The sequence below is a fragment of the Meriones unguiculatus genome, chromosome 10 (genome assembly GCF_030254825.1).
Source record: "Meriones unguiculatus strain TT.TT164.6M chromosome 10, Bangor_MerUng_6.1, whole genome shotgun sequence".
In the NCBI taxonomy this organism is placed as follows: Eukaryota; Metazoa; Chordata; class Mammalia; order Rodentia; family Muridae; genus Meriones; species Meriones unguiculatus.
The window spans coordinates 54,470,632-54,542,720 of NC_083358.1; the positions used below are offsets into that span (position 1 = coordinate 54,470,632).

Genomic DNA, 72,089 nt, shown 5'->3' on the forward strand with positions numbered 1-72,089 from the left:
GGTGAGTGTGCAAAGGCTAAGGGAGCAAGATACAGAAGGACTGTCCATAGGATATGCATAGCTGTTGGGAGTAAAAGCCTTGAGGCCCAGTTTACTGTCCAAAAAACCCCGTATGTACAGTAATGGTTTATAAACACACACATATCTAATGGAATTAAATATGAAATTGAAATTCCTACAGGGAAAGAGTGGCAAGAGAGGGACTCAAGAGGGCCGAAACTTCTAACCTCTCTGAACTTGCTGATTCCCCAAGTATTTCCCCGGTACACCGGGAAATAGTGGGACTTAGCACTTTGTTGCATTTTAGATGCAGTTCAGGATTTTTGAAACTTCATAATTTAGCATCAAGCAAGATATGTAGCCAAAGTCATTAAATTCTTTCTTGACAAAAAAGTGTGTTTAACAGCATAATAGACAAAGCTTGAGTATACCACGAGGCAGAGGGATGGCGTGGAGACTGACGTATTGGTGCTAGCCTCCTTGCAGTCATGAGTAAGGGCGGCTTTTGCATTACAAAGTGATGGTTTCTGAAATTTGTGCTTTGTGCAGACTCACTCAGTATCTACCTCAGGACACAGAGAGTGTGCTCTGTAGCATATAATCCCATGTGTTCTCAAGAAAAAAGTTTAACAGATTATCACTTCCTGGTTGATACGTTAGTAGGTGAGCCTAGAATTAGCTACAAGGAAAAAGCTTGATTTGGGTGCCAAGCTGGCTCCAGATGCTCCAGAGATGAGCACGTAACCTATCTCTAACGCATCCTAACCCTCCCTGCAGGTGGCCATGGAGGTGAGGGCGCAGGACAACCCATCCTAAACTTGTAGCATCGTCTTGATCTGAGGCTGAAGCCAGCACTACCGAGCTGTGCTGATCGGCAATCTCACAGTGGTCCATAATTCCCTGCCTGCTGTCTGTAGATTTTATAACAGAAAGAAAGACATTCCCCTGTCTTTAGAGTTAGATGAGGCTAACACTTGAAGCATACCTCTCTCTATTCAAATGTTACTGACATACAGGGTGAGCGCTTCCCACTAAGAAAGCTAGTGCAGATAGGAGCTGGGGAATTCTAACCCGAGGCGGATTTATCAATAATCTAAACTCAAACGGAACATCTATGCCTTCTCCAGATTCAAGAAAAAGATCAAATATATCAATTTCCTCTTTTAGGTTTCTCTCTTTGTATCCCAGGCTCTCCTTGAAATCACTATTCTCCCCAGACTCACCAGTGCTAGGATTTCAAGAGCGTGCCACCATTCCCAACAGCGGATATCCATTTCTCAAAGGTATTGGTTCATTAAAATGATTTTTTCCATTTGAAAATGTATTTTTCTGAGTAAGAGCATCTGAGTTATTAGCATAACTGAAGACAAATTTACTTGTTCTCTCTTGTCCAGGAACTCGACATATCTTTTGGTATATGGACAATTTAGTCTAAGCCAGGGGCCAGAAATAACAAAAATATTTAGGGATTCTGGTTGGTTCGTGCTCTTATTTCTGGTTTTATTTCTTCTCCCTTTGCATAGGAACTATAATAATCAGACTGCATGAAAAATATGCATGACCGTGTGACGAAGACCCCAGCCCAGACATGGGTATGGGGGACACACAGCTCACGGTGGGACAACTGGACCACCATCTCCCATCCCATGCCTCAACTGAGGACAGCCCGATTGACCTCTAGAAGAGGCTCTTGAAAGCAGCCTATCACAGGAGCTGGCCTGGCCTTTCTTCCTTTCTCTTAAGTTCTTACCTATAAACCTGCCATAAACCATTTTTAAGCCTCATTTCCCTGTGGCATGTCACTCATTTTTTAAGTTTAGGAGAAAAAGGACCTGGAAGCCGATGGTCTAGAGTTTCTTTGATGGCCATTTTTAATTTTCGAGATTATAAAATAATCACATCAATTCTTCCTTTTTCTCCCTCCAAACCCTGCCATATACCCGCTCCTTGCTCTTTTTTCAAGTGCATGGCCTTCCTTTGCTGTTGTAGGCATGCAGAGACAGACATACCCAGACATACAGACACACACACACACACACACACACACACACACACACACTACTAGATATAACCCACTCACTCTATAAAATGTTTCTCATTGTCCAGGACTCCAGCCTCCTGGGTTATTGTTCATCTGAAACAGGAAAACCTCTGACAAACTCAAAGATCTCCTGTTTTCCCTTTATAGCACTATTAATTTAATGAAAGGAGAAATCTTACTTCAGTTTGACTGACATGTTTTTTGAAATATAAGATTTCTAGACATATTATTGAACAAACAAATGTCTGCCATACAGAGGTTAATTTCTGTGGGTCAACATGAGTTTTGAGGAAGTACTTAAAAATGAAGATAGTATATTAGTCAGTGTCCTTATTGCTGTGACCTGATAGTACATTTAAGAGAAGAAAGCTTCTTGGCTTACAGTTTCAGAGTATCGTCCATCCTGGTGGAGAAAGTCTAGCAGAGCTCACATCTGTAGGAGGCTCTGGTTGAGACCCCTTACATTTTGGCAGATCAGAAAGCAGAAAGCTCACGTAAGCAACATCTGGACCATAAATGATCACCTCTGAACATTCAGACCCAGAGACTCACTTTCTTTAGTGAGGCTCCACCTCCTAAAGGTTTAACATCACTTCTCCTGAAGAGATGTTAAACCTGGGGCCACATGTTCGGATGCTCTAGTGTAGGCAGATATGTGACACTCAACTTGCAACACAATCATCTGTGCCTTCTGATGTCAAGGAGCATCAGACCCTGACCATAGGTGCTCAGACAGTATGGACATTGCATCTGATGGCTTCTCATTAACAAAAGTCCTGTATGTATAACATAATGTTCTCTGCTTGCCATTGCTCAGTCTCGGCCACAGCTTTTTGGGGATCTTCCCATGTTTCTCTTTAAAGCCCTCCTTGTTGCTCACATCCTTTGAGGGGTGCTGAGGAAACTGAGAACCTGTACTTTTAGAGGGGGTAAGCAACTTGACACAAGACTCTCTCTACTGGGTATGAGAACAGAACGTTCTGAATTGCTGTGTCTGAAGAATCAATTATGGCTGCTGTAGGGAGCCACCTTTGAATTGCTTGTTGGCAGAAGAGCTCATGCTTCCTGCTTCAGATCACCCTTACAAGACAGCACGTCTTCAGTTTTAGTCCTCTGCTGCAGCAGAGCAACAGTTTCAACATCTGGCCCTGTCCAGCTCAACCCCTGCACGAAGACTAGACTACAAAGCCACAGTACCCTCAGTACCCTCTTCTCTCAGTTACACAGACCATTCTGCTCGATTCACAGCTGCCCAGGAGGAGCGTCCTTCTCTTGTTCTACGTGGAGGAGGCTCTGAAGGAAAGAACGGACAGGTGAACACCTTCCTCTCCTGGCTGCTAGGACAATTCACTCTTCTGGCTTTCCACTAGTTATCTTAGTCCCAGTTCTTTTGGGTAAATCCGTCAGCTATTTATGGTTTCTAAATGTGGGAAGGAGGCACAGGTTTGTTCTATAGACCTGCACTTATTTACTGAAATTTGCTCTTTACTTTATGTACCTCTATGTGTATGCTGACAGTTCTCAGGTTACCTTCACTCCCTAGTGTCTGACCTCACACACCAGCCACTTACCTCTTCCCTTAGAGATTCTAATGGAAGACAGAGTACAGTCTTCCCCTAAGAACTCTTCCAATATTTTCCTGTCAATAACAGTCTCACCATTCATCCCATGTTCAAGTAAACAATGCTTTTCTCCACTCCTCACTCCTGCACCGGCTAGCTCTCACCCAGCCCCCCAGCAAATTTCCTCAGTGTTCTGTTATGCTTAAAAGACAGATTGAATCTAACCACTGTCCACTCTTTTGTTACTACAATCCTCAAACTGTTCCATTCATCACCTTCTCCTCCTACCTGTGTAAGAAGTAAATCCTTACAGCTCATTGTCAGTATAAGGTTCCTTTAAAACTCCCCAAGAAATTATAGATAAGCAGAAGGTGTTAGATTCTTGCCTTCCCCAGCTAGTCTCTGGAGTCTGCTTGCCAGAGTACTTTTCAGTTCCTTTTCAGGGTGAAATATGTAATTGAGCCAACATATCAGGACATGTGGGAGGATCTTGAGCCCTCAGGGGAACACAGGTTTAGCGTGGGGAACTATGATGGGGGGGGGGCTTCTTCCCCGAGAAACTCAGCCAGTGAGAAATTCAGGAGTCAGAGAATTGTAATTGGGAGCATAAAAGATAGTGTTCTGCATGAAGTTTCTTTTTTTTTATTTTCCTCAAGTTGACACCTGACTTTGAAAGGTCAGAAAATAATTAATTGCTTTGCTTTTGCTGCTCTGGGTCTCCCGCACTCTTATTTCGCAGTGAAGACCACTGATTCCCAAACCTGCTGGTAGGATACTTCCAGTTCCTGCTGCACTCTTCTTACGCTGTAACTTCTACAGCGTCTGCAGCGCTAACCCTGTTTCTCCTCAAGACTGATGGACTAACCTGACCTTCTTCTTGTAACCAGCTCATCATGTTGTGGAAGGGTGCTTCTGCTTGCTCATCCAGGCTCTAGGAGGGAGGCACACAAGTTTGGAATAAAACGATAGCAGAGACTAAGAGAAGCCGGGGACTTTAAGACGCATTTTGGAAGTACAATCGATTGTAATTTTGCTTTGCATGCCCACATACAGAGACTTGTTGAATTTACCTTTAAAAGACCAAACCTCAGTCCAGTGAAAGCCTGTGCTTCCCAAAAATTCCCAATACAATTTTGGGTTGATTTTGCTCTTTAAAAGTAGAACCATCGCCACTGAAGTTGGCCCAGTGCCAGTTTGGGCAGGCACACTGAATTTCAGTTTCGTTTCCCAGGTGGGAAGCTGTAGGAAGGTCTCGCTCTCCTTTTACTGAAAGCTTCCCTACCGAGACAGAAGGTGCCCTCAGAGGCTGGTTGTGCAGACTGTTCGTATAGGTATGTACCATAGCTTTCCACTTACCTTATTTGCTTAAAAACAGGAGTATTTAAAATTTTGAAAGCAAGTATTTAAATACACAGATTGGTAATGATTTCCCTGTTACCTGTTTACTTCTTGTTCGTTGGTTTCCTGTGTTCCTTGAGAAGGGAGAGGAATTGAGAACTTGCCATCCATCTGCGCGGGTGTTGGTGTTTAATGAGGACCGTGTTGGCTCTCCCACTAGACTACGAAGTATGGCCATGAGAACTCGTTTGACGTGGTTTCAAGAAAAGTGCCTGCGAAAATACTTCGGAGAAAAGCGGTTTTGTCTTCTTTATAAGGCGAGTGTGCAGGAGTTCTCTGAGCAGGATTTGCTGGAGAAATGCCAGGACCAAGGTCCTACCATGATAGTGCTTTACAATAAAAACTGTGTTGTTGGCGTGTACCTGCAAGAAGGCTTCCAGGAAAAACATGTTTCTACCACTCTTTTTGCACTTCAAAAGAGTGGATTTTCAGAATGTGCTCTACAACCATCTTTGCCAGCTTCATTGTTCTATGCTAAAAATCTTCTTGGTGATATGAATGGTTTCTTTATACTGTTAGGTCAAAAAAAGGTGACCATTAGTTCCAAGATCTGTAAAATCCTCGGACTGCCTCCTGAGCATTCTACCATGTCTGTTTTCGACTGTGAAGCCTTCCGATGCGAAGGTATGTTTGCTCAGATGAGCCAAAGAAAGTTCCCCTCTGAATGCTTGGTGGGTTCTAGATGACATACCCCTGTGGAAAAGACACCTTTGAACCCAGGCTCTTAACTCTGTACAGATGACCCACACTGACACCTGACCAAAAATTGCTAAAAATCTAGACATGAAATGAGACTGCTTAACATAAGATCAACTTTCATCAGATTTTTAATTACACTGCAAAGTGTTGTAGCTATAAGGATTATGTCACTCATGAACTCTCTGGGACTTAATTGTCTTGGGTAATGAAATCTGCAGCCCTCACTCCCCTTGCCTGTAGTCATTTGTTTTTGTGAGTTTCTCATGTTAGAGTCCTAATAATATGCTGACTTGGATTTCCTTGATTAAGCCATGAGGTTATTAGTTCATTTCAGTTTAAAAGAATCCAGCAGCTACATTAATTTGTCCTTGTTTAATGTTTTACAATTTGTATTCATAGTTTTATTGATTACCCCTTTTGTCTTTTGGGTTTTTTGTTTGTTTGGTTGATTTTGGTTTTTGGTTTCTTTCAAGACATTGTTTCTCTATGTACCAGCCCTGGTTGTCCTGGGACTAAATCTGTAGACCAGGCTAACCTCAAACTCACAGAGATCCACCTGCCTCTGCCTCTTTAGTGCTGAGATTAGAGGTGTGCTCCACCACTGCCCTACTTCTTTTATGTTCTTAAGAGTTCCTACATTATTTTTTGTTTGTTTGTTTCTGCTTTCAGACATTCCTTATTTCCTGTCATGAATGACCAATATTATCTTAAAGTTGCTGGAAGGTGTGCACATAGTTAATTTACACCTAACTACAGCTTTAAGTTTTCTCTCAGACACTGACACTATTTCAGAGAATGCTTTATACAAATCTCAAAAGTTTGCTTTTATTTTGTATATGGTCTTTATTCTTTCAAGCTTAATTATATTTTGGTCATTGAATGAAACCTTTACAACTTCAGGTTTTGGTAATTTAATGGCATTTGCTTGGAGGTTCTTTTTATGTCCCATAGTGAGAGTTATTGGAGATTAGCAAATTGATTGATTGGTTTTAGCGTTGCAAAACCAATGGTTTCAGCTTTAAATCCATCCAAAATAAGTCATTTTTAACAACTCTGAACTTAAGACTGACTGGTCTGCTCCCTCTGCACACTGCAGCACCATGGCTATCTTTGGAGTGGCTAGGCATTACCTTTGTCTTCTCTTTAGAGCCAGGAATGCATCAGTTGGATGGACAAAAATGTGTGCTTTTAAAAAGATTTATTTATATACATCTCTGCACATTGTATCTTTCAGACCTATTAACATACTTAGGGGAAATATCAATTAATATTAACATACTTAGGGGAAATATCAATGAACATTAACATACTTAGGGGAAATATCAATGAACATTAGTCTTTTTTTTGGTTTGTCTACACTTCCATGTTCTGCTCCTCTAATTCAGCAGGTTCTCCCAGTTCCAATTCCCATTAGAGCAAAGTCCACACTACCACCGAGCAGGAGGGAGAACTTGCCTGCAGACGTCCTCCTGAGCTCTTGTGCCTCCGAATGAGGCTCAGCCAGCATTTCCCACCCTTGCTTCTTTCCTATGAAAAGACTACTTACATATTTGTCTCCAGTGAGTTTGCTCATATTCATTTGACCAGCCAATCTTTGAAGAATTTATAATCTATATTGTTTGTTGTTTTCCTTAGAGTTGTTGGGTGAGAGGAAGATAAAAGGCATTACTCTGTAAGTCAATGTTTTTTAAAACATTTTATTACTCTATTACCTTTTATTATGATAATTTATGTCAACAAAATTGATTACAAATTATTAGCCACCATGTGGTTTCTGGGAGTTGAACTCAGGACCTTTGGATGTACAGCCAGTGCTCTTAACCTCTGAGCCATCTCTCCAGCCAGATTACAAATTATTAAGGCTAATCTATAGACCATCAGTGAATAACCAAAACCTGTGTCTATACTTGTTAAACAAATTGATTCTAATAATGTTAAAAGCACAGTGAGTGGAAGGGGGTTTTTTCTAATTCTATATACTTGAGGAAAATAATTTTGCCCATGTGTCTGTGATTTTTAGAATTCTTATACTAAAAGTTTTACTTTAGAATGTGCTGGGAATTATTATCAAACTGAGAATATCTATTAATGAGTTTTGAGAACATGTTAGAAATGATCTACTTCTATAAACTTCAAATATGTATTATATAACCACTTTTAAAGTTCATCATGATTAATCTTCACATTTGAAAAGGCTGATATTTATTACTAAATTTGTAAGTAAGTGAACAAAAGTGAGTGGTTTTATGACTGATCAGTGTTAGTTGCAAGCAGTGTTTTTGTTTTAATTTCTTTTACCATATGACTTAAAGTAGGGACGTGTATTAGTAATGTTTCAGTTGTTATGACAAAATATCACAATGAAATCACAACCAAAACAACATAAGGCTGAAAGGGTTTATTTCAGTTTACGATTCCAGAGGGCCAGAGATCATCATGGTAGGAAAGGTGTGGTAACAGTGATGGAAGTCCCTCCCTCTTTCCCCTGTGCCCCTCCCCTAGTTCACTGATAGGGGAGGTCCTCCTCCCCTCTGTTTGACGTTCGCCTGTGAAGTCTCATCAGGGCTGGCTACATCATCATCCTCTGTGGCCTGGAAAGCCTGTACCCCTGAGGGAGAGGTGACCAAAGAGCTGGTCACTGAGTTCATGTCAGAGACAGCCCTGGCCCAGTTACTAGGGAACCCACTTGGAAACTGAACATGCTGGAGAGGTTGTGGAGAAAGGGGAAGCCTCCTCCACTGCTGGTGGGAATGTAACCTTGTACAACCACTGTGGAAATCATCCTGCACTTTATCAGAAAATTAGGAATAGTGCTACCTCAACATCCAGCCATACCACTCCTGGGCATATATTGAAAGCTGCTAAACCATACAATGAAGGGTGTTTGCTCAACTGTGTTCATAGCAGCTTTATGTGTAATGGCTGGATCTGGAAACAGCCCAGATGTCCCTCAACTGAAGAATGGATGAGAAAGTGTGGTACATTTACACAATGGAATACTACTCAGCAATTAAAAACAAGGAAATCATGAAATTTTCAGGCAAATGGTGGGAACTAGAAAAGATCATCATGAGTGAGGTAACCCAGAAGCAGAGAGAGATTTATGGTATATATTCATTTTAAGTGGAAATTAGCGATTTAAGTTCTTAAAATTTGCTATGTTTTAATAGGTTACAGAGTAATTTATTGGATGCCCTTAGAACCTATAAGCCATATAGAGACCTGGTTCATCAAACACGAATTCTGCTGCTGGGTCCTATTGGAGCTGGAAAGTCCAACTTTATCAACTCAGTCAAGTCTGTTTTCAGGGGCAGGACCACACACCAGGCCTTGGTGGGCTGTGATATAAATGGAATATCTGACAAGGTATGTCTATTTTAGGCTAGCCAGGGTTCTTTGGTTCAAATTAAGTGTATTGGAAAAGAATGTTGCCAATCAAATTCATGTAGACTTTATTTAAATTTATAGCAAAAAGAAATGTTCTTTTCAAGTTGTTGTTTTTTTCAGTATAGGACATATTCCATCATGTCCAGGAATGATAGTGGCCCCCTGCCATTCCTGCTGTGTGACTCGCTGGGGCTGAGTGAGAATGCTGGCTTGCACATGGATGATTTACGCTGCATCTTAAATGGCCACATTCCTGACAGATACCCGGTAAGATATGGCTGATTGATTTTAAAAAATGTGTTTTTTTTTTTACTACAATTTATCCACTTTGTATCCCAGCTGTAACCCCTCCCTAGTCCTCTCCTAATCCTATCCTCTCTCTTCTACTCCCATGCCCCTCCCCCGTCCACTGATAGGGGAGGTCTTCCTCCCTTTCCGTTGATTTTTTAAATGTTGCTTTTGCCCACCATCCACCTCATACTCTGGGCTAACATTGCTGCTTCAGTACTTTAAACTGTACTTGTTCAGTTTCCTTTGTTCTTTTTGTTGGAGGCCAGCTTTGACAATCAGGGTAAACCAAGGCAGGGTGTAGAGTAGGCCACTTATCACTCAGCAGACTTTTCTCTGAGGGAACAAAGCTTCATTCACTGGGGCTGACAAAGTACTCCTTGTGGCTGGTGAGAAACTCTTTGGGGGTCAGAAAAAAAGAAAAAAGGAAAAATAATCACACACACACACACACACACACACACACACACACACACTTGGTGAATGAAGCAAGCTTCATCAAGCCCTAGCAACTTTAATATTTCTCCTATAGCTTATATATCCCAGCAAAATCCTTCAAGCAGTATAAAAATTATGATGTGATTACATTTATTTTTATCTTAGTGAATAGTTATGAAAAAAAAAACCCAGTATATTTCCCCAACACCTTTACATGAAAAAACATTTTATGTATTACAGGTGAAGAAAACTAATTATTCCCAAGAGCCTACATACATTTGTAACCAAGTAACTTATTACAGACTAACAAAGTGTAGGCAAGCAAGGCAATTTTCTCAGCTAGTTTCTCTTCGCTGTCAGGCTGCAGTTTGTAGTTAAAGAGGAAGAATCAATTATTTTATCATTTATCGTCGAAAGTGATCTTATAAACAATCTTAAAACACTCATAAACCAAACGTTTATGTAAAAAACAATCAACCATTTCTTCCTTAAGTCATCTACTCACAAACAACTTTTTATTGATCATATCAGGAAGCTGAGGGTAAGAATGGGTATAAGGAATTAATCATCAGTTTAGCAAGGGAGTCACATCAGCCAGTGTTAGTTGGACTGCTATTAGTTTTAAAAATCCCTAGCTCAAATATTAAGAGTGTGCCTTTCTAAACTTCAAATTGTTTCCTAAGAGCTACTAAAAATAAAATCTTAGCTTAACTTTACTAACAATCTACTTCTCCAAATTCTTCCTAAGGGTGGTTGCTATTGCTAACAATCTACATCTCTAAATTATTTCCAAGGGTAGTGATTGAGTCAGTTATCTGCTCCAGCATCAATGCTTGAAAAAGATCAAGCACTATTAGTGTAACACCAATGATACTGTCAAGTTTGCAGTTGGAAGCCTCCATAGAGTTTTCATACAACTCATGGATTGGGGAGGATGTGAAAACTGCAAGAGCAACAGGCAGAGCAATGCTCCGTAACAGCATCAAGTCTCAGAAGCCATTGTGGTTGTGCTGACTGGTGGGCTGCAGTCCAGGACTTCTAAAGCCATTTGTTGTTCTTCTGTCATGGGCCTTAACACCTTTTTGATAGAAATTTCACAAAGAATTTTAAAAATCTAGACGATTCTTGTGCTGCACCTATCATAACAGCCATCAATTATCTGTACTATTTTCTGTGAAAGAGACTTCCATCTGCATGAATTATATACAGGACTTCACTTTTGCTCACAGAAAATCTGAAGGTGTAAGCTTGAGGGTGTGAGAGCTTCGTGGGGTTATTAATCTCCAAACTTTCTCTCTTCTGAGCACCAAGGCATCGACATATGTATATGTATCGACATATGTATAATGTTAACCCTACATCGACATATGTATAATAGTAACCCTAATCAGGGTTACTATTGCTATAACAAAATACCATGACCAAAGAGCAAGTTGGGAAGGAAAGAGTTTATTTAGCTTTTGCTTCCACATCATCATCAAAAGAATTCAGGATAAAACTTAAACAGGGCAGGAACCTGGAGGCAAGAGCTGATGTAGAGGCCATGAAGGGTGCTGCTTACTGGCTTGTGCCTCATGGCTGACTCAGCCTGCTTTCTTATAGAACCTAGGACCACCATACCAAGAATGGTACCACCCACAGTGGGCTGGGCCCTTCCCCATTAATCAAATGGTGAGAACTAGAAAAGATCATCTTGAGTGAGTAACCCAGAAGCAGAAAAACACACATGGTATATATTCACTTAAAGTGGTTATTAGACATATAACATAGGAAAAACATGCTAAAATATATACTCCTAAAGAAGCTAAACACGAAGGAAGACCCTAGGGAAGATGCTCAATCTTTATTCAGAAGGGCAAATGGGATAGACATCAGAAACGGGAGAAGACAGGGAACAGGACAGGGGCCTACCACAGACAGCTTCTGAAAGATTCCACTGATGGAGGTATCGAAGCAGCTGTTGAGACTTATAGCCAAACTTTGGGCAGAATGCATGGAACTTTTTGAAAAAGGTGGAGATAGAAAGACCTGGAGGGGACAGGAGGTCCAAAAGGAAACCAACAGAGCCAAAAACCTGGGCCCTGGGAATCCTGCAGAGACTGATACCCCAACCAAGCACCTAAAACCCCTGCTCAGATAGAGCCCATAGACAGTCTCCCAGCGGGTTCCGTAGTAAGGGGAGCTGGGGCTTTCTCTGACATGAACTCAGTGGCAAGCTCTCTGATCACCTCCTCCTGAGCAGGGAGGGTGGAGCGGGCAGCCTTGCCAGGCCACAGAGGAGGACAATGCTGACAGTCCTGATGAGACCTGATAAGCTAGGGTCAGATAGAAGGGGAAGAGGACTTTCCATATCAGTGGACTAGGGGAGGGGTATAGGGGGAGAAGAGGGAGGAAGGGTGGAATTGGGAGGAGATGAGGGAGGGGGCCATAGCCAGGATAAAAAGTGAATAAATTATAATTAATAATAATAATTAATAAAAATTGAAAAATTCCATACAAGCTTCCCTAAATTTTGATCTTAGGGAGACATTTTCTCAACTGACTCTAGCTTGTGTTAAGGTAAAACCAGCCAGTATAGGCAATAAAGATTGAATGTTTGTTTCCCCCAAGATTTCACATGTGGAAGCTGCAGACATCAGTTTAATGACATTAATAGGTGGGGACTCTCAGAAGTATGTTAAGTTTTGAGGATGGCACCCTTGGGATAGAATTAGTGCTTTTCTTGGAAACCACAGTCAAACCTTTTTTTTTTTTGCCATGTGAGGGTACAGACTGAAGATGGATAGACATAAACTTTCTGGAACCTTGATTTTAGATTCTATGTTCACCTAAAAATGTGAGAAATTGTTTGTTTTTATGCCCCCCAAAACATTAGAAAATTTATAGCAACCTCAACTAAGTAGATGTGTGTCCATCCTTATGCTTTTCAGCCCATGCTGATGACAGGAAAATAAGATGAAGAGGAAGTCAAAGATCTGTTTTTTTCTCTAGTTTGCTTCACATTCCTAGTCATCTCTTTATTTACATGTCAAATTAATCATTAATCTTGAAGCATGAGTAGTCAATCATGATTGTATCTTTCACTGATATCTTTATATCCTTTTGTGCAGGGTGATTAAAATATACAGGAGTCTCATTTTTCATTCTTTAAGGTTTTCTTCTATTGGCATTTTTATTTATTTATTCTTTATGATATTTTTATGATTCTTATTTATTTATTCTTTATGATATAATCATTAGATATTGTTTAACATTTTGTTATGGCAGAAATAAATTATTTCTTACTCTATATCAAACTCTCTTGTTTTTCTTGACATTTATTTACACTTGTGGAAGCAAGCTTTCTTGTGATTTATTTATTTTATCAATACTTCATGTCATAATTTAATTTGTATGTTCACATATCCTTGCATTATTCAGAAATACTGTTTCAACTTTTTGATCATGGAACTTTCTTTTATTGCATAACATAGAGACAACATGCAGACATACATGCCTGAAGACAGTTTTTTTTAAATTATAGAATACTTACAATTTATAAAGTAGAAAAATAAATTAATGGATTCTCAGGTACTCAGCTTCAAAATTTTGAATCAAGTATACTGTTATTTAATCTAAGTATTTCCCATCTTCTCTTCTCCTGTACCATTTGTCCTCTTCCCCTTCTATCTGACCCTAGCTTATCAGGTCTCATCAGGACTGTCAGCATTGTCCTCCTCTGTGGCCTGGCAAAGCAGAGAAACCATAACAGTTTAAGTATAATTGGATATTATTTGTAAACAAACAAATAAATAATATTATACATATGTATAATATACATATATAATATATATGTATAATATGTATGTACATATGCATATGTCGATGCCTTGAACATATACATAATAACCATATCACAGCTCTTTTACCTTATTAAATATTATTTAATATTCAAATTTTTATCTCCTTTACTACATCATAATTTCTAGCACTTAATTTTTGAAAAAATAAATCTATTTAAACTCTTTTAGCTTATACACTCTGCTTTTCCTTGCAATTTGCTCTTTGAAAATTAATCAAACAAACAAATACATAAAGCCTGTGTGTGTGTGTGTCTGTAAACATGCCATGGTGTGAGTGGACAGGTCACAGACAAATTGGGGGAATTGGTTGTTTCCTCCTTCCATGTGGGTTCTTGGGCGCAAACTCAGGTCATCAGACTTGACAGTAAACATTTCTTCCTGCTGAGCCATCGCACTGGCTCTGCAGCTTGTCTTTTAAGAAGTTGGCATGGTTGTTTTGTAGATTCTTTATAACACAGACTCTATTTGCATTCTTAAGTATCACTTTATATGGTTCTCCACTTTCCACAGAATAAAAAAATAGTTAATGGAGTTCAGAGGAATATTCTGAAGTGGGTTCTATTTTGTGGGTGATGTGTTCATCCACCTGGAGCTGTATAATATCAGATTTTATTGATTTTTCCAATATTGTATCAACAGTGTTTAATGTGCGCATCATTTATTTATTAGAGTGAATGTGGTGATGCTCTCTTTCCATCATTATTCATCATGTCACATATGGAAAGAAAGTCCCCCATACCCACACAATTACAAAAGAAAACCAGGATATAAAAACAGGCTTAATTTTTTTTTCTGCTTTGTGAACTTTTGAAAATAATAAATTGTTTTCTGAATATTTACACTAGTGACCAGTTTCTAATTGTGAACCCAACATAAACTGACTGTATTTGATACATATTGATATATTGTAATTTTTTCATTTTCTAATGCTGGGACCAATAGGTACCTCTACAAGCTGAATCCCAGGTCCTTTGACAGAGACACAAGTCTTTTCTATGTTTCTTGCTTTGTGGTGTAACTGGAGACCCCAGCCACATCTTGTGAATTTCCAGTCCTGTATTGTGAATTAGTTGTTTCTTTACAAAGCCATGGTTTGCAGCACTGGAAAAGTTGTTGCTACTTTGTTGGTTATTTTTCCTTGTCTTTTTCAGGAAAACACAGACTTTTCTGATAAAATATCTTCTAAATTCAAAGACACATATTCAAATTCAGGACTGGAAACATTTTATTTAGTCTTTTCTAATTATATTTTATTGACTTTATTGTAATTTGAGAATTCTTGTTTTCAAACAGGAGAGTTGATAAAATATTGCATCGGCTAACTTCTCCAGCTCACACAGTAGTCTCAGAACAGATTCTGTGTAACTTAACTAATCATAGTTAATATTTTTTAGTAAAATAACAATCAAAACTGGAGACAATGTAACAATTCTAGAAGAGCTTTGTACCATGTTGAGAATGCACCATGTATCTTTATAGGGTGTACTAATTACACTGTGGTTACAGTCAGAAACAATTTAAATATCAAGTTATTCCAACTAAATAGTATGTTTAATTTGATTTATGAATTTGTTTTAGCAGTTGTTTTTTCTTTGTTTTTATATTTCTTTATTTTAAATATATAACTTATATATTTAAAGTTATATATTTAAAGTTAAGTATATATACTTATTAGTTATATATTTAAAGTTAAATTTGTAGAATAAAGAATATTCTTAATCAGTTAAAGAAACAATGTTCTTTCTCTGCTTATTCAAACAAATCCCTTTACCCTCCTATAAGAAACATAACAAATTTATAACTTTCCCTTTGTAATATGAAATAAAATGATTACACACTTGTATTTCCTCTTCTTTTAAAGAAATGGTGGTGTCTTATGGCTGACTGGTATACCATGCTTTTGCTGTCTGAATAGGCCTACAGTCAAAACACTGTGTGGATAATGTTTGTGTAGAGGAATTTTAATTCAGAACATGGTTGCACTGGCAAGAGATCACATCTAAAGACCCAGGAGATAGAGACAAGGAGATCTCTGAGTTTAAGCGCAGCCTGGTATAGAACAACTTTCAAGTAAAGAAAAGCTTAGGTCCAGGCATGGTGGTATACTCCTTTATTTGCAGCACTCAGGAGACAGAGAGATGCAGATCTCTGTGTTCTAGTCAATGTTGTTTAGGCAGTTCAGATGAGAGTGAGTTAAGAGACATTGCAGTGGAGTTAGTTTGTGACATTTCAGTCCCTGGTATTCAGAGACAGTTTTTACTGGAAGAGATTTACATAGAGATGTTGAAGAGATAACAAGCTAGACACAGGTGGAGAAAGAATGAGCTAGAAAATAAGAAGTTAGAAGATTAGAACAGATTGCTAGAGTTAGTTTGAGTCCAAGCAATGCAACTCAATAAGAAACTGGGAGAAGCCATATTGAATCAGGCAGCTTTGAGAGGAGTGTTAGCCAGAACAGATGAATTGAACCAGCCAGCCCAGAGCTGAGTAAGAACTAGAAAGCGTGAGCTCATTCAGCAGGAAATCTCAGAGGCTGAAAACATTCTAGGCCTAGGTTAGATTGTACAGAGGCTAGAAGCCTCCAGAACTAGGCCTAGGTTAGCAGACAGAGGTAGTAAGCCTCCAAGATGACAATTACTTCAGGTAAATAAAAGTTACTTTAACAGTTTTCATCTTTATGCTATTATCACTGTGAGACAGACCTAGGCAGAGCAATTGTTAGTTCAAGAATCATGCCACCATCCTCATCATGAAGCATTCTCCCTCTTCACTCACTGCGTGTTGACTCCAACTTTCTTTCTGAATGTATGACCTCTGTCTTCACACACATGGTTTCTTTTATCTAGAGCACTTCCTGTCATAACCTTATTCACTTTCTGAAGAACTCTCTTTCATTATAGGCCACAGATTATGTTGTATGCCTTTATCAGAGAAGCATTACCAGGCTGTGTCAAAGAACTACTACTCGTGCAATTACTGCCTTCTCCATCTTATGGTCAGAATTTAATATCAGATATCATTGAATTTTGTTCACATGCATAATTTATGAATAAACACACTTTGTGATGATTCCAACTTTCTTTCTAAATGCTCTGAATTCTGTCTTCTTAACTACTTCACAGTTTAATTCCGTTAAACCAATTACTCCAAACCATCCAAACTACATTCATGACCCACTGCTGAAGGACAAAATTCATTGTGTGGTGTTTGTGTTTGATGCCAATTCTGTTGAAAAGCTCTCTCATGGACTGGTGGCAAAGATCAAACAGGTTCGGAAGGATTTGATAAAACGTGGTGAGTGTTATCTCCTTTTGCTACTGAAGGTAATTTTACATAAGAATCCTGGGGTGTGAGAGGAAGCACTACAGTGCTTGCAAATGTGAGTCCTTCTGCCTCATCAGCATGGTAGTCTTTTTGGCTAGGTGCTTTATTTTTCCTCTTGGACCTTAAGGGATTAGAAAATAGAAAAAGATATTTGAGATATTCTATCCAAAAAAAAAAAAAAGAAAGAAAAGATTTATAAGATGCCTTAGTAGACAAAAGCAGCAGAAAGGCAGAAGGCAAACACAAGCTGGTGCCCACCTCTGGCTTTTCTTGGTTTTATCCATTGGAGTTGAAAAGAGTCCATCACAGATTTGGCTAAGAAGCAAGGAATGACTTACTTACCTGCCCACTGAAATGGAAAGGTTTAAAAACTTGTGCAGGGACATTTTTGTCAACACTGTGAGTAGCTTGTTCATGCGGTCACAGTGGTTTCTCTCTCTTTCCTCATATTCTGTAGCATTTTCTTTAGTCTCCATTAAAAACACATTTAGGGTTGAAGAGAACTGGCAATAATATGGGGTAAATTTTAGTTATTTCTTCCGAGAAGTGGTCTCTTGCGAAGTTTCACTTTTTAGCTTGGAATACAGGAGACATTTCATGCAGGAGAAACTCTAGTGTGTGTTGTATGTGAATGAGGTGGACGGGACTCTGGAGGTGGAGAACTCGCTAAATCCAAAACTGCCCTATTGCTTGCTTGCAGCAAAATTGATAATTTACTAACTTAGAAATGCTGATGAAAATTTTAAAGACCTCAACTGTTGTAACAGGTCACAGTAGGAAAATCACGGGAAGGACTCAGCAGGAAAAGTGCTTGCCTTATAAGCGAAGCATGAGGACCAGAGAACTTTCAGATCCCCAGCATAAATGCAGGATGTGCATGATGGGCTGCCTGTAATCCCAGGACTCAGGAACAGAGACTGGGAATTGACAGAGAAAGCTGGCTAGTTACACTAGCTGAACTGGGGAGCTCTGGTTTCAAGAGATGACCCTCCATCGGTATATAGAGTTCAGAGTGAACAGTGAAGGTTGTCAGATCTCCACCTGCACACATGAGCTAGCCCAACCCCCAGCCCCTCCCACAACTACAACTTCATCCATTTATAGTCAGTATGGGAATGTCTTGAAGTTTTTTCTTTTTGATGTTAGTATTTATTTATTGAGACATAATTCACATAAGTCAAGTATAAAGAAGTGCTGTTGATGTCTGTCAGGATAAAATCCTATGTCTTTCTTTAATGCAGGCATACTCCATTTGGCTTTGCTTACACATGTGGATAGCCTGGATCTGATTACAAAAGGAGACCTGATAGACTTATACAAATGTATACCTGTGCTTCACAAGGTAATAAGAGTTCTCTGAGGAATGTCATTGATACGCATAATATTCAACCTCATATAAAAAAACAACAAATAACTACTAAACTGAAGAAGAATTAAAATAATTGCCAAAATAGGATACACTTCCTAGGCTTAACATATTGAATGTCCATACAATTTATCTATGTGTTAAACTTTGTTTAATTACATTTGCTGCAATTCAATTTAACAAATATTTGACTTATTTATGATCAAACCAATACTATAGCCTCTAATCTGATCACAGCTAATAAAGACAATTATTGTACTAAAAAGCTTATAATTTTATAGACAGAGGTGAGGGTATAGAAAGAGGAAGAAGAAAAATAGGCAGAGGAACATGACATGATTACATATGATAAAAATCATGTAAGAAAATGGTGAAGATCAGAGGAACATGACATGATTACATATGATAAAAATCATGTAAGAAAATGGTGAAGATCAGAGGAACATGACATGATTACATATGATAAAAATCATGTAAGAAAATGGTGAAGATCAGAGGACTATGACATGATTACATATGATAAATATCATGTAAGAAAATGGTGAAGATAATGTGTCTTGATGGCTTGAAGGAAAAGAATGTCACAGGGGATGACTTTACTGCAAAAGTGACACTGAGAGACACTGTCCAAGCATTTTAGTAAAGGAAAAGACAAAAAGAGGAAACAATTTTGGCAAGGGAAGTATGAATTTAAGTCTCAGAGTATGAAAACGTAGCATGTCTGAGACACATGGAGTTCTCAATGTAATGGACAACTAAATATTTGAAATAGACAGAAATACAGAGGCTGGAGGTGACGACGCTTCATTTTATGATCTTACATCATAGAGAACCATAGACATTAGAAAGTTGCCATATAGTCAACATTAAGATTTCTGTACATCAACATAACTGCAGAATAGATTGGAGGCAAAAAGATGCAGAGGCATGTCAAGATAGGCCATACTTATCCACCATTATATATGTGATGGACTTTTCATTTCTTTTTAATTTAATTTAATTTATATATTTATTTATTACAATTTATTCACTTTGTATTCCTCTGCAGCCTCCTCCCTCATCTCCTCCCAGTCCCACCCACTCTCCCTCTTCTCCTCCTATGTTCTTGCCCTAGTCCTCTGGTAGGGGAGGACCTCCTCCCCTTCTATCTGGTCAACCCTAGCATATCAGGTCTCATCAAGGCTGGTTGCATCTTCCTCTGTAGCCTGGCAAGGCTGCACTCCCCAAGGGGAGGTGATCAAAGAGCTGGCCACTGAGTTCATGTCAGAGACATCACCTGTATCCCTTACTAGGGTACTCACTTGGAAATTGAGTAGCCTACGGGCTTCCTTTGAACAGGGGGTCTAGGTCCTCTCCAGGCATGGTCCTTAGTTGGAATATTGGTCTCTGCAGGGCCCCCTGGGTCTAGGTGGTTTGGCTCTGTTGTGGAGTTCCTGTCCCCCTCGCCCCCGAGGTTTTTCTAGCTCCCTCTTCTTTCATAAGGATTCTGGTACTCTACCCAAAGTTTGATTATGAATCTCAGTATCTCTTTCAATACCCTGGTGGGTAGAGTCTTTCAGAGGTCCTCTGATAGACCACACTAGCAAGGCTACTGACATAGGTACAATTATCACTGTGTGACAGAGGAGGAGACAAAATGAACTAGAAGCAAGTCTTTGCCAACATTTATTTAATAGTGATAAGAAATGACAATGCTAAATTGACAGCCTCGTTGATCTATGTTCAGGATAAACTAGGGCAAAAAAAGAATTAAATATTAAGCTGATCTAATAAAACCGGTTTATCCTGGACATGCCTTGCGAAAGGAAACTGGAATTTGTAGACATTAGCCCATGTGTGTTAAAATGGCTTCAGTTTTGTAGGAATCCCTGTAGAACGGGAGTTGCTATACATTTTGTTTGTTTTGAATTGCTGTCTTCCTGACATCCCGGCTTTGTACTCTACACATGAGCAGAGACTGCTTAGGACCATCTGACCTCATGTGTCCAGCTCATGTCAAAATTTATGCTCATGTCTACAGCAATCTTCATGATTGGTCCTCTTGTTACTGGCCTTACTCTGCCACTTTCAGTTCTTTCCTGGTGATGCCTCCTTATTCATGGTCCGAGGAACCCGCCCTCTTCCCTTTTATCTCCCTCTCTCCTTCTGTCTCTTCCTCTCTTCTCCTCCTCTTCTTCATCTCCAGTTTTGCTTCACTTCCCTCCCCATTCCATTTCTTTTTTAAGAGTTCTCACTTTTTTCTGTACAATATATTTTGATCATGTTTTCCCTTCCTCCAGTTCATCCTATTTACTCTCTAACTTCATATCCACCCAACTTTCTGTTCTCTCCCTGCCAAAAAAAAAAAAACAAAACCTAGACAACACAACACAACAAAAACAAAGAATCACAAAAGCAAAATCAAACATACCAAATACTGATGATGATACATTAAAAAAAACTCTACAAAACAAAAACCAAATCAAACAAACAAAAGACCAATAAGACAAAAAAAATTAGCCAACACAAAATAAAAGAAAACACAAACAAACAGAAAACAATGAAGTTTGTTTTGTGTTGGCCAACTGTTCCTGGGCATGGGGCCTCGCCTGGAATGAAGGTGATAAGCCCAGTGACACTTCACTGGAGAAAACTAAGTTTACTTTTGCCAGGAGGTATCAATTCCAGATAGCTCCTTAGTTACGGATGGCACTTTAAGTTCACTTCCACCTTTCAGTGCTAGTATTTTCTCTTGCTTGAACCTGTGTAGGCCTTATGCATTCTGCCACATTCTCTGTGCATTAATATGTGTGTCATGTCCTGTTGTGTCTGGAAGACACTGTAATTATTGCAGTCATCTATCACTTCTGTTTGTTACAATTTCTGCCTCCTCTTCTGTATAAAATCCTGAGCCTTGAGAGGAGGAGTCCAATGAAGACATCATGTTTAAGGCTGTGTGCTCCAAAGTCTCTAATCCTCTGTACACTGTAGTTTGATTCTTTGTGTTAGTTCTTATCTACTGTAAAAAGAAGCTTCTCTAATGTGGGTTGAGTAAGGCAAAGTGTCATGGTCTTAGTGGTAATATAATGGTGTTTTGCTTAGAAAGTCTCCTGTGCTAATGAGTTTATGGTTATGCCATAAGTTCTCTTCTTCTTCTTCTTCTTCTTCTTCTTCTTCTTCTTCTTCTTCTTCTTCTTCTTCTTCTTCTTCTTCTTCTTCTTCTTCTTCTTCTTCTTCTTCTTCTTCTTCTTTGCAGTAAGATATACTTTTATTTTTATTAACTTTTGTTAACTTTTTTTTTAAAAAAGTTAGTTTTTTTTAACTTTTATTAATTACACTTTATTCACTTTGTATCCCCCATTCACTTTGTTGCCCTCCCCTCCTAATCCCACCTTACCTTCCCCTTCTTCATGAATGCCCCTCCCCAAGTCCACTGAGAGGAGAGGAGGTCCCCCTCTCCTGCCTTCTGATCTTAGTCTATCAGATCTCATCAGGAGTGGCTGCATTGTCATCTTCTGTGGCCTGGTAAGGCTTCTTCCCCCCTCAGGGCAACTGTTGGGCAGAGTGCATGGAATCTTATGTAAGAAGTGGGAAATAGCAAGATCTGGAGAGGACAGGAACTCCACAAAGAGAGCAACAGAACCAGAAAATTTAACACAAGGAACTTCCCAGAGACTCATACTCCAACCAAGTACCATGCATGGAGATAACCTAGAACCCCTGCAGAGCTGTAGCCCATGGCAATTCAGTGTCCAAGTGGGTTCCATAGTAATGGGAAGAGGGACTGCCTCTGACATAAACTGATTGGCCTGCTCTTTGATCCGTACTTTCTCTTCTATGAGATTCAGTGTATTTGGTCTTAAATTGATATACAAAACTTGATTTAAAGTTGTTACGTGCACAGTGGTAAATATGGATCTATTTTTTATTCTTCTACACACAGCCACAGTTTGACCAGCACCATTGGTTGAAGATGCTGTTGAAGAAGCGTATTTCTGTCTTCTTTAACCAACAGTCAGGTGTCCATAGGTGTCTAGGTTTATGTTTGGGTCTTCCATTTGTTTCCATGATCAATGTGTCTGTTCTTTCTTTCTTTCTTTCTTTCTTTCTTTCTTTCTTTCTTTCTTTCTTTCTTTCTTTCTTTCTTTCCTTTCTTTCCTTCCTTCCTTCCTTCCTTCCTTCCTTCCTTCCTTCCTTCCTTCCTTTCTTTCTTTCTTTCTTTCTTTCTTTCTTTCTTTCTTTCTTTCTTTCTTTCTTTCTTTCTTTCTTTCTTTCTTTCCTTTTCTTTCTTTTTTTTTCAAGGAAGCTTTTCTTTGTGTAGCCTTGGCTGTCTGAACTTGCTTTGTAGACCAGGCTGGCCTTGAACTTACAGAGATTTACCTGCCTCAGTCTCCCTGAGTGCTGGGATTACAGGAATGTGCCACTGTGCTCAGCTTCAATATGTCTGTTTTTGTGCCAATACCATATGGATTTTTATTGCTGTAGCTTGGTAACACAACTTCAGATCAGGGATGATGCTACCCCTTACCAGTCCTTCAGTCATCTTATTCAAGATTGTTTCTGTGAACTTGTTTTGCTTTTCTTTTTCTTTTTTGTATGTGTGTTTTCATATGAAGTTAGAGATGTTTTTTAATTTTTGTAAATAATTATGTTGGGATTTTGATGGGGATTGCATTGAATCTGTTGATAGATTTTGGTAGGCTGGCCATATTTACACTATTAATCCTACTGATCCATGAACATACCATTTGTTTTTAATTCAAGTTGAATATATTAATGCATTTTAAATGAAAAATTAGTGACATTGGAACTTGGTGTGAAGATCTTCAAGAAAGTACTGCAGAGGATATAATTTCTGTTTTTCAAAAATATAGGAAAACGATCACCAAACTCTTTTATTACTTCTCTTATAATTTATATTGATATTAGATTTTTACTCTTTTTTTTTTTTACTCTGAAAAACATCCTCTGAGAGGTTGGGTGTATGTTTCTGTGTGTGAGTGTACATGTGTGCTCATGCTTGTATGTGTAAAATTGCTTATGTGTATGGATGTCCTAATTCAACGTTAGGTCTTTTCTCCATTTCATTTCCTGAGACAAAGTCTCTCACTGAAGTTGGAGCTCACTTATTTGGCTGAAATGGTAGAGCAGCGAGCCTCTGGGATCTTCCTGGCTCTTCTCTAGCATTGGCATCTGTTTTGATATGTGTTGTCATGGACCAAACTCTTGTCCTCACTTTCACACAGCTCTGGGTTTTAAATTTTGTATTTCAGCTAAAAGCAGTCCATAGAGACTTTGGTTTCGCCTTTTCTGACATCTTGATGGTTAGTAATTATGTTGCGGAATGGGAGCTGGACCCTGTGAAGGACATTCTGATCCTCTCTGCGCTGAAAGAGATCCTGCACACTGCAAATGAGTTCTTAGAGGATTTGCCTTCAAACACACAAGTAGACTAGGGATCTCCGAGCTTGAAGGTATAATCAGTTGGCTACTTCTTGTGTGGGTCTGATGTTTTCCTGGGAGGTCTGCTTCTTTGGGCTGTCTGCATGTGAGTAGCCCTGACCTTTAACCTACTGGCTGAAAATATTCTCTGCACATTTTTTCCCTTCCTTCCTTCTTCCTCCAATCTGTCTTGGAGAATCTTCATAACCTCACTGTTGTTTTAAAAAGAAAATTATGAAATGATCTATATCTCCCACTGCCTGAAAAGTCTGTGTTCACTCTTGCCCTCTTCTTTCCCACTGGGCTGCCTTGCTTGGGATCTAGAACTGGATTGGATCAGCACTGTCTCTCATCAGCTGTGATCTTACAAGATCTGTCCCTTAGGACCAAATGCATCTGATATAATACATACATAAGTATGAAAGATAAATATAATTATCTAAAGATCTAGTAACCAAAAAAATTAGGAAAAATGTTTTTTGAGGCTAGCCTAATTTGCCTAATAGATTATCTTTGGTTGCATCCATTTTTCTGGGAATAACTTAACTTTTTCTTTTGTAGCTGAAAGGCATATGTGTGTGTGTGTGTGTGTGTGTGTCTGTGTGTGTGTAATCAGCTCATTTTCTGTATTCATTCCTCTACTGTTGAACATCTAATTAGCATCCATCTTTAGCTATTGTAAATAGTGGTGTACTGTTCAAGTCTGAAAGTATTTTTGTGACATTTGACATTTTTTGCGTGACTTTTTGTCCCCCTCTATCTCATTTACTTCTGCTTCATTTACTGTAGTTCCCCCTGGGTAAATAATTATTATTTGTGGTTATACAGTCAATTTTAGTATCAAACTGTGCCTGGCATATGTTGCACTGCTGCTATTGTATATTAAATAGAAGTTTAGATTTATTTAAATTTTATCTAAACACATAAAAGCGCTATATTCTGTTCATTTACTGCCAATTTTGAAAGAACTGGGAAACTCTCATCCTGCTAGCCGTCTGACTCTGTCACCATGGGCTCTCCAGTTCTCTTTCTTAGGGTGTGCAGAGTCCTAGCCAGGGTGAGCTTAATTCTCTAGCATCCTTCTAGTTGCTACTTTCTAGAAACCCACTAAGAACATTTTGTTTCTCTTTTCTTAGGTATCAGAAGGGAAATGTTCCCTTGCTGCAAAAAGAAAAATAAGAAAATTTATCATATAGTAATAATTAACCCCTCAACAGAAGAGTGAGAAAACAGGGGAGGAAGAAGGAGCTGAGTCTGTAAGGCATTATAAGTGTGCCAGGAAGAAGCACATGTACAAAATTACAGTGGGTTTGATAAAAAAAATACGGTAAAAGTAATTACTTATGAAAATAACTCCTGTTGGATTTATGTTCTGCATCTATGAAAAATAAAAATGATTTATTGTTAAAACAAGTCTAAGTCTAACTAAAGTATGTGTCATTTATTTTCAAATTCTACTATTGTGATTGAGTTATAAGTGACAAAACTCAACCTGAATGATGTGTATAAAAAGATGATTATGGTAGAGACGTAGGGTAGAAGAAAGTCAGTGACTAATTCAGTGACATTCCACTGTATGCGTAGGTCAGCGCCTAGCCCAACATTCATCAGCAAGGCTTCCTTTGGGAGCTTCTGGGAGAGGTGAAGAGACCCAGGGTAAAATAGTAAGTAGGAAGAGAGCCAAAATTGGAGATCTCCATTGGGTCCCTTCCCTTGGAGCCCCAGAAACCCTGAAGAAGAGGGGAGGAAGAATTGTAGGAACCAGAGAGGATGAGGACACCAAGAGAACATGCCCACAGCATCAACTCAGCAGGGCTCATAAGGGCTCACAGGGACTGAGGTGACAATCAGGGTCTGCACTAGGTTCTCTGCGTATACATCATGGTTGTTGGCTTGGTATTTCTGTGGGACTCCTAACAGTGGGAGCAAAGGCATGCGAGACCCTTTTACCTGCTCCTGGACTCTTTTCCTCCTACTGGCTTGCCTTGTCCAGTCTTGATATGAGGGTTTGTGCCTAGTCTTATTCTATCTTGTTATGCCTTGTTCAGTTAATGTCCCAGGGAGGCCTGATGTTTTTCTGAAAGGACATGAAGGAGATTTGGATTTGGGTGGAGCTTGGAGGAGTGGACAGAATAGAAATTGTGCTTGAAATGTATTTTATGAGAGCAGAATGAATGAATAAATAAATGAATAAATAAATAAATAAATAAAACTTGATGTACTAGTACACCAAATTTTGTTAGGTATTACAGTCTAAGAAACCACTCTGAAATTTAGTAGCTCAAGTCACAAGTTATTGTTGCCTAAGTCTGAGCTTGGCTGTAGGTTGTATCTGTTGGCCAAATACAGGCCCAATACAGGTGCTCCCATTTCCTCTGTGTCTGTAGTCACTGTGCACTCTGTAGGTGTACAGCCCGAGGCAAGGGCTGGAGAGACAGTAGGTGCCTAAAGAATTCTTTTCTTGAAGAATTACAAGGAGCCACAACCAAGTGTTCAAGGCCCCTCAAGTCCCAGGCTTATAAAAACAGAAGACTACTTCTGTTGACATGCTATTGACAAAAGCAAGTCATATGGTGAAACCCAAACCAAGAGTCTGAAAGATTCAGTCCATTCTAAATGAGGTCATAATGTGTGTGAGTGTAGGTTGTAGAAAAATATTGTTATCAATGGTTAACTTCTATGTCTATTATACTCACATGTGCATGTATGAGCATATACACCAAACATGCTAGGTTATAATTCATGTATGTGTGATTGCAGATTGCATATTTTCTTTTTTATTCTTTGTTTTACATTTCAATAACAAAAAATTAGACTGAATTTACTTTTCACAGGAAAAATAATAGACATTTTCTATATTTCCTCAAAGTTATCTTATATACTTTCATTGTAATAGACACTAATAAAATAAGGTTTATGCTCAATCATTATAAACATTAAGTTAAGTTGATTCATTATACTGTCCAAGCAGCTTCCTCATCAGAAAAAAAAAAAAAAAAAAACAACAGGGGGGTGTCCAGAAGGAAAGGAATGCTGTGACTAAATTTAACTCATCGTTGAATGAAAAATTTGGGCTATTGTCACAGTTGACATCCAGGAGATGGTACAGAATGCATACACTGTCTTAGCATGTGTACGCTGTATTTTTCACCAGACCCTGGTGAGTACGGAAGAACCTGTATCTAGGCCACTTCCTCCGTATATAGTCATAGCCCACCCCAGGAAATGGTGCCTCCTGTCATGAGCAGGACTTCCTAAACTCCCCTAACTAAGATAAAACCTCACAGGTAAGCCCAGAGATGCATTCTAAAGCTTACCCAGTTGATGGCTGTGTTTAACTGTTATAATGCCCTTTAGAGAAAAGCAGTTTAATTTAAAACTGGACAAGGTCCTTCCCCAAGGTCATGGTAAATCTTCCTGTGAGAAATTCCAGATTTTGGGAGCTCTTGGATTATAAAGCATAACCAGATGTTCTGAAAAGCCAAGCCAAAAAAAAAAATCCATCAATATTCGATCAGTCAATCAATCAATCTACTTTCTCTCTCTCTCTCTCACTTTCTCTCTCTCTCTGGAAATGGGTGTGAAGGGAAACATGTCACTGATACATTTTTAGTTTCTAGTATATTGAAGTCTTTTTCATTTTTTGGTAAACCCTATTCAGTAGAGGAAGCAACATTAAACCAGACATTCAGGACATCAGAATTTTATCTATAATAAAGAACTTTTTAAAATTTATTTATTTTTATTAATTATAGCTTTTTCACTTTGTATCCCCCCTTAAGGCCCTCCCTCCTCCCCTCCCAGTCCCATCCTTCTTCCTCCTTCGCCCTTCTTCACGCATGCCCCTCCCCAAGTCCACTGATAAGGGAGGTCCTCCTATCCTTCCTTCTGATCTTAGTCTATCAGATCACATCAGGAGTGGCTGTATTGTCATCTTCTGTGGCCTGGTAAGGCTGCTCCTCCCTCAGCGGAAGGTGTTCAGGCCAATCAGGTTATGTCAGAGGCAGTCCCTCTTCCCTGTGCTGTTGGTGTTCTGTTCAGGAAGTTTTCTCCTGTACCAATGAGTTCAAGGGTATTCCCCACTTTTTTTCTAACTGATTTAATGTATCTGGTTTTATGTTGAGGTCTTTGATCCACTTGCACTTCAGTTTTGTGCAGGGTGATAAGTATCGATCTATTTTCATTTTTCTACATGTAGACATCCAGTTAGACCAGCACCATTTGTTGAAGATGCTGTCTTTTCTCCATTGTATGGTTTTGGCATCTTTGTCAAAGATCAGGTGTCCATAGGTGTGTGGGTTTATTTCTGGGTCCTCTGTTCTGTTCCATTGATCCACCATTCTGTTTCTATGACAGTACCATGCAGTTTTTATAACTGTTGCTCTATAGTACAGCTTGAGATCAGGGATGGAGATACCTCCAAAAGATCTTTTATTGTAGAGGATTGTTTTAGCAATTTTGGATTTCTTATTATTCCATATGAAGTTGAGAATTTTTCTTTCCAGGTCTGTAAAGAATTGTGTTGGTAATTTGATGGGAATTGCATTGAATCTGTAGATTGCTTTTGGTAAGATGGCCATTTTTACTATGTTAATCCTGCCAAGCCATGAGCATGGGAGATATTTCCATCTTCTCATATGTTCTTCTAATTCTTTCTTCAGAGACTTGAATTTTTTTCATACAAGTCTTTGACTTGCTTGGTTAGGGTTACAACAAGATACTTTATGTCCTTTTTTGGCTATTGTGACAGGTGTTGTTTCCCTAATTTCTTTCTTAGCCCTTTATACAAAGACATTTTATTATTTTGTCTGTTAGGTCCATTTGATTCAATGACCTCTTTCAGAGACATTGATTCTTTGTTTAATTTCTGTTTTGTTGACCTGTTCTTTGTTGAGAGTGGGGTGTTGAAGTTTCCCACTGATAATGTGTGGGGATCTATATGTGGTTTAAGTTTTATCAATGTTTTTTTTACAAATGTGGGTGCCCTTGTATTTGGGGCATAGATGTTCAGGACTGTGATATCTTCCTGGTAGAATTTTCCTTTGATGAGTATGAAGTGTCCTTCCCCATCTCTTTTTATTAATTTTGGTTGAAAGTCTATTTTATCAGATATTAGAATGGCTACTCCTGCTTGCTTCTTGGGTCCATTTGCTTTGAAAGCTGTCTTCCAACCCTTTACCCTCAGGTAATGCCTATCTTTGTGACTTAGGTAAGTTTCTTGTATGCAACAGATTGCTGGGTTTTGTTTACTTATCCATTCTGTTAGTCCATGTCTTTTTATTGGAGAGTTGAATCCATTGATGTTGAGAGAGATTAATGACGAGTGGCTGTTAGATCCTTTGATTTCGATGTTGGCTGTGGTCATAAGGTTGTGTGCTTGGTTGCTTTTTGTTTTACTGTAGTGAGGTTAATTATTTCCTGTGTTTTCTTGAAAGTAGCTGGTTTTCTTGGGTTGTATTTTCCCTTCTAGTGTCTTCTGTAACACTGGATTTGTGTGTAGGTATTGTTGAAATTTGTTTTTGTCATTGAATATCTTGTTTTCGTTTTCTCCATCTATGAGGACTGAGAGTTTTGTGGGGTATAGTAGCCTGGGCTGACATCTGTGTTCTCTTAGGGTCTTCATGATATCCGTCCAGGCCCTTCTGGCTTTCATAGTCTCTGTTGAAAAGTCAGCTGTGATTCTAATGGGTTTGCCATTATATGTTACTTGGCCTTTTTCCCTTGCAGCTTTTAGTATTTTTTTTTTTTGTTGTTGTTGTTCTGTATACTTACTGTTTTGATTATTATGTGGTGGGAGGTTTTTCTTTTCTTGTCTAATTTATTGGGTGTTCTGTAGGCCTCTTGTATTCTTATAGGCCTCTCCTTTAAGTTGGGGAAATTTTCTTCATTGATTTTGTTGAAAATATTTTCTAGGCCTTGGAGAAGGGAGTCTTCTTTTTCCTCTATACCTATTATTCTTAGGTTTTGTCTTTTTATGTTGTCTTGAATTTCTTGGACGGTCTGTGTCAGGAATTTTTTAGATTTAACATTTTCTTTGACAGATACATTTATTTCTTCCATTGTATATTCCACACCTGAGATTCTTCCTTCCATTTCTTGTAGTCTATTGGTTATGCTACCTTTGTAGTTCCTGTTTTCTTTCCTAAGTTCTTTATCTCCACAATTTCCTCCATTTGTGTTTTCTTTAATTTTTTTAATTCTATCTTCAGATCTTGAGCTGTTTTGTTGATTTCCTTCACCTGTCTGACTGTATTTTCCTGTTTTTCCATCAATTCTTTCAGCTGTTTGTTTGAACAATCCTGTTTCTTTTATTTCATTCAGTGATCTAAGCATTTCCTCTCTAAAGGCCATAAACTGTTTGGCTGCAACTTCCTCTATTTCTTTATGGATGGCCATAATCTGTTTGAGTTTATCTTCCTCTAGGTCTTTATGTATTTTATTTGTTTCCTCTGTTATCCTCTTCATGAGCATAGTTATTAGGTCATCTTCTTGGATTTCAGTTATGCTGGGGTATCCAGGGCTACTTGCCCCTGGATAACTGGGTTCTGGAGATGCCATATTGCTCTGTCTTTTGTTGGTTGAGCTTTTACGCTGGCCTCTACCCATTGAGCTATCTTAGGTGTTTGGGGTTAGTTTCTGGTGGTTCCTGGGGATCTTTAGGTAGAGAGAATCCCCTTGGCATGAAGATGGTTTTTCCTGAAGGAAGCCTTCTCAGCTTTTTGGGTATAGTCACTGGATGGCTGGTGTTTTTCAGGAGTTGCCGCTGCTCACCTCAGGGATAGAGACCTGAGTGGTAACCATGGTCCTTGTTAGTAGAGAGGGTTCTCCTCTCACCGGGGGGAGTCCTGAAGGCAGCTGCCCTGCTTCTGGGTTTCTTGCTGTAAATTTAGTGATCTGCTGCTGTAACCTGTGTGTCTCATGGTTTGGTCAGTTTTGTCAGGGATAACTGGTTGCCCCTTGGAGCAGTATCTGGGGGTTGATCTCAGGGATTCTGGACTTTTGTAGGTCTGAGGTTGGGGCTCTATGTCCCAGTACCCAAGCGGTAATCTGTGGCGGGTGGGTACCGCTCTCCTGGTAACAGCAGGCTATCTGGTGCACCGTAAGGTCCCTGAGTTGGGCCAGTCTGCGGGACCTATTCCAGGGATATACTGGATCGCCTAAGTCCATCCTCTTTGCTTTATTCCCTGTGAGGATGTCTCCCTACAGTGACTACCAGTCTCTGTTGCCCTGGGGCACACTGCTGGAATGCTGGTGCACAGGAGCTGTGTCTTATGCTTGTGGCTGGAATCCAGTTCAGTGATGGCGGCTCGTATCCACTGGTCTGCGAGACTTTTTCCAGGGAAAGATTCAAGTCAGTACCCTTTCCTTCCTTCCCTGTGGAGTTCTCTCACAACAGGGACTCCCAGTCTCTGGTGTTTTTTGTGCCCACCAATCAGCTTGGGAAGTTGATCAGGACAAGCAGGCATGTGGCTCTGGTCTGGGGACCTAGTGCCTGCACGACCCAGGATCTCTTCCCGGTTCTGGATGGAAGACCTGAGTGTGGTCCTGACTGATTCCCATGCTGTGGGGGTTTCCTCTCACCTGGGAAACCCGATCGCTGTTGTTTTAAGGCCCAGAGTTCAGTCTCTTGGTCTCTGTATGGGAAATGTTTTCCTGCTCCTCAGATGCAGTGTTTTCCTGGAGCCACCATCTTGTCGTCCCCCCAATAAAGAACTTTTGTTGGCTTCAATGACAAAAATAATTTATGGGTTCTCCTCTTAAAGTTTAAAGGGGATAATTGTCGAAGGTTCACACATCAAATTATCAGTTGCATCAAGGAACTAGGTGTTCAACAGATAATTGCCTGGGGTATTAAGATTTAATTGTATCTTTTATTGAAAATAGATTCTTTTCTCATACAATATATCCTGATTATAGTTTTCCCTTCCTCTATTCCTCCCAATTTCTTCTCCCCTCTCCTCTGCATCTATTCCCTTTTTGTTTCTTATTAGAAAAGAACAGGGTTCTAAGAGACAACAGCAAAACATGACAAAATAAAATATGACTAGATGAAGCAAGTAGTATCATATCGAAATGGGTCATGGCATCCCAATAGGAGGAAGAGTCCCAAGAGCAGGTACAACATTCAGAGGCCCAGTCATTCTCACAGTCAGGAGTCCCATAAAAATATTAAGCTAGTAGCTATAATATATGTGCAGAGGACCTAGTATAGACCCACATAGGATTCGGTCTCTATGAGCTCATATGTACCTTGCTTAGTCTGTGTCTTTTTATAGGGAAATTGAGAGCCCTGATACTGAAAGATATCAGTTACCAATACTTCTGATATTTTGTTTTTGTTGTTGTTGGTGGTGGCAATGGTGGCCATGGCAGTTGTGGTGGTGGTGATAGTCATGGTAGTGTGTGTGTGTGCTTCCCTTCTTTTGTGTTTGTTGGTGTGAGATTATTTATTCCCTGTGTTTTTCTAGGTGTAGTTAACCTCCTTGGGTTGAAATTTTCCTTCTAGTATCTTCTGTAGGGCTGGATTTGTTGGATAGGTATTGTTTAAATTTGACTTTATCATGAAATATCTTTTTTCTTCATTTATGGTGATTGAAACTTTTACTGGGTCTAGTAGTCTGGGCAGTCATCTGTCATCTCTTAGAATCTGCAAGACATCTGTCCAGGCCCTTCCAGGTTTGAAAGTCTCTGCTGAAAAGACAGGTGTAATTCTATGGGTCTGCTCTCATATGTTACTCGGTTTCTTTCCTTCACAGCTTTTAACATTGTTCTTTATATTAAGTGTCTTGATTATTATGTGGCAAAGAGAGTTTTGTTTTTACTCCAATCTATTTTGTATTTTGTAAGTGTCTTGTATCTTTATAGGCACCTCCGTCTTTCAGTTAGACAATTTTTCTTCTATGATTTTGTTAAAAGTATTTTCTGGGCCTTTGGGTTACTTATCCTTCTATTCTTATTATTTTTAGGTTTTGTCTTTTCATGATGTCCTAGATTTCCTGGATGCTTTGTTTCAGCAATTTTTTTAGATTTAATATTTTTTGACTAATGTACCAATTATTCTATTGTATCTTCTACAGCTGAGAGTCTGCCTTCCATCTCTTGTATTCTGTTGATGATACTTGTGTCTGTAGTTCCTGTTCACTTACCTAGATTTTCCATCTCTAGAATTTCTTCAGTTTGTGTATTAGTTTGCCAAAGTTAAGCTTTGGCAATCCAGGGATAATCCAGGGTTATCTAGTTTACTTTATCATCTTAGGCTTTGGATCCAGCAGAGTTCAGTCATTTATTGGGGTTCAGCCCTTGCAACCCTATCACCACTTATTGGACACTGCTGCATTGGAGACCAAGCATTTAAACCAGCTAGTCACTTAGATGGCCGTTTGGAGTCTGCTTTGTACTCATGCTTTGGAAATGAACTAACACCATCCCTCAGAAAGTTCCATGGTGCTGTAACCTGGATCTGTCTCAAGAAGAGAGAGACTTACAGACTTTGTATTGCGCTGGGAATCAGAGAACCCTGTATATTCCCACACCTTGGACTCAGGGAATGTTTTACTGCACTAGATGACCTTGAAAGCCAAATGACCCATCAGAATGCTCAAGTTGCACTCACTATATGCTCTTTACACTACAGAATAGCTGAGGCACAGGTTGGAATCAAGAGTGTTTTACCGAAGAGCTAGGAGATCCAAGAATCAGCATTCATTGAGCTGATGGCTCAGGCAGCTGATCATAATGGACAATTGAGAGAAGAAAAAGAAGGAGGAACCAAGGGTTCCACCTCTAGTGACTCAGGACTGGCTGTACCACCACTAAAAAGGAAAACTTAAACTTCCTTCCTTCCTTCCTTCCTTCCTTCCTTCCTTCCTTCCTTTCCTCCCTTCCTCCCTCCCTCCCTCCCTCCATCCCTCTCTCCCTCCCTCCCTCCCTCCCTCTTTTCTTTCCTTCCTTCCTTCCTTCCTTCCTTCCTTCCTTCCTTCCTTCCTTCCTTCCTCCCTCCCTCCCTCCCTCCCTCCCTCCCTCCCTCCCTCCCTCCCTCCCTTCTTTCTTTCTTTCTTTCTTTCTTTCTTTCTTTCCTGCTAAAAGAAGGGGGGGGATCTGAGATTAGCTCCTGTACAGGAACAGGAGCTCCTTTCTATGCTTGTATTTGCTGTACCCCTTATAAATATGCAAAGGCAATAGCAGCTAGAAGCAATCTTGAGAGTAAGTCCCTAGAGTCTTTGCCTACTAGGGCACATCCATCAAACATTTTGCAGCAGTGGACGTCTCCAGGAAGCTCACTTGCTTGCCTCAAGTCCATTTCTGCCTGATTGGCCTCTGGCATTATTTACTGTTTTTCTTTCCATTTTCAGGTCTAGAACACTTTCATTTATTTCCTTACCTGTTTGTTTTTTTCCCTTGGCTTTCTTTAAGGGATTTATTAATTTCCTCCAATTGTTTGCCTGTATTTTCTTGGTTTTCTTTGAAAGGTTTGTTTCTTCCAATTGTTTGTGTGTGTGTATGTGTGTTTTAAATTTCTTTAAGGGTTTTATTCATTTTCTCTTTAAAGAGCTCCATCATCTCCATAAATTTGGTTTCAATGTGGATTGCTTTTGCTTCATCTATATTGGAATTTTCAGGGCTTGTTCTAGTAAGATAGCTAGATTCTGTTGGTGACATATTGCTCTTGCTGTTTTTGACTGTGTTCTTTTTAAAAATTAATTTAATTATTTATTATTATTTATTACAATTTATTTACTTTATATCTTGGTTGTAGCCACCTTCTCATCACCTCCCAATCCCACCCACTCTTCTTCTTCTCTTCCTATGCCCCTCCCCTAGTCTACTGATAGGGGAGGTTCTCCTTCCCTAGTCCACTGATAGGGGAGGACCTCCTTCCTTAGTCCACTGATAGGGGAGGACCTCCTTCCCTTCTATCTGACCCTAGCCTATCAGGTCTCATCAGGACTGGCTGCAACATCTTCCTTCGTGGTCTGACAAGGCCACACCAGAGGGAGAGGTGATCAAAGAGCCAGTCACTGAGCTCATGTCAGATACAGCCTCTGCTCCCCTTTCTAGGGAACCCACTTGGAAACTGAGCAGCTATGCTGGCCTCTAGGCATCTGGATTTGGGGTAAGTATAGGTTTAGGTGCTGATTTCTGAGTTTTTCTTTGTTGTGTGGGTGTTTTCCCCTTGGTTTTTGGTCTTCTTGGAACTTGGTCTTCTGGTCAGAGTAGCCTACAGTTCTGGTGGCCAGCAAGTCCTCTGGTCCAGTAAGGTGCCTTCTCTGGGGTTCTGGGAACCAGTGTGGCCTCTGATAGAGCAAGGGGCTTCTACCTGAGTTGTCAGCCAGGATATAGTGACAGGGGTGGGGCTTTGGGGGAAGCCTGGGTGGGCTCTGAGGAACTGTTGGTAGTCTGAGGGGACTTACTTGAGTTCTGGGTACTGATTTGGACTCTGGTAGAGCAGGGGGATTCAGCCCAAGTTGTGGACCAGGATATGGTGATAGAGGAGGGGGAGATGTGGAGGGAAAGCTGCGTGGGCTCTGAGGTAGTTTTGGCAGTCTGTGGGCAGGGACTCACAAGGGGTTCTGAGTCCTGGCATGGCCTCTGGTAAAGCCTGGGAGTGGGATCTTTATGGGGGTATGATGAAAAACCACAGGGTCCCATATCTGATTAATAAAGGAGTCTGAAAGAGGATAGGGTGAAGCACTAGAGTCAGTCAGTGGACAAGAAGGCTCTCCAGAGGCTACAAAGAAGGAAATTTCCAAGGAGTTGGGTGACAAGAAGAAGAGAAGTGTAATTTAACCAGGATACCCTGCCCAAGTAACAGGGCTGGGCAACTAGGCATAACTAGGAAAAAGTGAGAAAAAATTAGGTAGCTCCAAAGCAGCCAGAGGAGAGGACATGTAGCCTTGAGCTGGTGGGTCCAGCTGTCAACACCCATCACAGAGAACTGGGAAGAATCAGTTTCATCAGAGGAAGCAGGGACTTCTGAGCCAAGTGCCTGGACAGTCACTCTAGGCTTCTCCATGGATGGGGGACAAAGTTCCAGGACTGTGGCAGTCTTTAGTTGCCAGACCAGGTCACTGGGTTTCGGCTGCCAGGCCCAGAAAATCTGAAAGATTTTCCTGTGGCGGAGGAACTTTGGTGACTGGCCTGCTTTCGCAAGGCAGACAGGAGCAGCTGACCCTCAGGATCCTGCCTGCCCACGGTTTGGGCACGGTCTTGGAAGTGGGCCAGGTGAAATGCCAGCTCCAGGTGGAGTCCGTTGTTGCCCCATCTTCTTTGGAGCTGTCTGCAGAAGAGCTGCTTCTAAGAGCCGCTTTCAGAAGCTGTTACTTTTGTCTATCCCAGGAAAACTTTTCTGTTCTTTATTGCTCCTCCCTCCACGAAACACCTTAAATGGCAGGCTCAGCAGATCTGTTTGAGGGCCATAACTTCATAAGTCTGCGCCTTAAAATGTATTATTTTTGAATTAAAGATCCTTTAATATCAAAATAAACTTTAGACCACAAATACAATTCACAGAAAGACTGGGAACCTCATTTTCCTGATTCTTTTATAGTGTACTTTTACAAAATATATATAACCCAGGACCCAGTTTCCACAAATAGCTTAACAAAGTTAGCAAAGATGTAAGTGCTTAGAAATACATTTTAAGTCATTTTCTGTTAGCCTTTATAGATCATTATAACTGTAGATTTGTATGCCTTTATAAAGCACATGTTCTTTGTAAGTTCTAATTTCCGTAATTGAAGTTAATGATTTTGTTATCATCTGTTATTTATACTCTTAGGACAAAAATCATTATACAAAATCTAATAACTTTATTTTTCTAAACAAGAGTTGAATCCAAGTTACATATATGACATACTGCAGGAATTTAAGAATATGTACTCACAGATTATTAACTATCAACCCTTTTCGTTACTGGTTTTAAACCAACTTTTTTTAATTTTAATTTTATTTTAGTAATTACACTTTATTCACTTTGTATCCCCCCATAAGTTCCTCCCTCCTCCCCTCCCAGTCCTACCCTCATTCCCCCTTCTTCATGCATGCCCCTCCCCAAGTCCACTGATAAGGGGGGTTCTCCTCTCCTTCCTTCTGATCTTAGTCTATCAGATCACATCAGGAGTGGCTGCATTGTCATCTTCTGTGGCCTGGTAAGGCTCTTCCCCCCTCAGGGGAAGGTGATCAAAGAGCAGGCCAATCAGATTATGTCAGAGGCAGTCTCTCTTCCCATTACTATGTAACCCACTTGGACACTAAATTGCCATGGGCTACATCTGTGTAGAGGTTCTAGGTTATCTCCATGCCTGGTACTTGGTTGGAGTAGGAGTCTCTGGAAAGATCCCTGTGTTCAAATTTTCTGGTTCTGTTACTCTCCTTGTGGGGTTCCTGTCTTCTCTAGATCTTACTATTTCCCACTTCTTACATAAGATTCCATGCACTCTGCCCAACAGTTGGCCATAAGTCTCAGCGTCTGCTTTGATAGTCTGCAGGGCAGAGCCTTTCAGAGGCCCTTTGTGACAGGTTTCTAGGTTGTTTCCTGTTTTCTTCTTCTTCTGGTGTCCATCTTCTCTGTCTTTCGGGATGGGGATTAAGCATTTTAGTCGGGTCTTCTCTTTTAATTAGTTTCTTTAGATGTACAAATTTTAGTAGGTTTATCTTATGTTATATGTCTATATGAGTGAGTATATACCATGTGTGTCTTTCTGCTTCTGGGACAGCTCACTCAGGATGATCCTTTCCAGGTCCCACCATTTACCTGCAAATTTCATGATTTCCTTATTTTTCATTGCAGAGAAATACTACATTGTGTAGATGTACCACAATTTCTGCATCCATTCTTCAGTTGAGGGGCATCTGGGCTGTTTCCAGCATCTGGCTATTACAAATAAAGCTGCTACAAACATGGTTAAGCAAATGTCCTTTTTGTGTACATGAGCCTCTTTTGGATATATGCCTAGTAATGGTATGGCTGGATCTTGAGGAAGCGTTATTCCTAGTTGTCTGAGAAAGCGCCAGATTGATTTCCAGAGTGGTTGTACAAGTTTACATTCCCACCAGCAGTGGAGGAGGGTTCCTCTTTCTACACAACCTCTCCAGCATGTGTTGTCACTTGAGTTTTTGATCTTGGCCATTCTGATGGGTGTAAAGTGAAATCTCAGGGTCGTTTTGATTTGCATTTCCCTAATGGCTAATGACGTTAAGCATTTCTTTAAGTGTTTCTCTGCCATTCAATATTCCTCTACAGAGAGTTCTCTGTGTAGCTCTGTTCCCCATTTTTTAATTGGATTACTTGGTCTGCTGCTTTTCAGCTTCTTTAGTTCTTTATATAATCTGGATATTAACCCTCTGTCAGATAAAGGGTTGGTGAAGATTCTTTCCCAATCTGTAGGCAGTCCTTTTGTTTTGATGATGGTGTCCTTATTGCTCTAGCAAGGACGTCCAGAACTATTGAAGAGATATGGAGAGAGTGGGCAGCCTTGTCTTGTCCCTGATTTCAGTGGAAATGCTTTAAGTTTCTCTCCGTTCAGTTTGATGTTGGCTATAGGTTTGCTGTATATTGCTTTTACTATGTTTAGATATGTGCCTTGTATCCCTGATCTCTCCAACACTTTAAACATGAATGGATGTTGGATTTTATCAAATGCTTTTTCAGCATCTAGGGAGATTATCATGTGTTTTTTTCTTTCAATTTGTTAATATGGTGGATCACATTGATGGATTTCTGTATATTGAACCACCCCTGCATACCTGGGATGAAGCCTACTTGGTCATAGTGGATGATAGCTTTGATGTGTTCTTGTATTCGGTTTGTATTGCAAGTATTTTGTTGAGTATTTTTGCATCAATGTTCATAAGGGAGATTGGCCTGAAATTCTCTTTGTTTGTTGGGTCTTTGTGAGGTTTAGGTACCCAGGTGACTGTGGCTTCATAGGATGAGTTTGGTAATATACCTTTTGTTTCTATTTTGTGGAATAGTTTGAAGAGAACTGGAGTTAGCTCTTCTTTGAAGTCTGGTAGAATTCTGCGCTGAAAACAATCTGGTCCTGGGCTTTTTTTGGATGGGAGACTTTCGGTGACTGCTTCTATTTCCTTGGGGGATATAGGACTATTTAATTGATTTACCTGGTCCTGATTCAACTTTGGTAAGTGGAATCGATCAAGAAAATTGTCCATTTCATTTAGACTTTCAAATTTTGTGGCATATAGACTTTTGAAATAAGTCCTAATGATTGTTTGGATTTCCTCAGTGTCTGTAGTTATGTCCCCCATTTTCATTTCTGATTTTGTTGATTTGGATGGTGTCTCTCTGCCTTTTGGTTAGCTTGGCTAAGGGTTTGTCTCCTTGTTGATTTTTCTCAAAGAACCAGCTCTTGGTTTCGTTGATTCTTTGAATTGTTTTATTTGTTTCTTTTTTTTTTAATTTTTCATCAATTACACTTTATTCATTCTGCATCCCCCCATAAGCCCCTCCCTCCTCCCCTCTCAATCCCACCCTCCCTCCTCCCTCTGCTTGCATGCCACTCCCCAAGTCCACTGATAGGGGAGGTTCCCCTCTCCTTTCTGATCTTAGTCTATCAGTTCACATCAAAAGTGGCTGCATTGTCCTCTACTATGGCCTGGTAAGGCTGCTCCCCCCCAGGGGGAGGTGATCAAAGAGCAGGCCAATCAGATTATGTCAGAGGCAGTCCCTCTTCACATTACTATGTAACCCAATTGGACTCTGAACTGCCCTGGGCTACATCTGTGCAGGGGTTCTGGGTTATCTCCATGAATAGTCCTTGGTTGGAGTATGAGTCTCTGGGAAGTTCCCTGTGTTCAAATTTTCCTGTTCTGTTGCTCTGCTTGTGGAGACCCTGTCCTCTCCAGCTCTTACTATTTCCCAGTTCTTACCTAAAATTCCATTCACTCTGCCCAACAGTTGCCCATCAGGCTCAGCATCTGCTTTGATAGTCTGAAGGGCAGAGGCTTTCAGAAGCCCTCTGTGGTAGGTTCCTAGGTTGTTTCCTGTTTTCTTCTTCTTCTGATGTCCATCCTCTTTGCCTTTCCGGATGGGGATTGGACATTTTTGTTAGGGTCCTCTCTCTTGCTTAGTTTCTTTAGATGCACAGGTTTTAGTGGGTTTGTCCTATGTTGTATGTCTATATGAGTGAGTATATACCATGTGTGTCTTTTTGCTTCTGGGACAACTCACTCAGGATGATCCTTTCCAGATCCCACGATTTACCTGCAAATTTCATGATTTCCTTATTTTTCTTTGCTGAGTAATATTCCATTGTGTAGATGTACCACAATTTCTGCATCCATTCTTCAGTTGAGGGGCATCTTGGCTGTTTCCAGCTTCTGGCTATTACAAATAAAGCTGCTACAAACATGGTTGAGCAAATGTCCTTTTTGTGTACTTGAGCCTCTTTTGGATATATGCCCAGGAGTAGTATGGCTGGATCTTGAGGAAGCGCTATTCCTAGTTGTCTGAGAAAGCGCCAGATTGATTTCCAGAGTGGTTGTACAAGTTTAGATTCCCACCAGCAGTGCTGAAGGGTTCCCCTTTCTCCACAACCTCTCCAGCATGTGCTGTCACTTGAGTTTTTGATCTTGGCCATTCTCATGGGTGTAAGGTGAAATCTCAGGGTTGTTATGATTTGCATTTCCCTAGTGGCTAGTGAGGTTGAGCATTTCTTTAAGTGCTTCTCTGCCATTCGGTATTCCTCTACAGAGAATTCTCTGTTTAGCTCTGTTCCCCATTTTTTAAGTGGATTACTTGGTTTGCTGCTTTTCAGCTTCTTTAGTTCTTTATATATACTGGATATGAGTCCTCTGTCAGATAAAGGGTTGGTGAAGATTCTTTCCCAATCTGTAGGCGGTCGCTTTGTTTTGATGACGGTGTCCTTTGCTTTACAGAAGCTTTTCAGTTTCATGAGGTCCCATTTATTGATTGTTGCTCTTAGAGCCTGTGTTGTTGGTGTTCTGTTCAGGAAGTTTTCCCCTGTACCAATGAGTTCTAGGGTATTTCCCACTTTTTTTTCAAGCCGATTTAATGTGTCTGGTTTTATGTTGAGGTCCTTGATCCACTTGGACTTCAGTTTTGTGCAGGGTGACAAGTATGGATCTATTTTCATTTTTCTACATGTAGACATCCAGTTAGACCAGCACCATTTGTTGAAGATGCTATCTTTTTTCCATTGTATGGTTTTGGCGTCTTTGTCAAAGATCAGGTGTCCATAAGTGTGTGGGTTTATTTCTGGGTTCTCTGTTCGGTTCCATTGATTCACCATTCTGTTTCTATGCCAGTACCATGCAGTTTTTAAAACTGTTGCTCTATAGTACAACTTAAGATCAGGGATGGAGATACCTCCAGGAGATCTTTTATTGTAGAGGATTGTTTTAGCAATTCTGGGTTTCTTGTTATTCCATATGAAGTTGAGAATTTTTCTTTCCATGTCTGTAAAGAATTGTGTTGGTAATTTGATGGGCATTGCATTGAATTTGTAGATTTCTTTTGGTAAGATGGCCATTTTTACTATGTTAATCTTGCCAAGCCATGAGCATGGGAGATCTTTCCATCTTCTGATATCTTCTTCTAATTCTTTCTTCAGAGACTTGAAATTTTTTTCATACAAGTCTTTGACTTCCTTGGTTAGGGTTACTCCGAGGTACCTTATGTCATTTGTGGCTATTGTGAAGGGTGTTGTTTCCCTAATTTCTTTCTCAGCCCTTTTGTCTTTTGTATACAGGAGGGCTACTGATTTTTTTGAGTTAATTTTGTATCCGGCCACTTTGCTGAAGGTGTTTATCAGCTGTAGGAGTTCCCTGGTAGAGTTTTTGGGGTCACTCACGTATACTATCATATCATCTGCAAATAGTGATAATTTGACTTCTTCCTTTCCAATTTGTATCCCCTTGATCTCCTTCAACTGTCTTATTGCTCTAGCAAGGACTTCCAGCACAATGTTGAAGAGATACGGAGAGAGTGGGCAGCCTTGTCTTGTCCCTGATTTCAGTGGGATTTCTTTAAGTTTCTCTCCGTTCAGTTTGATGTTGGCTATAGGCTTGCTGTATATCGCCTTTACTATGTTTAGATATGTTCCTTGTATCCCTGATCTCTCCAATACTTTGAACATGAATGGATGTTGGATTTTGTCAAAGGCTTTTTCAGCATCTAGGGAGATTATCATGTGGTTTTTTTCTTTCAGTTTGTTAATATGGTGGATCACATTGATGGATTTCCGTATATTGAACCACCCCTGCATACCTGGGATGAAGCCTACTTGGTCATAGTGGATAATATCTTTGATGTGTTCTTGGATTTGGTTTGCAAGTATTTTATTAAGTATTTTTGCATCAATGTTCATAAGGGAGATTGGCCGGAAATTCTCTTTCTTTGTTGAGTCTTTGTGAGGTTTAGGTACCAAGGTGACTGTGGCTTCATAGAATGAATTTGGTAATATTCCTTCTGTTTCTATTTTGTGGAATAGTTTGAAGAGAATTGGTGTTAGCTCTTCTGTGAAGGTCTGGTAGAATTCTGTGCTGAAGCCATCTGGTCCTGGGCTTTTTTTGGATGGGAGACTTTTGATGACCGCTTCTATTTCTTTGGGGGATATAGGACTATTTAGTTGATTTACCTGGTCCTGATTCAGCTTTGGTAAGTCAAATCGATCAAGAAAATTGTCCATTTCATTTAGATTTTCAAATTTTGTGGCATATAGACTTTTGAAGTAAGTCCTAATGATTGTTTGGATTGAAGTGAGGTTATTTATTTCCTGTGTTTCCTTGAATGTAGCTAGCTTTCTTGGGTTGTATTTTCCCTTCCAGTGTCTTCTGTAATGCTGGATTTGTTTGTAGGTATTGTTGAAATTTGTTTTTGTCATTGAATATCTTGTTTTCTCCATCTATGAGGACTGAGAGTTTTGTGGGGTATAGTAGCCTGGGCTGACATCTGTGTTCTCTTAGGGTCTGCATGATATCCGTCCAGGCCCTTCTGGCTTTCATAGTCTCTGTTGAAAAGTCAGGTGTGATTCTAATGGGTTTGCCATTATATGTTACTTGGCCTTTTTCCCTTGCAGCTTTTAGTATTTTTTCTTTGTTCTGTATACTTACTGTTTTGATTATTATGTGGCGGGAGGATTTTCTTTTCTGGTCAAATTTGTTGGGTGTTCTGTAGGCCTCATGTATTCTAATTGGCCTCTCCTTTAGCTTTGGGAAATTTTCTTCAATGATTTTGTTGAAAATATTTTCTGGGCCTTGGAGGAGGGAGTCTTCTTTTTCCTCTATACCTATTATTCTCAGGTTTTGTCTTTTCATATTGTCTTGCATTTCTTGGACGGTCTGTGTCAGGAATTTTTCGGATTTAACATTTTCTTTGACAGATACATCGATTTCTTCCATTGTATCTTCTACACCTGAGATTCTTTCTTCCATCTCTTGTAGTCTGTTGGTTATGCTTACCTCTGTAGTTCCTGTTTTCTTCCCTAGATTCTTTCTTTCCATTATTTCTTCCATTTGTGTTTTCATTAATTTTTCCAATTCTATCTTCAGGTCTTGAGTTGTTTTGTTTACTTCTTTCACCTGTCTGATTGTACTTTCCTGTTTTTCTTTTAGTTCCTTCAACTCTGTTTCTTTCATTTCATTCAGTGTTTTAAGCATTTCCTTTCTAAAGGCCATAAACTGTTTGGCTGCAGCTTCCTCTATTTCTTTATGGATGGCCATAATCTGTTTGAGTTTATCTTCCTCTAGGTCTTTATGTATTTTATTTGTTTCCTCTGTTATCCTCTTCATGAGCATAGTTATTAGGTCATCTTCTTGGATTTCAGTTATGCTGGGGTATCCAGGGCTACTTGCCCCTGGGTAACTGGGTTCTGGAGATGCTATATTGCTCTGTCTTTTGTTGCTTGAGCTTTTACGCTGGCCTCTACCCATTTTGCTATCTTAGGTGTTTGGGGTTATTTTCTGGTGGTTCCTGGGGATCCTGTGGTGGAGAGAATCCCCTTTGCAGAAAGCTGGTTTTTCCTGAAGGATGTCTTCTCAGCTTTTTGGGTATAGTCCCTGGATGGCTGGTGTTTTTTCAGGAGTTGCTCACCTCAGGGATATAGACCTGAGTGGTAACTATGGTCTTTGTTAGTCGAGAGGGTTCTCCTCTCACCCAGGGAAGTCCTGAGGGCAGCTGCCCTGTTTCTGGGTTTCTTGTTGTAAATTTAATGATCAGCTGCTGTGACCAAGTTGGACATCAGGCGCGCATCAACTGTTTGTGCCTGTGTCTGGAGCACAGCTGAGTGCTGGCGCCTCGGCCCCACTAGTCTGCTAGACTTTTTCTAGGGAAGGATTGGGTGATTTAGGTCAGTACAGTTTCCTTCCTTCCCTGTAGATTCTCTGGAGACAAGGACTCCCAGTGTCTTTTTTTGCCCTGGTGCACACTGCTCAGTGTCCGCCAGCTGGCTGGCCGCAGAAACTGCCTTTGCCTGGAGCACAGCTGTGTGATGGCGGCTCAGTCTCTGCCAGCTGTCTGGTGCACAGAAACTGCCTGTGTCTGCCTTTGCGGCCTTTGGGAACCTGGGTGCCTCCCTAAGCTGAGTAATTTTCCGGGGACCTTTTCAGGTTGGGGGTGTCGGCTGAGTGCACTGAGATCAGACCAGCCGTTTCCCTCCCTGTGTGTTTGCACTGGACAGTGAAACTCATTCGCTGGTGCCCTGGTGCCCACAGTTCTATCTCAGGCGGCGAGTCAGGCACGCAGGCAGGCAGGGCTCAGTGCCGGAACCTGGGTCCCCGGCTCTGGCTCCGGGCTGGCTCCTGGGGTGCCCGTGGACCCCGAGTCTTTTCCAGGGGATGTCTGGGTTACCTAAGGCCGGTCCCAGTCTTTTCCTGTACCCTGGGGTTATCTATCGACTGAAAATTCCAGTCTCTGATAGTGTGGTGCGCAAGGTTCAGTCTGGGACCATGACCAGAGACACTGGCTTGTGGCTCTGGGCTGGGGCTGGGGCTGGCGCCTGGCAGCCAAGCGTCTGGCGGAACCGGGATCTCTTCAGCGGTTTAGCCGGGTGAATTAAAAGCTGATTGAATCCCCCACCGTGGGGTATCCTCTCACCTGGGAAACACAATGACTGTGTTTTATGGCCGCGAGTTCTGATTACTGGTCACTGTGCTGATCCTGCCGCTGCTGCTCAGAATGAGAGTCCTCCTGGCACTGCCATCTTGCCTCTCCCTTTGTTTTATTTGTTTCTAATTGATTGATTTCAGCCCTGAGTCTGATTATTTCCAGCCGTCTGTTCAGGATGTGAAGGCAATCTGGCTGTGACATCTCTCACCCTATTTATCGCCAGGGTTGATTCAGCTGATCTGGCTGGCTAGGCAGGTGTCCCGTTCTTCCCTCCGGTCAAGGGTAGCTACGCTCCCCTGCTAGAACCTCCAAACAACCTCAAGGTCCATTTAAATTAACTTTTACTGTTAAAGGCTTTAGTGATTTCGTTAAACCACATACTTATGGTCTTATAAATACTGAGATAAAGGACATTTACATTTCAACAAAAGCTTCAAAGATTATGCACAAAATCAAGGCAAAAGGAGGAGGGGTGTTCAGAGAGCCAGACACCTGCAAGAACACTTAGCAATTGGTAACAGTCCTTCTGCTTACCTGACCAATGTTCTTCTCAGGATCACGTCAGCAGCACGTCTACTGTGTGGGGATGGTTTTGACCTCAATGCCCTATGCAGATGAATAGTGCTGAGCTGAACAGGCAAGAGACATTAAGCTCACATTCCAATGTCTTCTTATAAGTTCGTCAGAGAAGCGCCAGAGGTCTCCAAACAGTGCAAATCTTTGGCATTCCTTCTGTCTTCTCACCAGAATGAGTTGATGATACTCTGTTCTTGAAGACAACACACAACTTAGGGACAAGACACAGAGAAATCAAAGCAGAGGTGCGCTAGACGCTTTCTCCCCGCTGACGTATTTTCATAATGGCACACTGTGTAATGCAGACGGCAAGGAAAGAAAGACATCAATGGTTTAACCCACTGAGCACCCTGTAAGCTACAACACCAACCTGTCAGGCAAGGTGTTCCTATTGGTGAAATGGCAGCATGGCTGCTAGGGCGACAAACAGACTCAGCGATTGCCGTTGAGGGCTGCTCAGCAAGAAGGAATCCATGCCTGGTTCTGTGAACTTGGTGAAAACCCATAGCCTTGGAAGTCTTGGGTCCTAGGAAGGAACTTAATATTTCTCACTACATTGACACAAATAGTTACATTTGTACACACAGGAAAAGTATAATCTGTGTTTTAATCAGAGAAAATTCTCTTCATAACGAAAGGCTGTGAATGTAGCAACACAGGGTTGTTCAAGATACTGATAGTGAATGATAGCTGGCTACTCACTTCTTAAAAGGACATTCTTTGTACCCTCCCCCAGTCTCCAAGAAGGAAGAAGGTGCAGGAAGAATCTAAGCGCTGGGAGACAGGGATGAGAGCTATGTAATATTGTCCTGTGGGCATGACACAACCACATAGTCATGATTGTACAGTGACTGTAGCTACCAGGAACACACCTGCCCAAGACTAGACCTGCAAGCACATAATCCTGGGGCCTACTGAGTATGTGTAGCCCTGCTCTTTCATGCTATGAGCTGCTGATGGATTTTGAGGAAGCCACAGACTTTATCTCAGGTGTGTACTCTCTGATGATAGCATCATGCCACAATGAACAGCAGCAAATCCATGGTCCCACAGACAGCTCTGGTGATTCACAAAACAAAACAGAAGGACAAGAGAAAGGACACAGTAAGGAGGGAGGGAGGAAATGGGGATGGGAAAGAAATGAGAACAAAGGTGACAGTAATGAGTTGTGCTACATACATTTATGAAATATCAGAGGAAATAAATTAATAAAATAATAATACAAAATGCAAAATTTCCCATTGTGGTTTACATGAAAATGGGCCCCACCAGCTCACAGGAAGTGCTACTCTTAGGAGGAGTGTCTTATTGGAGTTATTGAGGCCTTTTCTGGGGAAGTGTGTCATTAGGGGTGGGCTGTGAGGTTTCAAGTGCTCAAGACAGGCCCAATTTCCTTCTCTTCCTGCTGCCTGCTGATCCAGATGTAGAATTCGTGGCTCCTTCTCCAGCACCATGTCTGCCTGCATGCTGCCATGCTTTTTACCATGGTGATAATGGACTAAACCTTTAAACCTGCAAATCATCCCAAATAAAATGATTTCTTTTTTAAGAGTTGCCATGGTCGTGGTGTCTCTTCACAGCAACAGAAACCCTAACTAAGATACCCATCTTGCAGTAATTTTCAAACATTTGTGGTAAAATGAAACTATTAATAAATATACTCAGCAAGACTATCAGTACATGTGGTAAAAAATACTAAAGTGCTCACAGCTACTGACAATCTAGTGCAATCACAAACTCACAGTGTATAATGTTCTTTTGTTGTAAATTTAATTTGATTATAATTGAAAACAAAGATAATATTTGATAGCTTAAGGAAAAAAAAGAGAAAGGTGAATCACCAAATAAATATCAGGGCTTTTAACTGGCATAAGATTTTGAAGAAAGCCTACCTTTGAATACAAAGGCACTTTTTCAAATAAGTTAAAAATTTAAGTGTTTGTAGAACTGCATTAAATGTCTTGGTCACATCTGCCCTCTAGTGGCCAAAGTCCTGCAACGTGGGGAGAAGCTGAAGGGTTCTGCCGTTTGGGTGAAAACATGTAGTAAGAAAGGAAGAGGGACTTCAGTTTGGGAGGAGAGGTCACAGAGGAAGGATCTGACATAGGATGAGTAAGAGGGAATAAAGGGGAAGGGAAGTCACGTGATTAATTTTGTATTAAAATTAACATATTTGTAAAAAAATAAAAGCATGTTGAGGCTTCTAATTCTTGACAAAACATTTAAAACCATTATGTGATATAACATATAAATTATTTAAAAGGAAGAACATTTGCCTTTGGTGTTAATTATGTGAGAGGGTTTGAAAACACCATGTCTGGTATAATATTTAGTTATTCTGGTGCAAAACAAAACTTACTTTTCACATGTGTTACTACTTTAGTAAACATTAATGTATCTTACTTTAGCAGGTGTCTATCAACTTGAAGATTTCCTGAAGAATGCAAATATAATATACAACGTTTGGTAGGACTCATGTCTTATGTCTTTTATAAATGTGATTTCCCATTTTCAAAATTTGGATAATGAAGTTTTGAAGCCAACTATACATGAGCACAATTTGAAAAGTCGTTCTGAAACAGGAGAAAAATTGTGCTTCAAATATCATGTTACCTCAGTTTTAATTTATAGCTGATTTATGGTTATTCCACAGAAACCAGGAGTTTGCAAATTGGTTACTAAAGCAAACTGCTATAGAAATGAGAACATACCCTTGTTTCCTGCCAATGAATAAAGGTTTGTTATGGATTCTTTTCAGTTATACCATGCTTAGTCTAGACATCTTGGACTTGGGCACTTGCCAGAGTTCTTCAGACAAACAGAATAAAAAGAGATTAGCAGGTAGATAGAAAGATGGATTGGCGTATGACTGAGAGACAAACATAAAAAGAGATTCCATTAGATGAGCTGTGCACATAATTATAAAGTGCATTCCTCAGCAGGCATAGGCTAGGTGGGTGACAAGGGCACTGGGCTCTAGCCACCCTTACCCTGTGTCTCTGCATCACCAAATGAAGGGTGTGACTCTCATTCTGAAGGCCACGGCTGAGAACTCAGGAGGTTTTAGTGCAAGGCAAGATGTGGTTTAAATGCGAACTGACCTCATGGACTTACATGTGTCAACACTTGGTCCCTAGCTGATGATGTTTGAAAAGGTGTGGACTCCAGGAAATAGAGGCTTGCTGGAGAAAGCCTGTCACTGGTGGGAAGCATGGGTGGGGGCGGTGGGGAGGCTTAGAACACTGTGACATTTGGGCTTTGAGGTTTTATAGTCCAGGCTCACTTCCTCTTTTTTCTCAGTTTCCTGAATGTAGATGCAACATGGCTAGCCACACTCCTGCTCTTGCCACCATGCCTTTCCCAACTGGTGCCATGAGCGGCAAGTGTCTTTACATGATGAAGCACCTTGCTGGCTCTTTATGCAATTTCTTTAGCATCCTTGTCTTTAAAATATCACACTACATGTCAGCTGTTTAGCACAAGGCACATTCTTGGCTACAGCGCTTTTCACAGTCAGGGATTTATCAGTAGAGTTTCTACCCATGACTGATGTTCAATAACAGTTTGAAGAGATAACAAATCAGGAATAGAAAAGATATGAGGCTGATAGGATGTGAGCATGAGGTACTAAAAGCTTGCTGAGGATAAGAAAACCCACCATTTAGCAATGGAGGATGTTAAAGTTATTTTTTATAAAATTGTGCTTGTTTCTAAGTTTCTCTCATGACTTGGTTATCAAACAAATAATTGAGACTCGTTTATATTTGTTTAATAATAAGCTTCATAACATAATATCCGAGCAGTTACTACTCTATTCTTAACCCTACCCTAATCTGGTTTTCTCCCACTGTGCATCCCAAAGATACTTGAACATTATAGCTTTCCTGTTCCAGCTCCTTCTTCTGATGTCTCTTGGACCTCTTCCAGTGAGTGACTCTACTTCTCTTCTAACACTTTCTCCCCTGGCTGGCAGGAAGTCCAGCTCTATTGTTATCCCTGCTCAGTGATTGGCTGTCAGCCGCTTTATTGGCATATCAGGGGACAATTGGGGAGCGTGTTTACACACATTGAGACAGGAGATTCTCAGAGCAAGCATTGCAACCAGATATGAGGGCTACAGAAATCAGCATTTTAATTACATAATAAGCTTATGCCTACAGTAGGGAAAGTCAAGAAGGATGAAGCTGGGAAGTCAACTTTGTCACGAATGTGAAGAAATTATAGACCCCTGAGTACTAAATTACAAGAAAGGCAAGAAGGAAAATCACAGAGGATGAAGACACACATCAGCCAGTCAGAAATCACAAGCACCATTAGGGTTCGGTTCAATGTGAGGAGGTGGTGCTTCAAGAACCAGAGTTGAATTTCCTTGGAGGGAACCATCACCACAGCCAAGGCTTCCTGGTGAGAAGCGACAGCAGAGGGGTCTTCCCCATAGACCTAAAGTAGTGGCAGCACAGCCTGCAGCCCAGAAGGTCAGGAAACAGCATGCAGCTGTGGTGAAGCAGGAACTGCTAGTGGGGGTGGACTTTGTGGTGATGCAGATGGTGTGCAAGGCTGAAGAAGACGTAGAAGCAAAGGGAAGCTCACCTTGGAAGCTCACCTTTATTACACATCCCTTTCTTCCCCACGTCTTTTATTACAACCTATCTGCTCCTCTGCATTGCTAAAGAGAAGACACACCTTCATGGCTCTGAACCATTTCCTAGGTTTCTCCAAAGTGCCTGAAAGGCAGGGTCAGTATTGTCCCTGTTAGCACTCAGCATGCCACTGCTAATGGGGGCTCCTTACAGAACTTTGCGGAACCAGTCACTTAAAGTACCATCCACATTCCTGCTAGTTCTTACATGGCACCTCTCTCATGACAGTGATGATTATTTTATAGTAGAGCGCATTATAGTAATGTCCTCATTCTGATAAGATATAAAAACATTGGTTATTGCTTTGACTTAGAAATTCTCACAGGTTCAATACTATTTTTAAGGCCTGAAAGTGTGAAGTCCTTCATCTACAAGAGTGTGGGTATTTTGAGAAAGAATGAAAACACCAACAAAGCTGGACTTGGCTTCGCACACGTGTCCCAAGGTGAAAGCGTTGCTGTTGTTTAAGTTCTTCTTCGCTTAGTAGATTTGCTAAGGAGTTTGCAGTGTGTAGGGTGGGCACTATTTGCTTCCCAAACCTTAGAACAGTAGAACGTCTAAAGCGCAGGAGGAGGGTTTTCTACAAGTCTCCTTTACAAGAGTCAACCTGGCTTTTTTTTTTTAAATCTTACTTTTTCATCTTTGATTTTGAGATGAAATCTGAGAGGTGTATATTGAGATTATTTAAAAAAATACAATAGGAATTCAAGCATGCTTGGGGGTTCTTGTGAGTAGATGTATGTACAGTAGATAAAATAAAAGATGCGCTATTTCACCCAAGACTCACATGAAAGATGCACTCTTTCAGAGAAAATGTTTACTAAAGCATTTGTGATTTGTTGGCTGGACTGGCAAGATGCTATGACTTAGCACATGTTTTACACAATCTGAGTATCACGGTATTGTCTAGGCTGTGCTAGCTTAGGTGGTTAAGGAAGGAAACTGTGGATTGGGGATAGTATTGTAATAAGTGCATGTGCACAGGCACACAAACATCCATGCATGCCCATCTTTGCCTGCATTTATGTGCAACTGAGTAGAGATTTCTCTAAAAAATTTAATCAGTTTAATCCTCTGGGAACATCTATTTTCTTCCCCAACAGATATCCACAGAAGTTCTCCCTAGCTGTCCTGGCTACTTAATATGTCAACTTGACAAAAGGTAGAGTCATGTGAAAAGGAAACCTCATTTGAGAAAATACCTCCACCAGATTGGTTTATCAGCAAATGTGTGGTACATTTAAAAATTATTTATTATTTATTACAATTTATTCACTCTGTATCCCAGCTGTAGCCCCCCATCTCCTCCCAGTCCCACTCTCCTTCCCTCTTTCCCCTCCCCCATACCTCTCCCCCACTCCAGTGATATGGGAGGTCCTCCTCCCCTTCCATCTGACCCTAGCTTATCAGGTCTTATTAGGACGGTCTGTATTGTCTTCCTCTGTTGCCTGGTAAATCTGTGCCCCCAGAGGGAGGTGATCAAAGAGCCAGACACTGAGTTCATGTCAGAGACAGCCCCTGCTCCCCTTACTAGGGAACCCAATTGGAGACAGAGCTGCCATGGGCTACATCTGAGCAGGGGTTCTAGGTTATTTCCATATATGGTCCTTGGTTGGAGTATTGGTCTCTGCAAAGACTAGTGGGCCCAGATTGTTTGGCTCCGTTGGTCTCCTAGTAGAGCTCCTGTCCCCTTCAGGTCTTTCTCTCCCGTCTTTCACAAGATTCTCTGCACTCTGCCCAAAGTTTGGCTATGAGTCTCAGCATCTGCTTTGATACCCTGCAGGGTAAAGTCTTTCAGAGGCCCTCAATGGTAGGCTTCTGTCCTGTTCCCTATTTTCTCCCTCTTCCAATGTCTATCCCATTTGACCTTCTAAATGAGGATTGAACATCTTCCCCAGGGTCCTTCTTCTTTCTTAGCTTCTTGCTTAGCTTCTTTAGGAGTACAGATTTTAGTTTATGTCTATTTTATGTTTATTTTATGTTTATCCTATATTCGTAAATATCCACATATAAGTGAGTATATAGCCTGTGTGTCTTTCTGCTTCTGGGTTGCCTCACTCAGGATGATCTTTTCTAGTTCCCACCATTTGCCTGCAAATTTCATGAATTCCTTGTTTTTAATTGCTGAGTAGTATTCCAATGTGTAAATGTACCACAGTTTCTGTATCCATTCCTCCATTGAGGGACATCTGGCTTGTTTCCAGATTCTGGCTATTACAAATAAAGCTGCAATGAACATGGTTGAACAAATGTCCTTGTATAGTTGAGCATATTTCAGAGATCAGGGACACAAGGCACAAACCTCAACATAGTAAAGGCAATATACAGCAAGCCTATAGTCAACATCGAACCTAATGGAGAGAAAATTAAATCAATCCCACTGAGTGATTCATGTGGAAAGGCCCAGCTCACACAGTGAGCAGTGCCATCTGATTTGGTGGTCCTAGGTGCTATAAGAAAGAAGGCTGAGCAAGCCATGAGAATCATGCCTAAGCAGCTACGGGAGGCTGAACTTGCTAAGAACAGTCAAGTCTAATTGCATTATAGCCATGCCAAGGACATGTATGCCAGAACATAGGCTTCTGTCCATCCTTCTGTGATTACAACCTGTATCTAGAAGCCAGAAATTACCTTGTGGTTTTTGTTAAACCTGAGCATTTCAGTTGCAGGTTCTAGGCTTACTCCTGACTCTTCCGTCGCTTTTTCTCCAGTCCTGCTTCATTTATATGTGCCCAGTTCCCATCTGGGCTACATTTCCTTTGCACCCCATATGCACAGAAAAATGCTTATCTTGAAAAATTACCAGAATGGTAATTTACAAGAATGGACTTCTCTTTGTACTTCACAAAATCAATACCTTGCATCCCACAATTATTAGTCATAAATTCTCTATCATGTATGGCATTCCTACCTCCCAGATTCTGCAGTCCTGAGTGAGGTAGCATTAACACAGGATTCTGGGAGAAGGGATTCCATATTTTGCTTCATTGTTTAGTATACTTCAGAAGATATTTTCTTTGTTTTTGTAAGATTTAGTTTTCTAAATTTTATTTATTTGTAAAATAAGGAGCTTGGACTTTAGAAGATTAATCTAAGGTATTAAATTCTGTGATACTATAAAGTGAAAATCTCAATATTAATATTTACAAATATAGGAGATACAGTTAAAACTCTGTAGAGTATGAATCTCTAATGTGAGATTTATAGCTTGTGAGGCACCAAAGATTTTAACTTGACTTTTAAATGATTGTTGATAAGCCAGTGGTTTAAAAATTACATCACCAACCTATAAATAATGAAACAGATTTCTCTTTTATCTAAACTTTAGTTTTCTATCCATAATTTTGTAGCCAAGATCAAAGTAGGCAATAAAATTTAATCCTGTTGATTTTACTTTTGTATGTTATTTAAAATGACTAATCTTATTTAAAATACCCTGTACACCCCACTCCCAGCCCACAGATCAGCCTCTATTTCTAGAGTCCTACACATACCTGGTACAGAGAGGCTAGGCCACTAAGCCCCAGCCCCCTGGCTGCTGGGCTCTCCTAGGCAAGCCCAGCAGCAGTGAGCTATGCCTTGCCCCCTGCCCACTCCATCTCCCTGACCATAACCCTACCTGTATTCCCAGAGGACTGTGGCCATTAGGGGCCACCAGAGGCCTGCAGCTATCAGGAACCACCAAAGGTAAACTGCACCTGTTCCCCAGCACTTGGTTTTCTGGCCAACAACTTGGTCTGCAGTACTTGAGGCATGACAATATAAGAGACAACTATATGGCTAAAAGTCAGCATAAGAACACAAATAACAGCTAGGGCAATATGGTACCACCAGAATCCAGATATCGCACTACAAGTCCAGAATATTGTAACACAGATGAAGCAGAAGAAAATGACTTTAGATCCAATCTTTGAAGATGATAGAAGCTTTAAAAAAAGAATAAATCCCTTAAAGAAATACAGGAAATACAATCAAACAAATAGAGGCCTTTGGCAAAGAGGATGGATATCAGAAGAAGGAGAAAAGAGGGAACAAGTCAGGAGCTTGACACAGAAGACCTCTGAAAGGTTCTGACCTGCAGATTATCAATGCAGATGCTGAGACTTATGGGCAACCTTTGGGCAGAGTACACGGAATCATATGAAAGGAGTGGGAAACAGTAAGATCTGGAGAGGACAGGAACTCCACAAGGAGAACAACAGAACCAAAAAATCTGAGCACAGGGTTCTTTCCTGAGACTGATACTCCAACCAAGGACTATGCATGGAGATAACCTAAGACCTCTGCACAGATGTAGCCCTTGGCAGTTCAGTATCCAAGTGGGTTTCATTGTAATAGGAACACGGACTGTCTCTGACACGAACTGATTGGCCTGCCTCTCCCTGAGGAGGAAGCAGTATTACCAGGCCACAGAAGAAGACAACGCAGACACTCCTGATGAGACCTAATTGACTAGGATCAGAAGGAAGGAAAAGGGGTCCTCCTTTATCAGTGGACTTGGGGAGGGGCATGCATGCAGAGGGTGGAGGAAGGGAGGGATTGGTACGGGAGGAGGGAGGGATACAAAGTGAATAAAGTGTAATTAGTAAAAAAATTTTTAAAAATAAATAAAAAAGAAATAGAGAAAAACACACTCAGACAGGTGAAGGAAATGAATAAAGCTGCTCAAGACCTGAAAATGGAAATAGAAGCAATAATGGAAGCACAAACTGAGGGCGTCCAGGAGATGGTACAGCTAGGGAAGAGAACAGGAACAACAGACACAAGCATCAACAACAGGATTCAAAAGATGGAAGAGAGACTCTCAGGCACAGAAGATATTACAGAAGAAATTGATCCATTAGGCAAAGAAAATGTTAAATTTAAAAAATTTGTGACACAAAACATCCAGGAAATCTGGGTTACAATGAAAAGACCTAACAAAATAATAATAGGAATAAAATAAAGTGAAGAGTCCCAGCTCCAAGGACTAGAAAACATTTTCAACAAAATCATAGAAGAACATTTCTCCAACCTAAAGAGATGCCTTTAAACATAAAAGATGCATACAGAAACCAGTTAGACTGGACCAGATAAGAAAATCCTCCTGTCACCTATTAATCAAAAACACTGAATTTATAGAGCAAAGAAAGAATATTAAAGCTGCAAGGGAAAAAGGCCAAGTATCTTACAAAAGCAGACTTATCAGAATTACAGGAGTCTTCTCAACAGACTTTAAAAGCTAGAAAGGCCTGGACAGATGTCTTGCAACCTCTTAAGAGACTACAGATGTCAATCTAGATACTATGCCCTGCAAAAGTCTCAATTACCATAGATGGAAAAAAGAGACAAGATATCACAAGAAAAAAAAGGAAAGCACATATAAACACACACACACTGACACCACCAATATCAAAATAACAGGATTAACAACCATTGGTCATTAATATCTTTCAAAATCAATGAACTCAATTCAATAAAAAGACACAGGCTAACAGAATGGATATGAAAACAAGATCCATCATTCCTGCTGCATACAAGATATACATGTCAGCAACAAAGAGAGACATTACTTCAAAATAAAGGGCTGGAAAAATGTTTTCCAAGCTGACAGACCCAAGAAGCAAGCTGGAGTAGCCATTTTAATATCTAATAAAATAGACTTTCAACCAAAATTAGTCAAAAGAATGAGGAAGTACATGTCACACTCATAGGAAAAACTGACCAAGATGACATCTCAATTCTGAACATGTATGCAAGGGCACCCACATTCATAAAAGAAACATTACTAAAGCTTAAATCACACATTGAACCCCACTCATTAATAGTGGCAGACTTCCACACCCCTCTCTCATCACTAGACATGTCACTGAGACAGAAACTAAACAGAGAAATAATGATACTGTCAATTTGAATCAACAGATATCTACAGAACATTTCATCCAAACACAAAGGAATATACCTTCTTCTTAGCACCATTTACAAAGCAAGTCTCAACAGATACAAGAAAACTGAAATAATGCCTTGTATTTTATTAGACCACCATGGATTAAAACCGGATTTCAATAACAACAGAAAGCCTATAAACTCATGGAAACTGAACAACTATTCAACGACCACTGGGTCAGGGAGGAAATAAAGAAAGAAGTTAGACTTTCTAGAATTCAATGAAATGAAGGCACAACATATCCAAATTCATGGAAAACAATGAAAGTGGTGCTAAGAGGAAAGTTCATAGCGCTAAGTGCCTATGTAATGAAATTGGAGACATCTCAAACTAGCAATTTAAAAGTACACCTGAAAGCTCTAGAACAAAAAGAAGTTAACATCCAAGAGGAGTAGATGGCAAGAAATAATCAAACTCAGGGCTGAAAGCAATAAATTAGAAACAAAGAGAACGATACAAAGAAACAACAAAACCAAGAGCTGGCTCTTTGAGAAAATCAACAAGATAGGCAAACTCTTAGCCTGCCTAACCAAAAGTCACAGAGACAGTATCCAAATTAACAAAATTAGAAAGGAAAAGGGGAACAGAACAACACACACTGAGGAAATCCAAAGAATCATTAGATCCTACTTCAAAAATCTGTATGCCACAAAATTGGAAAATCGAAATGAAATGGATTATTTTCTTGATAGATAACACTTACCAAGTTAAATCAAGATCAAGTAAGCAGTTTAAATAGACCTAGAAGACCTAAGGAAATAGAAGTAGTTATTAAAAGTCTGCCAACCAAAAGTAGTAGTGACACTCACTGCTTAGCAAAAGAGACTGCATGACAAAGCTCCAGTTGCTAAGAGACTGTATGGTAAGATTTTAGTATGAGTGGCTATCATTGTTTGGCTAGAGACTGTGCAATAAGCCAGTTTCTGGTTGAGTGGATATCACCCCAGGTCCTCCTTTAGTTTTATTACTTGAAAAGTAAAATCATTTGCATAGTGGTTTTTGGATTTTACTGACTTATTTTCTTTTGCCCTCAAAACATTGATGGTCTGAGATGGTCTGGGAGAGGAAATGAGACGAAAACCTTATTGAAAAAACGAATATAAAACTTACACATTTGAAAGCTAAAAAGTATTAATGATGAAATGACTAAACAGAACGGTCTAATTTAGTCCCAGGAGATTGGTATAAAGGCCAAGATTATGAAAGTATAAAAAACCCACAAATGAGTCTGGGAACATTTTTAATTACTTTGTAGTAAAGATATTAATATTTTTATAGATATAAAATGAAAATTTGAGAATTAAGAATCATGAAGAAAATATTTTATTTATAAGTTAAATCACTAGAAGAGTATAAAAATAATAAAGATAAGAACACTGAAAAAATTATATTTGAGAATATATACAAATAATTATAATAAATCATAGTATGATTTGTTAAGAATTTTAGCTTTGCCTATTATAAGTTGAGAATTAGTGTTTTTAGATTCTGAATTGTTTCACAATGGCAACTATAAGGAGAATACAAAAGCCTGTTCCCCCCCCACTTACTTAAATTTTGTCTCCTTGCCCCAGAATCTGTGATCATTACATTTTATGATTATGATTTTCAAGGATGTTTTGGTTCATGTTGGGTAAATAGTCACCTATTAGACATTTTTTGAAATGCAAGAATACATTGATGCAATCATTATTGTAAGATATAAAATGAACTCTGTGGCCTGGGAAGTCAGTCTCTTCTGTAAACCTCCTCCCGAGTGCAGTGACAGATAACACATTCCTAGAGGCTCATAAAAAGGTTCAAGCTGCTGCCTGGTGCAACTCTTTACATCCCCTGCCACACCCACCCTTCTCTAGCCCTGACCTCTGCTGGAGCTGGTCCCCATCCTAAAGGAAGCCCTGGTCCAGATGATGTTAATGGAGAATTCCACCAGGTTTTCAAAGAAGAGCTAATACCAATACTCCTCAAACAACTCTACAAAACAAACAAACAAACAAACAAACACCGAAGAAACATTGCCAAACTCATTCAATGAGGTCATAGTCACTAAATCACACAGAGATTCAACAAAGAAAGAGAATTTCAGACCAATCTCCCTTATGAACATGGGTGCAAAAATATTCAATAAAATACTCGCAAACTGAATCCAAGACACATCAAAAACATCATCCACCGTGGCCAAGTAGGCTTTATTTTAGGGACACAGGGATGGTTCAACATATGAAAATCCATCAGTATAATCTACCATATAAATTGAAAGAAAAATATTGCATGATTATTTCATTAGATATTGAAACGGCCTTTGACAAAATTCAACATCCCTTCATGTTGAAAGTCTTGGAAAAATCAAGGACACAAGGCACATACATAAACACAATAAAGGCAATATACAGCAAGCCCATAGCCAACATCACATTAAACAGAGAGAAACCAAGCAGCAACAGGCTCGCAGTTGGCAATGAGACCTCAGCAGAGAAGCAGGAAAATAAAGGATCAAGAAGAGACAGGATGCAGTAGAAGAAAAGAATCGAGAGAAGGAGAGAGGGAGCGGGCAGTGGGGGTGGAAGTGATGGCTAACAGGGCCAGGGCCTCGTAGATGAGGAGTCTCAGTTCTGGCTTGCGGAGCTTCATGAGTAATGGTGATGACCATGATGGTAGCTAGGTGGCTCTGTTCGGCTATTAATTTCATGTTTTCTCCCTTTGTTTTCTATTACTCACAAAATAAATTAGCTGCATTCAGAACCACTATAACTTGTAAACCCACAAGATATTAATTCTGCTATGTTCCCCACACAACATTTATTACTGCTGCTGTCCCTCAATACCAATGATTAAAATTACATTGCAGAAATTTAGAATAATACACAGGATTATAAGACTAAAGACTCACAGGGGCTAATTATAACACATGGTGTTGCCTTGATTTTTATTCATTGATTTATATGATAATCTAAGCCTCCCCCATCAAAAGCAAAGGCAAAGAATGGCACTATTTCTCTTCAAAATTGCGACTGCTTTTCTTGATAGCCTGCACAGGTATTCCCTTAGAATAATGCAGCACAATCTAATGAAGGCTTTAGACTGAGTTAATTCTTTTTGAGGGTCAACGAGCTGGTAGCCAGTGAACCAGAGCTGGAACGTAGTTTCCTGTTTTCAGCTTCAATTTCACGTTCTTCTTTTGATTCAGTGTGTATTCTATAGGCCAAAGATACTAGACAGAAATGATTAAGATTTGTTTATTTTTTGTTTATTTTCTTATGTCAAGCACACGCTTCTCCTGCTAATAAGAAAATGTCCTTAAGCAGGAAAGCAGTGCACTTGACCTTCAGGCCCCGCCATCCTATATTCTGCTCCACCCATTCTACTTGTAAGGCTTTCCCTTGAGTTTCCAAGTTGCGTTATTGAGCTTTTCAATTCCATCTTCATTTCAACTTGAGATCTCTTCAGTGTTTCTGCCCACTTATTGAATTTGGTTTTTAAATCCTGGATTGTTTTTGTCATTCCCATCAGCCTCATGTTTGCATTTTCTTGGGTCTCACTTGACATTTGTTTTCTTTAAGTTCATTTTCTCTAAATTCATTAAGTTGTTTTCTTTTTTATCTTTTTACATTTATTTTTAATGTTTTTTTTATAATTTATTCACTTTATATCCTCCCTTGTCTCCTCCTTGTCCCATCCCTCTTTTTACTCCCATCCCTCTTCTCTAGACCACAGAAGGGGGGGGGCTCCTTCCCTACCATCTTACCCATCAATTCTCATCAATCAGAACTGCCTGGATCCTCTTTCTCTGTGACCTGCCAGGGCCACCCCACCAGGAGAAAGTGATCAAAGAGTGAGTAACAGAGACCACATCAGAGATAACTCCTGCTCCTTTACATGAAGCCTGAGCTGCCTATCAGCTACATTCAAGCAGGGGTTCTAAGTCCTCTTTATGCATGGTCCTAGTTGGTACATCAGTCTCCACAGGTCTCCCCCACCCCAGACCCAGATTTGTTGGCTTTGTAGGTCTCCTGTGGAGCTCCTGTCCCTCCAGGTCCTTTTATTCCCCTATTTTTCCTTTAGACTCCCTGTACTCTGCCCAAAGCTTAGCTATGAGACTCTGCATCTGCTTCGATACACTGCTGGGTGGAGTCTTTCAGAGGACGTCTATGGAAGGCTCATGTCCTGCTCCATCTCTTCAACAGCTTCTGGTGTCATTCTTTTTGCCCTTCTGAATGAGAATTAAGCATCTTCCCTAGGGTTCTCTTTGTTATTTAGCTTCCTTAGGTCTGTGGATTTTAGCTTGGTTAGCCTGTATTATATGACTAATATCCACTTATAAGTGAGTATATACCATGTGTGTCTTTCTGGTTCCTGATTACCTCACTCAGGATGATCTTTTCTAGCTCCATCCATTTGCCTGCAATTTTCATGATTTCCTTCTTTTAAATAAGCTGAGTAATATTCGATTGCTTAAATATACCATGATTTCTTTATCCCTTCTTCAGTTGAGGGCTAATATCCAAAATATATAAAGAACTAAATAAATTAAACAGCAACAACCCAAATAACCCAATTAAAAATGGGGTACAGAGTTAAACAGAGAATTCTTAACAGAGGAATATCGAATGGGGGAGTGTTGGTATAATGTTCATTTGAAATGTGTACACCTTACCCTTGTTTATTCAAATGCTGATTTTTCTTCCTTGCTCTCTGGTTTCAATCCGGACATTGCATTGTGATGCTTATTCTAAGCATCACCTGTCTCAACTTTGTATAAACATGCCAAAATAAGACAACCAGCCACAATGTTGAGCAATGGAGAGGAAGAAGTAGGTGGGAGAGGGGAGAAGCCAGAGGACAGGAAAGAGTGGGAGGGTAGGAGGAGAGAGAGCAGAGCTGGGAGGGCAGAGGCTGGAGGAAAGGTCTTGGAATGAGGTGGAAAATGAACCGGACCTAAGATTTCACAAAAGCACGTATAATGTGGGAAATCTAAATGTTAGGCAACTATGTGGGCTTGGAGGTTTAGAATGGAGTAACTATTGCCCAGCATTGTGTTCTAGGTTAACTAAATAAATCATAGTCTTTGTGTAGTGATTTGGTTATACAGCTGTTTAAGATTAACAGCGGCATTTACTAAAAGATATATCAATAGCAAATATTAATGATCTAAATAAAACAGCAGAGAAACACTTAAAGAAATGTTCAACCTCCTTAGTCATCAGGGAGATGCAAAGCAAAACGACTCTGAGATTCCATCTTACACCCAACAGAATGGCCAAGATCAAAAACTCAAGTGACAACACATGCTGGCGAGGATGTGGAGAAGGAAGAACACTCCTCCATTACTAGTGGGAGTTCAAACTTGTACAACCACTTTCAAAATAAATCTGGCACTTTCTCAGAAAATTGGAAATAGTCCTACCTCAAGGTCCAGCTATACCACCCCTGGGCATATAACCAAAAGATGCTCCACTGTACAACAAGGACATTTGCTCAACTGTGCTCATTATAACGTTATTTGTAATAGCCAGAATCTTTTGTCTTCTTTAATCTCCTTGAATTCTGTGATGAAATTTATGATTATATCATGGAGTTTTTCTAGGTCACCTGTGTATTGTGACTCCTTTGGCAAACCTCTGTCTCCAAAAATATCACATTATAATTCATAACAGAAGCAAAATGACAGTTACGAAGTAGCAATGAAAATAATTTTATGGTTAGGGATCGCCATGCTAATATAGCATGAGGAACTACATTAAAAGATCACGGTATTAGGAAGGTTGAGAACCACTGGGCTAGGTGATTTCATCAACAAACATTTCTATAGGACTGGTGGGTTTAGGGATATAAATGCTGCCTTTGTCTTTCATAGTGGTTTTATTTTTTCATGTGATTTGGGCATGTGTACTTCTTTCATTTGGTGACTGATTTGGACACAGAAGGCTGAGGGATGGAACAGTATGTATGAGCTAGTGGAGCCCGAAGGTTGAATGTGGCTTAGGAGGGATTCAGTGAGGCAGACACAGGGGCCTGGGCTGCCGTGGGGATGTGCATCCTGCTTCAAGGATGGAGCTTGGTCTGAAGTTTGAGGAGGATGTGAGGAGGAGAGGTTCGGGAAGGCTCACTTGGCTATATCCTGTCAGAAGATGTGCAGGCCTTGTCTGAGCAGAGAGGTTGGATGTGGTCTGTGAAGGGCCTGTAGGTTGTGCGCAGCGTAAGCCGAGCTGCCCAGACTAAGCTGGGACACTGGATGTGGGACCCAGGCTATGTCTGGAGGGAGTGTAAATTGGAAGGGGTGTAGAGAAGGGAGATTCAGGCAGTTTTCTGGCAAGCCTATGGCATAATATATAGATAACGTAGTTGGGCATAGAAGCTGGATGTGAAGCTGCAGCAGCCTGTAGGCTGGGGTTGAGCAGGGAGGGTACCGACAAAGCCTGGAGGTTGAAGGCAGGACAAGTCTGAGTGTGGCGTGCGCTGAGTGCGGCCTATGGGGCGGATCTAGATGGTGGGGTGGTGGAGTACTTTAAAAAAAAAAAAACTCTTTTACTTACCTTACATTTCTTTTATCTTTTTCTCCCTACTCCACCCCAATCCCTTCCAACATCAGGTAGGAGAGAGAAAGAGTTGGTGGGAGAGGGAGCATAGTTTTCTTTCTTAGCTGCTTCCTGCTGGTTATGGTCTTCAGATTTCTTGGAGCCAGTCCAATCATTCTTTCAGGAGATCTCCAACTTCTTGTCTCACTACATCAACAGCAACCAGGAGCCACAGGGAGGAAGTAGAAATAACCTTGATCTTTCTCTCAGTTCCACTCTCTGGGCTCTGACATTTATTCTCTCTCCAGAGTCCTAAGATTTAAATTATCTGCAGCTGGCAAAGGGCTCCTCTCAGCCCACACGAAACAAATAGTCTGCTGTTGTGGACTCTGAATGAGTCCCACATCCCACACCTGGCACCACAACAACAGTAGAGGGTTAGGAGAGGGAGCAGGAATCGGGTAGATTGACCTGACCAGACCATGGAGCAAGATCCTTCAGATCTTAATAGTTTTGTTAGGATGTAGTTCATATACCATAATTTACCTAAATCTTAATGAGCTTTGGTATTTGCATCCTATTCTACAACGTACACTAAAGTCAGTTTTACTGCTTATGTTAGCTTTTTGTCATTGAAGCAAACAGCTGTGATAAATCAGTTTCTAAGGAGAAAGGACTGTTTTGGGTTCACAGTTTTGGTGGCTTTAGTTCCTGACTGATTAGCTTAGTAGACAGTGGAACAAAACTGCTCACCTCATGGTGAGAAAATGAAGAAGAGGAAAATGGTTGATACCGCAATCTCTTTAGAGAGGATGTCTCCAGTGACCTAGAACATTCCGGTAAGGTCCGTTTCTGAAAAGGTCCAGGCATCCACTAGCACAGCCATAGGGACTGAACTTTCAGCATGCAAAGTTGTTGGGGAGATGTGAGCCTCTGACGTTCATAGTCTCCTAATCTTCATTGCAAGGCAGTGACTAATTTGATCTGAGTCATTACATTTTAGCTTTTTGAGAATTTCACATATAGAAAAATTTAGGTCTTTAATTTTTTTTTTTCTGAAAAATACCAAAGGAAATTTAGTTTCGATTCTTTACAGCTCAGTTCTGTGTTCTACTTCACTGCTCTTGTCTCTTTTATTTCTTTCATTGTACTTTTTTATTTTTAGGAGAATACTCTGCTGTTGTTTGTCTTATAATTGACAATTAGATTTTGTTTTTTAACGTTTTTATTTTTAGAGCTTTTACTCAGAGATATACTTTTTCCTCATGTTTCCTGCATCCCAGATATTTTAATAAGCCTTAATTTTATTTTATTTAGTTTTAGTAGATTATAATTTTCATTTTTGGTCACTTCTTTGGCTGTGGATGCTTTGAGACACCATTGCAGTTTCTGAACATTTTTAGTGTACAAAAGTAAGTGTGTTAAGATCTCCACATGCTCATTAGACTTCAAATGATATATGATATAGTTTTACCAGCTTATCTTCACATAATTTTAGACTTTCAGAAATAAAAACTGAGGATTGCAAGGCATCCTATTTGAGTCCCTTGTCATTATTAAATTTCCATCATTAGTTTTTATATATTTCTTATATTTAATGGGAATGTAGAAAAATTCCTATAACATTTAATATATTAAAATTTACTGTATCTGTAGTTTAGCTATATTTTTATTTTGGTTACTGCCTAGAACATTTCATTATTTTCTTTTCCATATGTTTATGTTTAAGACATGTTTCTTGTAAACAGTGTAAACCAAAGGAAGGAAGTAAAGCTGGTTGTGACTTCCCTGGGCTAGCAGCATACAAACAGGCACTCTGAGACACTGAGAACTATGACCTCATCATTCTGAGACACTTAGAACTATGACCTCATCATTCTGAGACTCTAAGAACTATGACCTCATCATTGTGAGATACTGAGGACTAGGGCCTCATCATTTTGAGACACTGAGAACTATGACCTCATGCTTCTGAGACACTGAGAACTATGACATCAGCACGGTACTGAAAAAAGCAGAGCCACAGAAAGCCCAGCACCCTGTCTGCTGGGCTCTGCCCTTAGTGTAGATGATGATTCCAGTCAGGATCACACGTGATGTCTCAATCTCTGTACCCAGAAAGCGTCCACTATGTTATAAGTCTTCACAGACCACAAGAAAATAGCCAGGGTTTGCACAGAACATTACCGTTCTTTGTGGTAATGCTCAAGGTAAACCCTGGAGATAGCAGGGACGCATCTCAATGTTCTTTCTAAGCTACTGTGATGAAAGGTGTGAGGCAGCAAGGCCAGTGGACGTCCAGGGCTGACCCCATCACTTCAGGGAACTCCGTCCTGAGGACTTCTGGCTGCAGTGCTCACCTAACTTTATATTAGCATCTGAGATCTCAATGAGGCCAGCATTTGTGTGTGAGTGTGTGTTGGGTGACATGTGTTTGTGTGGTGTGTACATGGTATGTTTGTATGTATGTGTAAGTGTGTGCTGGTGTGTGAGTGTGTACGTGTGTGCATGAGTGTGTATGTGGTGTGTGTATATGTGTGTGAGCGTGAATGGTGTATGTATGAGTGTTGTGTGTTTGTGGTGGTATGTGAGTGGTCTGTGGTGTGTGTGGTATGTGGTGTGTGGTGTATATGTGTATGTGGTGTATGAGTGGTGTATGTGTGTGTGTGTGTGTGTGTGTGACTAGCTAATCAATGGTTTTGGTTTCATAGGTTGCTGCTGTAACTACTTAGCTGCTATTACACTCTGGAGACATCCAGACACAAAGCAAATGAATGAATGTGCAATGCTCCAAGAGGGGTTTACTTGTAAGTCCCATAATCTAGGGTTCATATACTTCCCATGCTTCATGAAGTGATGAATGTATTGTGGTCGAGTGGGGTCTGATGGAAATATCCCAAGATCATCTGTGCGTGGAGCTACCTTCAGCTGCTCAACAGTTATGTCACATGTGCTCAAAGATGGCTTTCACAGCTTGCTCAGTCTCCTTTGTTCTACCCATTTTCATCCTTGAGAATGATTAGAGTCAACATGTGGGTGGAGAATGAATCACTGTCACTCAGTGTCCTGTCAAGGGGGACTGTGGGATGAGGTGGGATTGTTCCTACTGCCATTGAAACTTTACACTTATTAACAGTGACTTCCATTTGTGCAGAGATGTAAGACCAGGCTAGGTTTTTGCACATGTTCAAGTACACTGTCAGAGTTAAACAGGCATCTGGGATGACATTAAAGGTTCTGGCAATTATCATTCTTGATGAATCAAGCCGGAGAGTATGCTGATGAATGAAATTAAAAATTTTTTTTGATAAATGAAATTTAAAAGAATGTCAATAGTTATACATTTTTTTAAAGGACACACGAAATATGTGTGCCATAAGGTTCAGGAAAAAACATCACGTGTTTGAAAACCTAGCTAGCTGAGATTCGAATCAGTGTATGGACATGGCTTAAAGCAACACAGGTGTGTTCCAGACAAAGGAGCTCACAAGGAGAGTGACAGAACCAAAATAGCTGGGCACAGGGGTCTTTTCTGAGACTAATACTCCAAACAAGGACCATGGAGATAACCTAGAATCCCTGCATAGATGTAGCCCATGGCAGCTCAGTCTCCAAGTGAGTTTCCTAGTAAGGGGAAGAGGGACTGTCTCTGTCATGAGCTCAGTGGCTGGCTCTTTAACACCTCTTCCCCCTCCCCCTCCAAGGAGGAGCAGCCTTGCCAGGCCACAGAGGAGGACAATGCAGCCAGTCCTGATGAGACCTGATAGGCTAGAGTCAGATGGAAGGGGAGAAGGACCTCCACAATCAGTAGACTTGGAAAGGGGCATGGAAGGAGATGAGGGAGGGAGGGTAGGATTGGGCAGTAATGAAGGAGGGGGCTACAGCTGGGATACAAAGTGAATAAAGTAATTAATATAAAAAAATAAAAAATTTAATTTAAAAAAAGAGAACACCATCCGAAGTTGCTTCCAACTCCAGACCAGGAAAACTCCTGACATTGCTCTTCACAGACAATTCTGCAGTGCTGCTTTCTCACTGTCAGAAACCACAGTCTTTTTCTCCAAAAAGATACTTCAAAGAAGAAATTAATTTTGTAGTGTCTCACTAACAAGGAATAGCTCGGAATGTATCAAGCCATGGGAGAGAACAGAACTTCAGTAAGAAGCTGAAAATGGCTTTACTTGAGTGAAAATGGCCTTAGTATTTGGTCCCACATCACAGGAAAGTTGTTCTGATCAAGCAGTGACAGGGAATTTTGGGAAGACAAGTAATTGAAAGACCAGTAGATGGCATAAATAAGTCACGATAGACTCAGAGGCTTGGTGGGGAAAAAAAAAAAGAACAATTTGGCAGCTTCCTATTTTTGTGTCTATTCTGTCTTAAGCTCTTTGCTTCTGTGATCCCAGAACCCTGAGCTACAAAATGTGTTTTTAGTTCATATTCAAGTGTTCCTACATACCAAATACTCCATGCACTGCTGGGGGCAAGAGAATGTTGTTAGTTGTCATTATTTTCTTCCGTTCTTGTTTCTGTTCTCCCCAATTTTCCCTCTGATGGCCTCTCCCTCCTTTCCCCTTTTTTTCTTTATCTCCCACGTCAGTTTCTGAGGTCCTTCAACTCCCTCTTGGTTTGCCATCAGCAGGGATTGCAGGTCCTCTCGTGTATTGTTTCTCTGCTTTTCTGGACCTTCAAATTCAACTCCTTCACAGACACTCACATTCACTCTCTGATATCTGCTTTAGATGTTTATAAAGCATGCAGTTTTCTAAAACTATTTTTATGTGTGTGGGTGTTTTGCCTGCATGTATGCCTCCTGTGAATCACATACATGCCATGTGCCTGCAGAGGTCAGAAGCGGACGCTGGGTTCTATGGGACAGGGGCTAGAGGTGCTTTCGAGGCGTGGTGTGGTTCTGAGCATTGAGCTCAGGTCCTCTGGAGGAGAAGCCAGTGCTCTTGCTCACTGAGCCCCAAGAAGGCCGTGCTTGGTGCACGCACAGTTTTAGTTTTTATAAGCAGAATTACAGTGTTGATTTATATGGTTTTTTTTTCCTTTTTCTCAATTCTAGTTTTCCAAGAAATGTTTAAGAGAGTGTCTTCTAGCTGCTGCCTACATAGTATGAACTGAATGTCTTTCCATTGGTCATTCTTGTAGTCAGGGGAAAACACTTGGCCATGGTTATAGAGAGATATTCAGAATCTTTGGTATTTATCAAAAGGATCTGGTCTAAGGTCCATCTCTTCCATCTAATGTGTGCATCCCTAGACTGTGAGTAATGATCAAAAGCATATAACCGGGAGTGAGGTATCCTTAAGACACATTGCGAAACTGCTTCTGAGAAAAGCAGTTTTTTTCAACGGAGGGACCTGCCATATCCAGTTTACCTCCTTTCAAACAGGTCTTCCCATTTCCTTCTTCTTTCCCACCACTGTTTTTTTGCCACTAGGAATATTTAATTTGCACTTCATAATTGAAAATGTTTTACTGATGAAAACATTTATGGAAAAGCAATAATAATAGCTAATTATATTCAACCTGATAAATTGCATATCACATTTCTTTCTTTCTAAAATTGAAAATAGATTCCTGTGTCATTTAATACATCCTGACCACAGTTTCACCTCCTATACATTACTTTTCAAGTAGGACTCCAGACACCTGAGCTCCTAAATGCTAATGAGCAATAAAGGAAAGGGCTTCAAGTCACACCAACAGCAACTCTGCAATGCTATCATTGTAATTTGTTTTTGTTAGGAGCCATAACTTTGCATTGATTGTTCTGTAAAGCCCTGCTGCCTTCAGCGTGACTATGCAGTATGGAAAATATGGCCTATGTTTTCCTTCCTTTCTTAGTTATTTCTTTTATTTTTGAGGTTATAATATAATTAAATCATTTCCCCCTACTCTTTTCATCCTCCAAACCCTCCCACACAACCCTCATTGCTTTCTTTCAAATTCATGGCCTTCTGTTTTCTTTCTTGAGTCTACCTACAACATTTAAACTTTTATTTTTTTCATAACTTCTAGTGTGATTGAGTATACTATTACATAAATTTTCATTTTGCCCTTTATCTTATTTTCCATCAATGCATGCAGAATTACTAATTATATCTAGAATGTGTTTTTTAAAAATCATATCCCTAAGAGAAGCATAGTGTAGGTGTGTCTTCTTGAAACAGATTTAAGAGAATAATCCTTGTGGAATCCGTAGCACCCCTTTTACCACATTTTATTGTCATGGTTTAATTTGTCAGTTGGTTTTATTTGTGTGTACTTATTTGTTTGGCAGTGTCTGATGTTTTTAGATTTCTGAGAGATGTCAACGTATAGAAAGGAGGCAAGTATTCTTTTCTCATCAAGGATCCACCATCTTACTCTCTACTCCCCTGATCTCTCACACACACACCACGAACCTCCATCTAATTACACTGGTACAGCTTGTTTGTCGTTAGGTAAACACAGTGCTAACTATCTGATAGCAGCCACATGGTGATCACCTTTTCATGTCTGAGTGAAGTAATTTAAGGGGAGAAGAGTTTATTTTAGCTGACGGTTTTAGAGGTTTCATGCCATGGTCACTTGCACTGTCGTTTTTGGGCCGCGTAGCCGAAGGTGTGTGGTAGAGCAAAGCAGCTCATCTCATGGTGTCTGGGAAGTGACAGAAGAAAGACTGACAGGGAAAAAGATACATCATTCTGGGCTACACCCCTGAAGAACCTACTTTCTTTGATCAGGACCTAAATTTTTTATATCCTGCAGCTCTCAATACATCATGAAATCACAAACCTATCAGTGATGAACTCAGAATCTTTATTTTCCAATTAATTCCTCTAAGTTCCAGCTCTGGATACTGCTGTGTTGAGGACCAAGCCCAAGGAGGCCTTACGTTACTAACTATTGCAGACAACTGTGAGCCTAGCCTGATGCTAGACCATTAGCCTTACAAGAGAGTTAAGGAACAAAGTTACTGCATCTCTAATAAGCAGCTCTCGTGTATGTTCTTTTTGCTGTAAGGGCTTGGTGTTAGTGAGGGCAGGATGTGCAGTCTTTGCTATTTACATGTTGAAGGATCATTTTTGCTCTGGGACAGAGGAAATTCAGAGCGCAATGTAAGCAGACCTGAGAGTTACATTTCTCTATTTGGAGATGATTCCAGGTCTATGCATGGTGTTGTGGGGACGTGAAGCATGTGCCTTTCCTTTTTATCTTATTTCATTTACTTATTTATTTAAAGGAAAATGTCACCAATGAATGAGAGATAGCTGGGATTTTACGGTTTGTGTGAATGGTGACTTCTAGTTCTGCTATGATCTCACCCGAAAAGCATCTCCCAACTGTTCTGGGTGAAATTGCTAACTACTATAATCTGAGGTTTAAAATTCAGGTGACACATAGGTCCTATATGGTTAATTATTGCCACTTACCACAGAGATCTAAATTTTGGTGCTAAACATCAGATAATGCCACACACGTACCCACCGATAGCCTGGGTATACATAACTGACAGGCTTCTGACTGTACATCCAGCCAGCACTGGCTTATCTTTGAGGGTTCAGCTCAGATTGGCTCCATGCATGTTGATTCTGGGCCTAGGCTGAACGAGCAGCAGCTGCTGCAAGGGACAAAATTTCAATAATCAGAGGGCAAGACAGAAAGGCAGAGTCCTGCCTCTAAGCACTAGTAAAGCTCTTTTGTGTTATGTATCTTCTAATAATATATTGATCAAAAGGAGATATTTTCTTATCCTGAAGTCAAGAAGGAAAGAACATCATTTTCTTCCAAGTGGGGTATGGGGGACAGGAAGTAGGTGTGAACAAACAGTAAGAGCAGAACTTTCTTTGTTCTAGTGTTGTTTCTATTTTATATGTTGATGTCTCCAGGGAGTGGTACTGATACACACATTTTCAATAGGGTCAGGTGAACTTATGCATTGTGGAGGCGCATAGTGTATAATGGAATAAATAAAAACAGAGTTTCAAAGTAAATTAAATAAAGATCATGGAAAACATTCTGAAACTGATTTGATATTCCCTTTTCTTTCAAAAAATCTGGTCAGTTCCCTTTATAGACTGGAGAAAGCATTGGAGGCAGAGGTATTGCTGTCAAAATAATAAACACTTGCAAGAAATCTGAAGTAAAATCTCTGATTTCACTTTGTTTAATTATACATAATGTCTCAACAGAAATAGCAGTATAGCAGACACAAGCATTTAAAGAATAAATTCATTCGTCAAAAATATAACTTATTTCATTGTAATTGGTCTAAATTTCTCTCTGAATCTACACTCGCCCTTCTTGAAAGGAAAAATGTGCTTACTTTTCTTTTAACTCGTATAGGTAAATTCAGTAAAATTCAGCAATATTGTTTTCCCATCAAAGTTTAAACAGAATAGGAACTGAGATGTTTTATTCCCTTCTTCTTCCCTTTGGTCATGAGTCTGGATCCCAGGACAATGACCCATGCTGTGCTGTTAGGAGATACAGGAAACTGCCAAGTGCTGACCCCTGCTGAGCCATGCAAACCACTTGTCAGGCCGTAGGTGAAGGCCCTTCATGTAATAAGCTCAGAATCAAGTGTGTAAATGTAGACACATTCTCCCATCTCAGCTCTGACGCTCTTTTGTTTGGTGCAGCTCACTTTTGCAAACCACACAGGGCAGGAGAAATGAGAAGCAAACAGAGAATTTTGGCATGGCTCACTATGCTGCTGGGGCACGCTGGAACTCTGCGAGGAAGCCTCGGGCTTTCTTCCCCACATGTTTGTGCAGTTGCTTGAACCCCATTCTCCACGGCCCAGAAGGACAACACAGCACATGCCTTTCTGTCAGTGGATCTCACCATTCTTCCTGGCTTTCAGCCTTCACAGGGACTTTGAGGCCTGGATCTTGGGCACAACAAGCCACCTGTGCATCTAACTGAGCCCTCCTCAGCTCTTCATTCTCCCACATGTGGATAATCTTTATTAAGTGTTATATAGAGGCAGGAAAAAAGTGTTTCCCTATCCTGTATAAACATTGTTTTCATAACTGTGTCCTCTTTTAGGATAACGATACTTTATTTTTTAATTTGAATAAAATTAAATTAGCCTGTAAAGTGCTAGGTATAAACATGGCATTTTTGAGCAAAGCATGCTTGAGTGATTTTCCTGTCTCTCCTTCTCACGCACCCTTCTGTTAGCCCTGGCCCCTTCTCCTTTTTCTTCCCAGGTCTCTCTTCCTTTCTCATCTCTCCTTTGTCTCTTTGCCCACCCCTCATCCTTCCTTGTCACCTAACATCATCTCTTTGTCTCATTTCTTCTGCTCCATAATATTTTAAATATTTCTGTAGTGATGATTCTGAAATTCTGGTTTCTTTTAAAAACACAGAAGCTGTATATCCTATCTCTCCACACCTGAGATTAAAATAAAAATGCAAAAATATTATTGGAATATGTCTTTGCTTTAATCCCAGGTGTGGAGATATGGGATATGCAGCTTGGCAGCAGTGACTATGATTGCCTTGTGCTTTAGCAGAGGTGTGGTTTTCTAGCTGCAGAGAGTTTCTGCAATTGTGTGACGTTTGGAATTCTGGGAATTTCTCAG

The 72,089-nt window shown here is 40.2% G+C and overlaps 1 protein-coding gene across 3 annotated transcripts; it reads left to right on the forward strand.

Moving 5' to 3' along the window:
• The first annotated feature begins 4,802 nt into the window (after positions 1–4,802).
• Ifi44 (interferon induced protein 44) lies at positions 4,803–25,179 on the forward strand. Of its 3 annotated transcripts, none has more exons than XM_021662448.2 (9): positions 4,803–4,934; positions 5,085–5,625; positions 7,336–7,372; positions 8,871–9,066; positions 9,208–9,354; positions 16,778–16,949; positions 18,221–18,321; positions 23,598–23,798; positions 24,903–25,179. In XM_021662448.2, the coding sequence occupies exons 2-8, from the start codon at positions 5,172–5,174 to the stop codon at positions 23,778–23,780; spliced, it is 1,290 nt and encodes a 429-aa protein (XP_021518123.1). In that variant the 5' UTR covers positions 4,803–4,934; positions 5,085–5,171; the 3' UTR covers positions 23,781–23,798; positions 24,903–25,179. The 3 variants fall into 3 exon arrangements, with proteins under 3 accessions (XP_021518123.1, XP_060248488.1, XP_060248489.1); XM_060392505.1 differs by having other exon boundaries at positions 4,834–4,934; positions 5,082–5,625; XM_060392506.1 differs by lacking the exon at positions 4,803–4,934 and having other exon boundaries at positions 5,087–5,258; positions 5,521–5,625.
• Positions 25,180–72,089: the final 46,910 nt, after the last annotated feature.

Excerpts from the sequence above, each read along its gene's own strand:
- Ifi44 (XM_021662448.2), top strand. The coding sequence starts at position 5,172 with ATGGCCATGAGAACTCGTTTGACGTGGTTTCAAGAAAAGTGCCTGCGA. Across the intron at positions 9,067-9,207 it reads TAAATGGAATATCTGACAAG|TATAGGACATATTCCATCAT; the intron begins GTATGTCTATTT and ends TGTTTTTTTCAG. Across the intron at positions 18,322-23,597 it reads GTATACCTGTGCTTCACAAG|CTAAAAGCAGTCCATAGAGA; the intron begins GTAATAAGAGTT and ends TTTGTATTTCAG.